Source organism: Gymnoscopelus braueri, assembly GCF_963280865.1.
Source record: "Gymnoscopelus braueri genome assembly, chromosome: 15".
NCBI lineage: Eukaryota > Metazoa > Chordata > Actinopteri > Myctophiformes > Myctophidae > Gymnoscopelus > Gymnoscopelus braueri.
The window spans coordinates 3,236,293-3,308,381 of record NC_137620.1 but is presented as its reverse complement, the minus strand read 5'-3'; the positions used below and the strand labels follow the sequence as shown (position 1 = coordinate 3,308,381).

The window sequence follows — 72,089 nt, the reverse complement described above, 5'->3', positions numbered from 1 at the left end:
TTACTCCCACTACAATTATTTGAAAACTTTTGTTACTAGTTACTTTGCTGATTTAAATCATTACATAATAAAACATACATTAACCACTTTAGCCCTATTTTATACATAGGCTATTTGAAAATAGCAGATCTACAAGCTCACAACGTGTCGCATCGCGACGCTTTGTGAGCTTGTAGATCTTCTATTTTCAAACATTTTAGTACTTTTACTTTTGATACTTTAAGTACATTTTGATACCAATACTTTTGTACTTTTACTCAAGTATATTTTTAATTCCGGACTTTTACTTGTAGTTTACTTGGAGTATTTCTGTATTGCAGTATTGGTACTTTTACTTAAGTAAAGAATTTGAGTACTTTTTCCACCACTGCTTATATGGCTCTGCGAGGCAATATCGGAGGTGACAGGGGCCAGTCTGACTGTTAGAGCAGTGGATATCAGAAGTTTCCGTGTCAAGGACCTGCATATTGTTATCGTTGCTGTCGGGCAGAAACCTCTTATCTCCATATTCTAACTTTTTGTGTTTTTGCGTAAATTAACGCCCTACTTGATCATACTACAGCGTCACACAAAAGCATCAAAAGTAGCAGATCTACGAGCTTGAAACGCAGCTTGAAACGCAACGTTGATCTGCTACTTTTGCAGTTCTTGAATTTGAATCCTGAAAAGTAACAGTTTTGGACATACTGTATGAGGTTTGCACCGAACAGAGACAAAATGTGTTTAGCTGATTGATAACCCCCATTTGAAAAGGTGTTGGGTCAGGGACCCCCATACGATTTGTGTTGTTAAACATTTTCAACCGTAAAAAAAAATAATCCCCCAAAATAGCAGATCTACTAACTCAAAACGTGTTGTTAGTTTGTAGATTTGTTATATAGCCAAAGTATAAAATCGGGTTAAAGTGGTTAGACTACAGTAGTTTAGCTGGTGAACCCCTGGAACCCCCATCGAGGACCCCTGGGGGTCCCCAGTCCCCACTTTGAAAACCACTGTGTGAAGTCGGAGGTGGAGGTGTGGGGGGGCAACCCTCCTGATCCAGGCCAGGGTCAGGTGGGCTGACCCTTAGCAGGATTGAACCAGAGGTCAGTGACCCCTGTGCACTGACTCTCTGCAGAGCTGTTGGAACTCATGTTGGATTTTCCCAGGAGGTGGTTCCCCACTTGAGGTCGTCGTCACAGGAAGCTGTTGGCATGCCGCGAGAGTGTGTGGGGTGTGTGTGTGTGTGTGTGTGTGTGTGTGTGCGCGTGTGTGTGTGTGTGTGTGTGTGTGTGTGTGTGTGTGTGTGTGTGTGTGTGCGTGCGTGCGTGCGTGTGTATTGTTAGTCATTATTAGTCATAAAACAAGCACAGTGTGAAGCTGTTACTCAGTGTGTGAGGTGTGATCATGTATTTGTCATGAGTCATCTAGTTCCCCCTATGTCTGTTTTCAATGTTGATGATGTTGGTTTGCTTTGAACTGCTGCACACACACACACACACACACACACACACACACACGGTTGCAGTGTACTGGTGCGTTTGTTATCACTTGCTTTGCATGTGTGTGTGTGTGTGTGTGTGTGTGTGTGTGTGTGTGTGTGTGTGTGTGTGTGTGTGTGTGTGTGTGTGTGTGTGTGTGTGTGTGTGTGTGTGTGTGTGTGTGTGTGTGTGTGTGTGTGTGTGTGTGTGTGTGTGTGTGTGTGTGTCTCTCTTTGAGTGAGACACTGAACCCCAACTGTGTCTGATGAGCAGGTTATTGGTGCCTTGCATGGTTTCCTTTTCCTTCACTGTCGGTGTGTGTGAATGGGTAAATGTATTGTAAAGTGCTTTTGAGAAAGCTTGTTCAATTGATTTATTTTCATAATACTGACGAAATGCGGTCTCTTGATGTTCCATAAACAGCAATCCTCCCTGGAGAGCTCACTGAGGATAGAATTGTCTATGGTTAACCTCTGGCTCTCTGATAACATGCTGTCTTTGCACATTGTAAAGTGATGCTATTTTTTGTTCTACGATTTCAGGGTTATGTTGAATATTGAAATAATCTGTGAAGTAGGCCTATGTATTCTAGAGCAGGGGTCTTCAATGTTTTTCAGGCCAAGGACCCCTTAGCTGAGAGAGTGATGAAGCAGGGACCCCTACTATATACTGTATGAAGTTTTTCATAGATTTCAAAGACAGCACTAGCATCAGAATCAGATTTATTGTCACATCACAGGTGTACAGAATTAAAAAAGTGGGTGAAATTTGTTTTCGTGCATAGTTCCCATCGTATCGTTATCCATAGAAAAAGGAAAAGGAAGAAGAAGAGTGAGGGGGGGGGGGGGCTAGGGGGAAGGAGATCAAACAAGAGAACAAAGGAACTTGAACTCGCTGACCCTTTCCACTGCAGCGCCATCGGCGCATGATCTTGCCGCGGCCTCCTGAAGTCCACGATCAGCTCCTTGGTCTTGTCGACGTTGAGGGTGAGGTTGCTCTCCCGGCACCAGAGTGCCAGTGAGTTGATCTCCTCTCTATAGTCAGACTCGTCATTTTTGACGATTCGGCCTATCACTGTCGTGTCGTCCGCGTACTTTATGATGGTGTTGGAGTCATGTGTGGCTGTGCAGTCATACGCGTACAGGGAGTAGAGGAGAGGGCTCAGCACGCATCCCTGGGGTGCTCCAGTGTTGAGGGTCAGGGGGTCAGATGTGATGCTGCCCATTCTCACTTCTCACTTTGGAATGAATGGAACAGCTTGTTACAGCAATTATATGAAAGCAGCACTATGTAACTTTCCTCTTCTACCCCGGATTTGAAACCGGTTTCCTGCGTGAGTGCTAATTTATTTTCCATTGAGCTAATAGAGCCTGCCTGCTTGCTCAGGGGATAATTGGAATCTTGACCATCAGTGCCATTGACACGATCTAAATGTCTCAATTAGAAGATCAGGGAGGCAAAATACAACCATCTCTGCAGGCCTAATATCAAAAAATGTGTTTTACATAAGTCGGCCACCTGGTGGCGCTATAAAAGGCAGAGGTGAAAAATGCAGGGCAAAGGTTTTTCCTTGGCTTCTAGAGAGTGTGCATACAAAGTTTTACACAGATTGGTGCTGTTGTAGATGAAAACATGAATCGGCCTGTTATAGCACCACCATGAGGCTGATTTGAAGATTTTCAAGTGGCATTTGTTCCTCGGCCTAGTGGGAATGTGCATGCAAAGTTCACGGAAATCGAATGCTGTGTTCATGATTTGAGGCATTTTGTTCAAAACGGAGCACTCCTGCAAACTTTTAGGCAATCAGGATGGAATATGAAACATCTGAAAGACCCGTTTGGTTAGAGATACTGTGTACCGATCTGAAGGATTTTGGACAAAATCTGTAGGAGTACTGTCAATAAATGTGTTTTGCACAAATCGGCCTCCTGGTGGCGCTATAACAGGCCCATGTGAAGAATGTGCAGCAGAGGTTCTGAATTGGCATCCAGGGAGTGTGTGCACAGTTTCGCTGTGATCAAGCCAACGGTGCCTGAGATTAGCTGTACACAGACAGAATAACGGACACACACACACACACACACACACACACACACACACACACACACACACACACACACACACACACACACACACACACACACACACACACACACACACACACACACACACACACACACACACACACACACACACACAGGGATGGACGGATGGACAGGGTGCAAAACATACTCTCTTGCCAGCCTTTTCGCCTGGTGGAGACAGAAATAGTTGATGTACAACTTCACAATGTGTTTGGATGTTGGGAGCCTGTAGATGGGCTTTTTTTCCTCTTTTCTTTTTTGTGCGTGCAACTAAATCAGGCTTTAACCTCCTTCCTGGATCCCTGCCTTGTCCTTCATCATATCTGATCTTTGGGAACAGTATGTTATTGCAGCCTTTTCTGTTGGTTTGTTTGATTTATTTAACCTTTATTTGACCTGGTGGGTCCCATTGAGATTGCGATCTCTTTTGCAAGGGAGCAGCTGGCCATGAAAGTAAAACACCATAAATGAAACTCAAGTAAAAAAAAGAGGCTGCAGACCCTCAGCTTTTAGTGTGTGACGTAAACGTTTTGGAATCATCCAAAGGGATTAAAGTGCTCCGATTTAATGTCATTCTTGAGCTGATTCCAGGTCCAAGGAGCATAAAACCTAAGAGCCATCCTCCCAGATTCTGTAGAACGACAGACGAGGGACAGTGAAAATTGTCAGGTCCAGGAAAACGGAGGTTGTAACAATTTGTTGTCAAGGTGAAAAAGGCAATTTAACCCATTAAGACCTGAATAGCAGATCTATACCTTAACCCATTAAAACTGGGAAAGAATCTGTGTCATTTTAGATTTTTTGCATCGGCTATTCAAAAATAGCAGATCCAGGCCGGGGCGGCTGGCGTAGCCGTCTGGGCACCTACGCTGGTAATCCAGCCTGACAGCGTGTCGTCGGTTCGAGTCGCGATCCTGACGACTTTTGCTGTGTGTCTCCCCCCATCTCTCTCCCCATTTCCTGTCAGTCTACTGTATACCTATCAATAAAGGTAGAAAAAGCCTTAAAAAAAATTAGCAGATCTTCAAGCTCACAGCGCGTCACTTCCTGCCGTGCTGCAAGCTTGTACATCTGCTATGAGCTTGTATATCTGCTACAGTATATTTGAAAAATCGTGACTCACACACTCATATACTTTATATACATAGCTACAATCTAAAAGGACACAAATGCTTTAAATAGCCAGGAGTGGTTTTGTATTATTAAAAACATGCCAATGAGGTGCTGCGGGTGATGATAAAGTTTTGTGCAATCTGCAAACGCAAGTAATACACTGGAGCAACTCTGACAAATGTAAAGCCTCTTTATATACTGAAGTATACACGACACGACTGACATTACGATGTCACTACATCAATGTCAATAGGCCTACATTCAGTAGTTTAGTCTTTTTTTGTATACTTAGCACCTTAAATAAAGAGGCTTACATTTGTCTGAGCTGCTCCGGTGACTTCATTACTGACACAGCAGCTTCCTTAACAACAGGTGCCATCCTGAACCCAAACTGGTTCTTCAGAGTGACGCCATAGTTAGAAGAACCATTTTTCAGACCAAGGTTCTTTAAAGAACCATTTATTTTGAATTGATTGATTGATTGATTGATTGATTGATTACTTTATTTAGTAAGACATGAGAGCAACAGTACATGGAAGTACAAATTCACAATACAGGGTCTACTAAACTGGAAGGCTCATAAAGCACTAAGCTTGTTTAAAATGAGATACCCACGCACACAAATCGTGATGACATATAAGAGACTGACTGACTGAAAGCCATTTTGAAAGTGCAGTAACTACGTAAAGAATTAAAGAGAATTAAAAAGGCTTTAAAAAGTGATATGGCATTATTGTATATCTGTTCATGAGGTAATGTTTATCCCCCAAAATCATGAAGGCTGATCTGAGCTTTGAGACAAATAAATAAGTCAGTGTGTCCAAAACTGTAGACCGCACGTTGGCTTTGTAGGGTTATATATATTATTGTAATTGTGTATCTGGAAATACTCAAAACAAAGGGTGAAGGCCTTTGCAGTGGTTGCTCCTATACTGTGGAACGCTCTACCTTTGGCTGTAAAACATGCAGCCATTTGACGGTTTTAAGAGCAGGTTAAAATCACATTTGTTTCGTAAGCATTTTGTCTAATGAAGTTTTTACCTGACTCACTTGTACAGGTCAATGTTTTTGCTTTAATTCTTGTTGTGTTATTACTCTATTGTGCCTTGTTTTAACTTGATTGTTTATATTGTGGTCCATTGTACAGCACTTGTTTTGAAAGGTGCTTTATATATAAAATATGCTTACTTCCTTACTTATGTACGTCATCGACTGGTGTCTCTCAGGGGTCTATACTTGGTCCCCTCCTTTTTTTCCCCCCTCTACACCCAAATATCTTAAATGGTAAATTGTTTCTTTAGTAGGTTCTAGTTCTTCATGGAACCATATAGCCTTTTAAAGAATCATTTTAGCCATTATTTCTCTGTGTGCATGTCGCTGAACTGCGGTGGAATTCCCTTTCATATATCGTTGCTGTCTAATAATAACAACAACAATAATAATAATATATAACAAATAGAGAAAATAGCAGATATTTGTGTGACACTCTAGTATGATGAAGTGGGGCATCAACTTACTATGATTATTATTAAATACTATATTTATTATATACTTCATTTCTTTCATTTCCTGAAATGTTAATATTTTGGACATGGTTTCCGCCCGACAGCAGAGATACCATAAATCAGGCAAAAAGAAAATGTTTTTCTTTGTAATGTCTCACTGTGCATCGTTCAAAGAGTATCGAAATGAACTATTAATTTCAAATATGGAGATACAAGGTTTCTGCTGGACCAGCGATGATGTGAATCTCTCTGGTCGGTGGTGCATGCTTGAAGCGTCTTACACATGTAAGCCACTGTTTGCAACATGATGCAGTTTAATGAGGTCACCTGACTCCTGCCATCCTTTGATCTCCTTATCCTGATAAGCCAGCGGGGTTTGCTATGTCAACAGCGGGTCTAGAATGATGAATCCTGGGGGGTAATTTGTCTCGCTAAACCTCTGAGAAGATCTTAGGCAGGATAAACATACAATTATGTTTATCCTGCCATCATCTAAACCTCTGAGAAGCAGTGGTGTGAAGTAACTAAGTACATTTACTCAAGTACTGTACTTGAGTACAATTTTGAGGTATTTTTACTTTACTGGAGTATTTCCAGTTTTCAGTACTTTTACTTCTACTCCATACATCTCAGAGGCACATATTGTACTTTTACTCCACTACAATAATTTGCAAACTTTAGTTACTAGTTACTTTGTAGATTTTGATTATTATTAAAAAACATACATTAACCCCTTCAGCCCTAGCCTATATACATTTCGGCCATTTGAAAATAGCCGATCTACAATATTGTGAGCTTGTAGATCTGCTATTTAAAAAAGTTTTTTTTGTTTAATGGGACATTCTGCAAAATGAGTACTTTTACTTTTGGTACTTGTACATTTTGATGCCAATAGTTTTGTACTTTTACTCAAGTAAATTTTAGATTCAGGACTTTTACTTGTAACAGAGTATTTCTACATTGCAGTATTGATACTTTTACTTAAGTAAAACATTTGAGTACTTTTTCCACCACTGCTGAGAAGACTCCCTATACCCCTAATCTTGTGTTTATCCTCCCATCATCTACTCTAAGCCTCAAATGCAAGGGTTAGATTCATACAAATCTTTGACAAGATAGGATAACGATAACATGATGTGATCCTATAGGCCCAAAGCTATTGTTACTGAGCTTTCTGCTCAATGTCTATTAGGCTTAATGTTGCTTTGTTTGTATACATTTCACTTTTTACAACTAAGGTCCGGACTTTTACTTGTAACAGAGTATTTCTACATTGCAGTATTGATACTTTTGCTTAAAGGAGAATTTTGGACTAAAGTTTTCTTACCTTTTCTATGACGTTATGATATCTTAGGATGAATGGTACAGTAGAAAAATTTCATACCTCCACCCCTGAGCCGCCACAGCTTAAAAGGTGCGCGGATAGGCCTTAGGTTAGATCACATATTTTAATAGCTTTTTTTTTTTTTGTGAGATCTGACGTTCATAGTGACAGAACACTATGCAACCAAAAAAAAATAAAAAATAAAATCTCAAGATTTCAATCTCGTCTAGCGAGATTTTTTTTTTGGGGGACAGTGTTCTGTCACTATGAACGTCAGATCTAAAAAAAAAAAAAAAAAAGTTATGAAATTTTTCTACTGTACCATTCATCCTAAGATATCATAACGTCATAGAAAAGGTAAGAAAACTTTAGTCCAAAATTCTCCTTTAAGTAAAGCAATTGAGTACTTTTTCCACCACTGTTGTTAACTGTGCACAGCAGCTACAGTAGCTTAAATTTAAACCTATTTTAAAAAATGCTCAAAATATCTTTTGAAAATAGCAGATCTACAAGCTCACAATGATCTACAAGCTCACAAAATGTTGCAAAGCGTTGTGAGCTTGTAGATATGATATTTCCGAATAGTAATTATGATTTAAACAAATTGGTCTAATGACATGCCCAAAATACGGACACCAGGGTTAAAGTGGTTAAATGTGCTGAATTGAATAATGACAAACACTCTCACACAAAACACACTTTCTGTACGTCCACAAATAACTTGAAAAAGAGCATTTTTCTTAATAAAAAATAGTTTACTTTATTTGTTTCTCTCTGTGTAGCAAAACTAGTCATTGGACATGCGGCATATTTACAGTACATCTTGCAGACGCATGTTCTATCACCGTACCATACTTTACAACAAAGTACATCTAGAAAGACCATAGACGACATGTTTCTCATTACAAGACTCAAACAGGGACTCGGCAGGTACGCTAACGTCATTGTTTCTGTTAATCTTTTAGATTTTTTTATACTTTTTTTTCGGGATGCTTTGTTAAGTCTTCGGAAGAAGCAATACACTTTAGATGCAAGTACAGATAAACGTGCAGACACTACCCTCCCCCTTTCTCCTCTCGTGACTCTGCCATTTTTATCTCTCTCAGTCTCGCTCGATCCATCGACCGACAACCTCTCGCCACATTCTTTCACTTTAAAAAACAAATTTCTATCAAAAATGAAAAAACGCCTTTGTTTTTTATTCCTTCCGTTTATCTCTTCAGTGACAGAGAGAACCTCGTCAAAAGTCAGGAAGATTTTTACATTCAATACGTACGTATCCATAAACAACCTCCCCACGCTAATTACACCAGTGTGGCATTGCATTGAAATTTGTCTCACCACGAGATTGTCGGCGGCATAATTTAGTTTTGGCTTGGGAATGTGGTTGCTTCACAGTAAAATACTCAGTGCTAGTTCCTCCATTTGCAACTGAGTTACAAATAGATGAATTAACAATTAAAACAAATTAGTATTTTAACGTTAGTGGGGTCCTTCACAACAGTTAGCCATGAGCTTGACAATATCATGAAGATTTGACAGTAAATGTTGATTCTTATTCCAAATGCCATGTTTGAAAAGGGGAGGATTAGCATATTGATCGATTTCTTTCCTGAATTTGGCTCCTTATCAAAGATTGGAAAAAAGAATGGAAATTCCACTCTGCTCAGCCCCAAGTTTTTCTTGCCAGCTTCACAAATAAATAAATATTGTTGATAATAATCACATCACAGCAGTAGAGTCATAGACAGTGGGATCGCGGAGCCTTCTGCCATTTCAAGTCCATTTCAGTTTGTGTTGAACGCCACAGAGCAGGTTTAGAACAGTCAGTGGTTCTCAAAGTGTGGTCCAGGGACCCCCAGGGGTCCTTCCTTGAGGGTGTTCCAGGGGGTCCCGCCCAGCTAAATGTTTGATAGTTAGGAAACAAATGGACCCTTACAGATCTGTAACTCCAAGAGTTATGGGGGGGTCTCTAGTGTAATGCATACGAAGCTGGGGGTCCTTGAAATGGATAAGTTTGAGAACCATTCGTTTAGAACAGTCAATATCAGAAAGAACTGGTTATTTTTTACCCTCTAGAAATAAACCGATTGTAGAAATGAACCGATTCAATCTGTTTGTGGACAACTGAAGATACAGTAGAACGCTTACAGAGAAAATGCACCCAACAATAAGGCAACAACATTTTAAACTACTTTAAATGTATGGAATGTATTACGCGTCACATTTACAATTGTTGTGTAGAAAAATATAAAAAAATAAAATTCAAATATGACAAAAAAGGATGAGGATGCGGTATAAAAGCCAAGACAAACATGGTAATGTAAATAACAGGGACTTACTGTACAAATGTATATGGAAACAAAACACTGACGGTACATTTTGATGGGTCTTGGGTCAAATTGTATGGGACGTCCTTCCACTCTGATGTCAGGGTGTTTATCCCAATTAGACCTGAGGCCGATTCTACAAATGCCTTCTAAACCAGTAGTTCTTTCAAGATTTAAAAAAAAAAAATAGCAGATCTACAAGCTCACAACGCGGCACGAAGTGACGCGCTGTGAGCTTGTAGATCTGCTATTTTTGAATAGCCAACACAAATCTAAAATGACACAGATGCTTTCCCGGTTTTTAATGGGTTATTGGCGCGATAGAAAACATTTCCTTGACTCTGTTGTCAGTTGCTGTCGTGCAGAAACCTTGTATCGCCATATTTCATTTTGTTTCTAAATAAAGGAATGCCCTATGTTATACTTATTAACAAGAGCTTGTGGCTAAATAATAACTACATTAGATCCATTGGGACACAGGTTCTTTTTTTTCCTCCATATCCTGAAAAGTAATGGTTTTGGACATACAAGGTTTGCACCCGACAGCGAACACAATGCTATTTGACGTCCAGTCGGTTGGACTCTCTGTGGAAGAAAGCTCGGACTGTAAAGGATTCCATACACATTCTGACCCAGCGAATGGCACCATGGCAACAAGGTAATTGGAGTTATGCAAAAGGTATGAGTCATCCAGACCTTTATAGTTGCACTGTCGCTTTCACAGCCCTTTGTATGAAATATGTTTTTTTTCCCCCACGTAATATTTCACTATAAAGAGCTTTGGCGGACACACTAATGAGTGTTATATGAAAAGGTGCAATAGTTCAAAAACTTTTTTTTGCTAGTTGATTTTTCTACAAACAACAATGTGTCATTGAAATGATAACACTATATAAACCATCCCTGCCCTTTAAAAACATGAGATAATAAGGCTTGGTTTCTACCATCCAGTCTAAAAACGTTTACCAAAGCTGAATGCATGTGATTTTGGCTCAAACATTTGACGCCTGTACAGTATGATTGTTGACCGTTTCTGGGTTTGAATACATTTTTGAATATTCGGGGAAACGATTGCACAATGTGGCTAAATAATTTACCCAGACAGTTTGGTATAGGCACCCCTTCGGCACTTCAAGCATTTGAAACCAATTGAAATAGATTTTCGTCCATGCCTGATTACCTTTCTCATTCCTTTCTCTTTATGTGAATGATTGACAGGATTCGTAAAGCCTGTTTTACACGTAGTTGCGCATTGATCTGCTATTTTCGATGCTCTACAGTCGCACTCGACTTAGTATAACGGCTCTTTAACAGCACAGGCAACAACCTGTTTAGCAAATAACGATCTACCATTGCAGGCATTTGAGAATGTCCAAACATGGCAAAACGAGAAGGCCATTACGCTGGAGTGTTCCAATGAAAAGTTCATGAGTATCAAAGGGGAGGCATGCGTTGCTCGTCCCATTTTCTGCTCTGTCAACCCACGGTCTCATTTGAATCAAAAGAGCAATCTCGGAACGAAAACAGTAGCAGTAGGTCTTCACTCTGCATAATGTTCATAATGTTCTTCACGTCAAACTGTATACTATCAAAAAGAAAACAGGAAATACGGGGTGAACCTAAATCAAATGGGCCACCAAACTAACGTACATTAAACTAAAACAAAATGAAATATAAGTCTTTCGTTCTCTACTCTCCTCAGACACCTCATTCGGTCTCTCTTTAAGCCACTGGTTCTCAACATCTGGTCTGGGGCCCACCAGGGGGGTCAAAATGGACCCTTAAGGGGTCTGTAACTCTGAGAGTGTACAAATGGAACCCTACAGTGTAGATTGGGGTCCCAAAGATAAAAATAAAAAAAGGTCCCATTTGTACACTCAGACCTGGTGGGATCTGGACCAGCTATTGAGAAACAGTGTTTTAGCCACTTAAACCCCAGCATCCGTATTGGGGGAAAACTTTCGCAGAAAATAGCAGATCGACAAGTTGTAAGCTTGTCGATCTGCTATTTTCTAAAGCTTTCCCCACAATAACAGAAAAGACACTAGTATAGAGCCCTGAGGGACTCCGGTCAACCATAATGGGGTTTAAGTCGTTTTAACGATCCCTCCTTCACTGGACCATCTGTGGCCGCTTCATGAGGATCTGCTGAATGTAGCTCTCTAGGCGGTCATCGTCGTCGCTGCTGTCCGCCTGGTTCCCTCTCTGGCCGTCGTAGTAATCGTCGCCTCTGGTCGTGACGGGCGCCGGGGGCCGGTAGTAGAACGCACTCCGCCGAGGAGCGACTCCCGCCAGGCGGGGAGGCGAGCGCAGCTGTTGGAGGGGCACCGCCGCCGCCGGCTGGAATGTTCTCGGGTAGGACGAGTAGACGTAGTCGGCGTAGTAGGGGTTTCGGCGAAGGCTCGCCTGAGCTTTCCTGGGCCTTACTTGGACCCAGTTGCGGAAGCGCCGTCTCGGGGCGAAATTGTAGTCGTAGTCTGCTGCCGAGCTGCCAAGGAGGTTGTTGAGGGTGAGTGCAGGTTTGGGGAGGTAGTAGCGCGGTTTGGCCTTTGGAGGAGGAGGGTAGTAAATAGGATAGTAGCCGCGATAGGGTTTCTGTTGGTAGTAGGATGCGTAAGGGGTGTAAGGTGTGTAACTGCCCCGAAAGGACTTCTGCGGTTTGAGCCAGAAATTCTGAGCAGTTGACAGAGGCTTCCGGGGTTTGTTCCAGAAGTCCTCGCCGGCCGGCGGCGATTTGGCGGGCGGTTTCTCCAGAAACCAGGCCTTGAGGGGGTTAACAGCCTGAGGGTCTTGCTTAGACGACGGCACGCCGTTAAGAGCAGCTGCCATCTGTGATGCCGAAATGCCGTTGACGGACGATGAGGACGATTGAGAAGACGACATGGGCATTAGGGGGCGCTGCCGAGGGGGCGCCGATGCCATCTCATGCGCCACGTCCTTCTTCTTCTTTTTCTCCACGTCGCTGATGATGTCGACGACGTCGTCGGCGGGGAGGTGGAGCTTGCTCGAGATCTCGATCAGCTTGTCGATCGTTTGGGGATCGATGTCGTCGTCCTCGTCCATCACCTCCTGCTCCTCGTCGGAACGCTTGTCCTCTGCCGCGTTGGACTGAGACGAGGAGTACTTTCTGCTTTGCGGCGTGTACTTCCTGTTGCCGCCATTTTGTTTGACCAGGTACTGGAGGAGCATGTCCGAGGCGATATCGGCCAACTTCTCCTCCTCCATCTTGGCCCTCTGCGCCTCGGCGGCCTGCCTCCGCACCTCCTCCTGCTCGGCTTTGGCCCTCGCCTCTTCCTCTGCGGGGCTCAATACCTCCTCTTCCTCCTCCTCCTCCTCATCCCCCTCCTCCTCCTCACCCTCAGGCTCATCCTCTTCCATCACGTCGTTCTCCAGCGATGGGGGCCTCTGCGCCGGGATGTTGGCGGTGTCGAGGTCATTGTCTTGAAAGTCGTCAATGAAATTGCCTCCCTTGAATGTGGGGACGTGCATGGCTTTCTGCGTCTCCTCCTGCCATTTCAGCTTCTTCTTGGACATGGCCGGGTTGCCCCCTTTGTGTGTGGGTTGGATGTCATTGTAGGGGCTGAAGCCCCCCCTGCTCTCCCTCTCGCCAACCTGGGAATCTCTTTCCCTCTTGGTGGCGGCACTGTAACTCTGAAACTTCTTCATCATCCTCTCCAGGCTCTGCACTTCCTCCGGGCTAAGCTGTTCCTCCTCTTCGTCGTCGCTTTGCCGGGGATCGCCCGTGGCGGCGGCCGGCCGTGGGTGTGCGGCGGGAGCCCCCTGCGCTCCTACCTCCTCCCCTCTCCCGTCGGAGGAAGGGTCGGAGGCTGGCTTGGTTTTCACCGACACCGTCTGACTCGTGGTGCGGCTCGTCACCCTCTCTGTCATTCTCTCCTCTTCCTCCTGCTTTCTCTTCCTCTCCTCCGCCTCCTCTCTCTCCCGCTCCTCTTTCCCCTGCGCGGCTGCGGCGGCCATCACAAGCTCCAGCTCGTGTCGTCCGTCGCGGTTCGCTCTCTCCGCTGCTCTCGCTGCCTCCCCTTTCTCCTCCCCCTTTGTCACCTCAGAGGGCTCCGCTTTCTCTTCCTCTGTCCCCTCCCGCTGTCCCCCCTCCTTCCTCCTCTCTGCCTGGGGCTTATTTAGTGCCTCCAGTAAGACCGCCGCTAATGTCTTGGGATCCACGTCTTTGAAGAGCTCGTCGTCGTCCTCCTCCCCTCCCTCTCCCGCTTTCGCCCCTCCTTTTGGCGAGGAGCTCGTCTCGCCGCCCCGCCTCGCCTTGTCCCCCGCGCCCCCCTCCGCTAGCCCGGGGGAGGCAGCCCTGTGCCGGCTGCTGCCGTCGAATCCGGGGGCGTTGATGGGGATCTGCGTGGAAAGGGGGAGGGAGGACGCCCCGACCAGTAGGACTAAGAGCGTGAGGGCACTCGAGGCGTCGTGGTACCCGAGCATGGTCACTCAGGATGGGGCACACAGCCGGTGGCAGGGGTGGTGGAGGGAGGCAACTGGAGGAGGCAGGGGAAAATAAACAAAGAGAGGAAAAACACGTCAAAGAAGCCTTTCAAACATATTGCAATTACATAATATATAGAAAACATATTTGCTTTTAACCACTTAATCGCTCTTTTTCTTTTGTTCAAATCTTTCTGAAAATGTAAAAACAGGGGGGGGGGGTTATCTATTGTTTTGAAATGTTTTGAAAAAATATATATATTGACTTTTTTGTGCGTGAATATCTTTGAAAATGTAAGCCTGGAAATGTTCATGGTTAATGTGATTGAAATAAGGAAGGCACCAACTAAACTACATGAATGCCTCATGGATGCAAGATAGCCAGTCTCCTAAAAATGTATTAGGCAGCTCCATATAATGACATACTAATGCTTTTATGATTTTACGACAGGATGAAGAGATATTAAGAAGGGGTGTTCTGTCATGTTCAATTCCTGGGGCTTGGTTGAGGCTTTCAATATCCATTTAATGTGGAGTCATTGCCAAGAAAAGCTTTATTAAAGGTAGGCAGCTTTGTAAAGAACAGCATCTGCTATTTAATTTTTTTATCACCATATCATCAGTTCAATCTGGAACTTTCTTTTATGTTCATAACTTCACAGCAGCAATCTACTTACATTTTCATAACTGAAGTTTGACCGATACAATGCTAACAAAGCAATAAGATGCACTGTAGGCAATAAACGCTGATACATTCTTAACAGTGAAATATGTCAAAGCACGCATACAGCGCTCCCTCACAATTCTGCCTGCCCTTGACAAAACTTGAGGCATATTGTGAGCAGCAGCACATAATAGGCATGCAAATCACCCACATCTATTCATTCATTCAAAAAAAAATCTAAAAAAAAAAATTTATCTTGTAAGCTTTTAAAGTATAAAATTAAGTGGTTAATTAGCTCAGTGGCAGAGGTGTGGTGCCATTGGTGGTACAGAACATGCCAAATGCAATCAGTAGCGTTTGTGTGCGTGTATGTATGTGTGTGTGTGTGTGTGTGTGTGTGTGTGTGTGTGTGTGTGTGTGTGTGTGTGTGTGTGTGTGTGTGCGTGTGTGTGTGTGTGCGTGTGCGCGTGCGTGTGTGTATATACATATATATATACATATATATATACATATATAACATAAACAAACAGTATAGCTTTTGTGGTTTTTCATCAGATTCCAAAAATGCTGTCTCCCTAGCAACCGACTAGCCAATCATGCGACCGCCCGTCTCTAACGCAGAGAATGCGCACTGGAGCACGGCCAGTGCGCATTGTTGCGACATTTCGCAACGCAATCTGCGTCGTCTGTTTTCCACGATGTAATTATTCATTGGTGACACCATCCATGAGCCATTTTAATTCAAGTGAATTCACTCTGACACAATGCAGAAAAAAGAAAAAACGTTTCTTGAAAGTTTTGAGGTGCAACAAGTGAGGAGGCAGATTGTTTTATTAAATGAAAGTAGTGACGCCCTTAATTAACCACAGACATCATCTATTTCACCCTTTAATATGATCGTCCAGATGTTTTATTTTTTTTCCCCCAGAGTTAATTATCTGTGGGCGAAATCTGCATACAGTCTCTGTCGGGTGGAAACCTCATATGTTCAAAACTGTTACTTTTCAGGATAAAAAAAATATAAATAAATCAAAAGTAGCAGATCTACAAGCTCAAAATGTGTGACGCTGTAATATGACCAAGCAGGGCCTTAATTTACCCTCAAATAACGCAATATATGGAGACAAGAGGTGATATCTTAAACTGTGCTGGTGTGCCCCATCCAGACCTCGAGGGATTAAAAGATCGTGATCGCACTGTTTATCTTCTAGATAATAACACAGATGGCTTGTCTCATCAGAGCCTAAACACTGCACAGGCAGTGACCTGCCGTGACCATTGCATATCGTCGCTGTCGGGCAGAAACCTCTTAACTCAATATTCAAACTTTTTTCTTTTTTTTTAAAAATCAGCATCCTACTTGATCATAATACAGCATCACACAAAAGCATCAAAAGTAGCAGATCTACAAGCTCGCTTTGAGCTTGTAGATCTGCTCCTTTTGGCTGCTTTTGGATTTGAATCCTGAAAAGTATAACAGTTTTGGACATATGAGGTTTCCACCCAGACAGAGACGATATTGTCAAAAGAGAGATGACGATGTTTCTGGGCGCTGGGTGCGGACACATGATGCGCTATAACGCAGCCATGAATGTTTGATTGTCAAATAGGAGAAACTGTTGTTTATGGCCGAGCAATCATCTATATTTAGCTACATAATAGGGAAAAATTGTGTTTCTCCCTCACTCTTTCTGATGTGTTTGCGTCAGAATCAGTTTCAGCACCTCGGATAGCGCCACATTAACGAAATGAACGCACACAGCTGTCACACAATATAGGCTACATAAGAATATTAATATTAATTCTAATATTAATGCAGGCATTATACACACACCACGAATGTTCATTTAACATCCAAAACAGTCAACTTTTTATACAAGTTAAATAACTAGTGGAACCATTTCATGCATAAAACTTTACTTGAGATTCAGACAAAACTGATGCCTGTATCATTATTTGTATTATTATTAATTGATTAATGTCTGTAAAGGGGCGTAGGCTACGTGTCTTTATGAAAGTGACGGAGTTGATTGATGACGGTGGTGATGATGATTATGATGATGATGATGATGATGATGATGATGATGATGATGGTGATGGAAGGACAATAATGTCCGCTATAATCATATACTAATTTCGTGCATTGTGCCAACTGCTATATTCCATTATTTAATTAACCAGTGGCTTTATCAAGCATTGTTTCTAATAAACTACATTGTAGAAAAGTAAAACATTCCCAATACCAGTCGCATAGGCTACTGAGTTATATGGCCAAGAGTGAAACAAAACAACTGCAAACTAAACAGAAACCAAATAAAAATACAATTAATAATAATAATAATAATAATAATAATAATAATAATAATAATAATAATAAACGTATAGCCAATATACAAAACAACTGAAAACTATACAGAAACGAAACAATTATTATTATTAATAATAATAATAATAAAATAATGAATAGCCCTATTGCCTATATGTTTAAGCACTTACCTTTGTAAGAGAGCTGATGAGTTGGGGGGGATTCCTTCTTTTCTTTGCCTCTGTAGCACCAGAACCAAAAGCTCTTCAAAACCTCTGTCAGGCTCAGCACTAAGTGTGTTGTTCGCATGAGAGATGACAAGCACAACAGCTGTCAGCAATAATGTCTGCACTGCAGTGTGTCTATATCTAAATAGTCTGCATAGGGATGCGTGATGCCTGCCTCAGTGCTTCGGTACTTCTAAGTGTTTACGTGAGTTTTGTAGTGACGCTGCAGCTCACTCCTTGTTCAGAGGGTATTTTCAGCACCTCGGAGAGCGCCTGGATACTTATAAGGAGCCGCCCCTCCCTCCCCCTGAGCCACGTGACCCTAGTACGTCAGTGGCTCCCCATTGACGTAACAAGCCAGGAGCGTTTTTCATTGATAAGATTCCCCTCCCCCTCCCCTCCCCTCACCTCCCCTCCGCTCCACTCCACTCCCCTCCACTCCAAACCACCACACCACCACCCTCTCTTCTCTCTCTCTCAGCGTTGCCATGTCTGCTTGTTATGAGCGGCTTTGGGCTTATTTTGCTGTGAAGTTGCTTGTAGATATTAGTTGCAGGTTGCGTTTTATTTTTTTTGGGCTTGTTTCTAAAGTGTAGTTGCTTATTTGGGGCTTGTTTCACAAGTTTTAAATTATTTTAACCATGTGGTTCTCAAATATGTTCATGTCATTGGACCCCCATCTGGAAATGCTTTGTGCCAGGGAGCCCCGAACCAGATTTGTGTTCTTAGAATGTTTAAAAAATATTCCAAATGTTCCACATTTAATTTCACAATTTTCTTTAAAATAGCAGATCTACAAGCTCTCAACGCGCTGCATCGCAACGCGTTGTGAGCTTGTAGCTCTTTTCAAATAGCCACAGTGCGCATGTGGCCTATAGTCGCTTCTTTTGGGCTTGTTTTTCTACACCTGGTTGCTTATTTCTCTCACAAAATCTGGCAACACTAACCACCACACCACCCCTCTCTCTCGCTCTCCCCTTCCCTATCTATCATCTCTCTACCCCCCCCCCCTCGATCGAACTGAGGCGTGCTCTTTGCTGATACGCTGCAGTGCACACACAACAAGCTGATGAATGAACGGAAACTGTGAATGAAATAGTATTTCGGGGGGGGGGGGGTGAAGAGAAGGAGAGAACGAGAGGAGGGGGGGGTGTTTTTGCAGATTTTTTCCCCACGATCATAACGAGGTTGGTATATGAAATAGTTATTTATTTATGCCACGTTCTTATTTAGCCTCCATAATGAATGCATAGACCTCATAGCTTGTCAGACTCTGTAGCCTATACAATAGTTATATGTTGCCACACTATATAGTATTCACATTTAAATGCAAATTTTGTTCTTTTATGCATATTTCTTTCCACCGTTTTTTGCCGATTAACCACTTAAACCCCATGTTATGGTTGACCCTCAGGGGTCAACCATAACAGTCCCTCAGGGCTCCATCTAGCCTCTTTTGTTTTCCGTTATTGTGGGGAAAGCTTTGGCTGACAATAGCAGATCGATGAGCTCACAATGCGACGCAATCTGCAATTTTCAGCGAAAGCTTTCCCCACAACACTGGGGTTTAAGTGGTTAATCTGATCAGCGCTGAGTGCATTTCAACCCAAGCCCGTCCATCCGTACATATGGTAATTATGACAGACATAATATGGGACACAAATATGTTTTCTTTTCTGCAACCGCACATTCATTAGCTTTTATTTTCCAAAATAGCAAAAAAAAACTATCTATACAAGCTTGTAGATCCATTATGTTTCTTTAGCATTTTTTCCAAATAGGGTTTAAGTGGTCATTTCTTTTGCCACACCATAGATTTTTATTTTATTTTTTCCCCTCTGAAGTGACTCCATGCAGCTAGGGGAAAAGGGATGTGAAAGGGGTGAAATATGTGAGTTATTAAATGCAGCGGGCTGAACCAGATGTTGCCTTATCATTATGTTCTGATCTGGGTCTGGGTCTGGGTGGCTGTGTGTCGCACTGGCTCTGGGCCACCATGAGTCCAACCGGCCCAAGGACAGAGAGAGAGGAGGGGAGGGGACTGCGGAGAACCTGCTGCTATAGAGACCCTGCATTAAGCCTCCGTCTGTCTGTCTGTCTGTCTGTCTGTCTGTCTGTCTGTCTGTCTGTCTGTCTGTCTGTCTGTCTGTCTGTCGTGTGTGTTGTTTGTGTGTGTGTGTGTGTGTGTGTGTGTGTGTGTGTGTGTGTGTGTGTGTGTGTGTGTGTGTGTGTGTGTGTGTGTGTGTGTGTGTGTGTGTGTGTGTGTGTGTGTGTGTGTGTGTGTGCGTGCGTGCACGCTGTCTGTCTGTCTGTCTGTCTGTCTGTATAGTCAGTGTTGAACATGGTGAGATGTCACGTTGAGAGGAAGAATTGCTGCAGCTTTAATGGCAATAAATAAGGATGAATAATTGCTCCTTACTATTAATATCTAGGAGGCACTGCACACACCATAGCTTGAGTTTATATTTATATTCATGGGAGAGCTTATCCTGATAGAAGCAATATAAAACAACACAACACAAATAGCCTGCAACGTCTCCCCAATTTGCTTTTAAAAGGAGCAAATCAGACATTAGTCATCGGCTTGTTTCTGTTGCCAGAATGTGTTGGCATTCAGAGACATGGTCCGTGTACAAATGGACCCTTTCTGTTGTAACCTTACACAGCAAAATCCTCCGTTCATTTATCCATGTGGAACTCTGAACGTGCATAAATGGAACCACATTTGGACCCAAAAGAGGGGTTAATTTGGTTCCATTTGTACACTCTCAGAGTTAAATGAAAGGTGTTGAGTGGATGATGTTTGTTAAAACAAAAAGGTTTTTGTTAAAAATATAAAGCTCTTCTAGAACTATAGCTGTTTAACAATATATATATATATATATGTAAATATATGTAAATATATATAAATATATATATATATAAATATATATATATATATATATATATATATATATATATACCCGTACTGTGCACAAGCTTGGAAATCGTTGCCATCGGGCAAAAAAAGTTTTATTTTGACCATATACAAGGTTTCTACCCGACAAAGACGAAATGTCTGTTGGTATATTCGGGTGGGGGATTCCTCTCTCTCTCCGCCTCCTCAGCCTGTACCTACATCATCCATCTTTCTCTGTCTGTCTGGTTCACTCCGCCCCCGCCTCTCCTTTCTCTCTCTCTCTCTCTCTCTCTCTCTCTCTCTCTCTCTCTCTCTCTCTCTCTCTCTCTCTCTCTCTCTCTCTCTCTCTCTCTCTCTCTCTCTCTGCATCCCATTCACAAAAACATGCCTGCACACAATGAATGGGTCTGTCAGGGGGATGTTGTTTAAAGGGCCAGAGGCCCATTTGGCTCTAATAGACAGCGTTCGTACTGTATCTTTCACACAATGCTGTGAAATGACTAAGTAATGATGACATACTTGAGTACGATTTTGAGGAACTTTTACTTTATTTGAGTGTTTAAATACGCTCCATACATCTGCACCTTTTACTATCCTTTTTACCACAAGTTGACAGTTTTTTGTAGATGTAGATTAGTATTACAAACATACATTAACCACTTAAACACTAAAGGCACATTTAGAAAATTGTATTTGATACTTTTGTACTTTTGACTACTGGTCTTTTACCAAAGTATTTTAGGTTGTGGTATTGCTACTTCTACTTACAGTGGCACTATGTATCTTTTTTTAATGAATACAATATTAGTTTGTCCAATCTGTATGGTAGAGTAGGCCTACTGTATGTTAATACTGTAGTGTCAGGAAACAGATAGACAAGCTTGCCTGTCTGTCTGTTTCCTGCCACTACAATACAATATAACTTTGGTCGGTTGGTCTCCCTGCTCTTCTATTGAAACATTTTAGATCCTGTGTCTAGGTGAAACTAAGACATGACCTTTGAGACTACAAGATTCAATTCATGCCCTGATCAAGCAGGCAGGCTCTATTAGCTCAATGGTAAAAAAAAAATGCAGCATTTGTCAGTAGACCCGGGTTCAAATCTGCGGTAGAGGAAAGTTACATAGTGCAGCTTTAAAAGACCTGAGGCGATTCTTAAAACAAATCTAAATCCTAACAGTTTTTTGAAAAAAATATAAAAAATATTTTTTCAAAAATAGCAGATCTACAAGCTCGTAGCGCGGCTGCTATTTTTTAATAGCCAAAGAAATCTAAAGTGACACAGATGCGTTCCAGGTCTTAATGGGTTAAGTAAAGAAAAGAAAAATCGGAGCACTTCTTCTACCACTGCTTTCACTCCTAGACGCTCCCTCAAATGACCTTTTCCTTGCATTTTGTTGGGCCAAGGGCACCACCCTGCTAATAGCGCACAGCAATAACAGTTTCCTTCCTGTCCTCTCTTAAAGGGATAGTTCACTCCCAAAATGGCTTTTTTTCTATCGATTAGTCACCCCACGGAGACATGGGATATTTTTCTTGTTTTTGTCGCATTCTTAAGCCAATAATTTGATGACCGGCAGCGGTTCCGGTAGGAGACACAAAGAGTCTTCTTTGTGTCTCCTACCGGAACCGCTGCCTACCGGTCCGCTGGTCATCAAATTATTGGCTTAGGAATGTGACAAAAACAAAAAAATATCCATGAATTCAAGTGTCCATGGGGTGACCAATCGATAGAAAAAAAGAAATTTTTGGGTGAACAATCTTTAACTCTTTGATAGCCGTTTTTGTCTACATTTTTGTCTTAATACTCACTACAACCACTTGAACCCTAGCATCCCTCGCCTCTGGGGTAAACATTCACCAAAAATAGCAATTCTACAAGTCCACAACGTGTGGCAAATAGAACTTGTGGGATGGCTATTTTTGGTACATTTTCAAAAAACTGTTAGGCTTTAGAAACCATTTTTAAAATCAGCCTCAGGTCTTAATGGGTTAAATAGACACTGAGGATTTGACAGCGTAAATTGGGGTCCCTGAGATAAAAACAAATACTATCAAATGGGGGTGCATATCAGACGGTGAAATACACTCTCAAACAAATTAGTGGGGATAGGGTCAAGAGAAGAGATGGAAGACTTATTGTAAGTGCTTCATCACCTCTTTAAGATCACCAGGGTTAATGGATGACAGATTACTCATTGTGCCCACGGTGATAGATGGATGTGGAGAGAGGCCAGATCTGTTATTAAGAGACATTAAGATACTATCACTAATATACAGTATGATCAATCTGTTCTTGGAAGGAAGATGACAAACTCATTACATTTGTTTGAAGAGAGGAGGAGCGCAGCAGCGGAAATAGCTGATCCACGAGCTCATAATGTGACAGCTTGTAGCTTGTATTTTCACTATTAAATAGGGCTTAAGTGGTCACGTTTTCTTTTTTACGTTGGACTACATAGTGCTGACTATGGTGTAGCATGGCATGTCATAGTCAGTACATAGTCATTAACCATAGTCATTTACCATAGTCAGCACCATAGTCATTAACCATAGTCAGCACCATAGTCATTAACCATAGTCAGCACCATAGTCATTAACCATAGTCAGCACCATAGTCAGCACCATAGTCATTCACCATAGTCAGCACCATAGTCAGCACCATAGTCATTAACCATAGTCAGCACCATAGTCATTAACCATAGTCAGCACCATAGTCATTAACCATAGTCAGCACCACATAGTCTACCATTAGTCAGCACCATAGTCATTAACCATAGTCAGCACCATTAACATGATACTAGCGTGATACTGACCATGATATTTACATGATAACTTGATACTAACTTGATACTGGTGATGTCCTGGTCAGTATCCTGGTCAGTAGATGCAAGCCAGCATAAGAGATGTGGAAATATGGTCAGTTCAGTCTTCTTTCATCATATTCTTCACAAGTGGACGAGTGCATGTGTGGTGTGCACACCAAGAGAGAATGGTACATGCAGGGCAGGATTAATCCTTTGTGGTGCCTGGGGCTACAACCATGTTTGTTAACCCCACCCCCCAATTTCACCTTTTTGAATTATTTAATATACCCTTTTTTTCTGTTACACCAATTGCTTTTTTTGCTTTTTTCATTTCCTGAAAAGTTTAAATTTTGGTTTCTGCCCGACAGCAGAGATATGTGAAATGTGTCCTCTGCATTTAACCCATTCTTAACTATTAGGAACAGTGGGGAAATGCCATTCATATGACATTGACCCATGATCAATACGTTTGTGCGCGCGTGAATACAGATATCTCTGCTGTCGGGCAGAAACCAGCTAACTCCAAAATGTTATTTTTTCAGGAAATGAAAAAATGTAAACAAAAAGTGGAGTTAGGAGGTTTTGTTCATCATTGATAAGAACAGCTGAATGGACCTCCAGGCTCACAATGAGGTTGGAGGTCAAAAGGGGGTGGAGCCTGGAGTCAGCAAAACCAGCTAACCCCCCTTTGGTGGAGTTAGCTGGTTTAGCAGAAAGTTTGAGGATCCAAGGGAGCTTTTTAATACTTTTCGTTGGTTCAATATTTTTTTAACCAACACACAGACGTAAAGGGTGTTCAATAGCACTGATTTATGAAAAACAAAAATGAAAAGCTCAAAAATTGAGTTAGCTGGTTTTTGCCCGACAGCAACGAACACTTATGGGTCTTTTTTGGCTTTATGCTAAGCTCCATTTTTCAGGATTATGCTTATTTGTAAAGACATATTGTGCTTGCAATGGGACATGGACTTTGAGGGTTCAGATGCTGTTTGAACTCCAGTCTTTAGGCCAAGGCTGCAAAGTTTCCAAATGAAGACAGGTTATGAATGCACCAGGGGCGGACTTAAGAATCTGGAGGCCCCAGGCGAACGGTAGTATGAGACCCCCTCCACAGATTATTTTTTAACAGAATAGATATAATTTCCAGTATTCTGGTGCATTTTGGGAGTTTGATACTTTTATCAGACTTTACTAACATGGGATCCATTAAAAAGCTAAAAGTAGGGCTACAGAAATGTATTTAATTTTTTTCATGAGACCCCCTAACTCTTGAGGCCCCAGGCGGTCGCCTAACCTTGCCTACAGTTAAGTCCGCCACTGGAATGCACACACAGCGTGTGAAAGGTTGGCTCCCGTGTGAAGAGCAAACAGACTTTTGATGAAGGACAAACCTCTCACTGAGTCAAGTACAGATGGGAATACAGCAGGAGGGAGAGAGAGAGAGAGAGAGAGAGAGATAAATCATATAACCTGTGCCATATACCCAAAGGAGAATGGTAATTATTTGTGTATATGTGCATGTGTGTGCATGTGTGTGTGTGTGTGTGTGTGTGTGTGTGTGTGTGTGTGTGTGTGTGTGTGTGTGTGTGTGTGTGTGTGTGTGTGTGTGTGTGTGTGTGTGTGTGTGTGTGTGTGTGTGCTGTGAGTGAATGCCTGCACACACACGTTTGGTAATTGCTAATGTGTGGACTGTGCAGTTGACCGTTTTGAAAGTAGGGGCGCACTTTTCAGGTATTACTTGCTAAGATCTTAAACTAACCTCATATGAATTGGGGGGGCCCCTTAGCTGTGATATAATCACAGTATACCATGTGAGTTGGTGCTGTTATAAATCAGTGAAAAGTATAGACACATCCCAGTTAAAATTGTGTTTTCTTTTTTTTTCTTTAGAATTTCTTTACAAGAAAAAACATTCTACAAGAAAGCCGTCCCTGACTGCCTGCATAAACAAGACAGTTGCTATGTAACTGTTTCATGATTTGTCAGTTCTGCCTGTCCTCATTTTGTTGCTGTCGAGCATAAACCTTGTATCTCCATCTTTCAACTTTTATGCATTTCTTTCCATAAATGAATGCCCTACTTTGTCATACTACAGAAGTAGCAAAAATATCGGGAACAATATACAGTAGCTTTCACCTCTTTCATCCTGCTGCCCCTATTTTGGGTATGTCAGAGTAGGTGAAAAAAATACATTTTTTTGGGCGGTGAAACCGCCCCTATATGTAAGGTTTGGAAATTGCACCCCCCCAACCCTGCGCTGTGATTGGCCACCAGTGTACCCCCCTAACCCTGCACCGTGATTGGCCAATCACAGTCTATTCAGGACTGTGATTGGCTAGTGAAACATGACGCATGTGCATAGCCCTATAAATAGGACTATGCACTTAAAAAAAACACATTTATGGGTTTTTTATGCCTAACTTTTTTTTAAGTTAGGGGTGTACAATGGTTGGTCCACAATATTACTTTTCTTTAAGTGAACTTCCATCACTGTGACCACACCGCCCACTTCACACTGGGTGTGATTTTTTTAATTGCGTGAAACCATTGTGCAATGATGTAGTAGTATGGCGTGGTGGAGAAAACCCCTAAAAAGTTTTAGTCTCATTTCAGTCGACTAAATATCATTTAGCCGAAAACGCGGGAGTCTGTCCCCGTTATACTGTGAAAGACCCTGACACCTACCACCAGCTCCCAGGTCTTATCGCACGGCTTGCTGCACCCAAGCCGTGCCACTCATATATGATGAGTTGGTGGTGCCCCGGATCAAACCCATGACCTTATGATTTTGAGGCGAGAGCTCTACTGACTGAGCTACTCGGGCACACTTAAACTACAGTTCATATTGACGAGAAACAAGTTTTTTTGCCCTCGTAATAGCTGATTTTACACTTGGTTGCATGCTGAAAATAGCAGATCTACAAGCTCACAACGCGTCGCAGTGCAATACGTTGTGAGCTTGTAGATCTGCTATTTTCAGAGTGCAACACCTGAGTGCAACCAAACTTAAATTGACTTGTCTTTTAGTTCTACTGGATCTCTTCTCCACTAGTCCCTCCCTAACATTTTAGTGTAGTTTTTATTTGTTGAAGAAATTGTCAATACATTTAGTCTTAGTTTTAGTCGTCATAGCTTAGTTATTTATTTAGTTTTTAATGTAGTTTTCGTCAGTGAAAAAAGGTAGTCGACAAAATGTTCCTTCATAGTTTTAGTCGACGAAATTAACTCTGGATTATGACAATTATTATTACGTATAGATTGCATTTGCTCTAGGACAACAAGGTCGATTCGGCTACATGTTAGATACAATCGGTCGTTATGACACTACATAACACAATGATACATACATGACAACACACAGTAGGGCATACAGTAATGTGGTTAACATGCACATTGCCTGTTTGTTTCTCTGAGCATTGGCTGTGCTGTGCTGTGCTGTGCTGTGCTGTGCTGTGCTTTGCTTTGTGCATTAGAAACTGGATGTGACTGGTTGGTATGGATGAGTGCAGTGTTGTTGCAGCTGCTGATGATGACTCATAGTGGTTAACCCATTAAGACCGGGAACGCATCTGTGTCATTTGAAGATTTCTTTGGCTATTCAAAAATAGCAGATCTACAATCTCATAGCGCGGCACCGAGTGCCTCGCTATAAGCTTGTAGATCTGCTATTTTTTTTTAAATTGCAGATTTTTGAATAGCCAAAGAAGTCTTAAAATGACACAGATGTGTTCCCGGGTTGAATAGGTTAAATGATGCACTTATAGGGAAGCATCCAAATGACTTGGGTTTGTCTGTGGGGGCTCTGCCGCTGTGCTGATGCAGTCAGCCCGGTCCCAGCACACTCGTAAACACAGGCCATTTTCACCTGCTGACTCTCACTTTTAAAAGGCACTTTAGTTTAGTTTAATCCGGTCGTTTATATTCACAGTTTTTCCTGCAGCGATCACTCTGGTGCAATTCAATTCACTGCCACGTTGAACTTTATTATCAACCTACAGCAACTTTAACCAAACTGTATGGCAGAGTGTGTAACTAATACATGCAGTGGTGTAAAGTAACTAAGAACATTTACTGTACTTAAGTACAATTTTGAGGCATTTTTACTTTACTTGAGTATTTCCAGTAGCCAATATTTCTTTGGCTATTCAAAAATAGCAGATCTACAAGCTCATAGCACGGCACAGAGTGCCACGCTATGAGCTTGTAGATCTGCTGTATTTTTTATTCATTTGTGATTTCTTTTTGAATATATTTTTTAAAGGGAACATTTGTAACTCAAATCTTTGCGTCTGGGAGGTCCCTGGAATATTTTGAGATGGGGGTCCAGCCCACGGCCAAATACATATCATTTTGGGTGGTCCTTGACACCATTGATATAGAAACATTTTCGAAACGTTTTAAAAAAATACTGTAGTATAAGAAGACATTTGTATAATCCCCAGAAGCAAAGATTTTAGTTAAAAGATTTGCACAAATTCTCACGATTTTTCAAAAATAGCAGATCTACAAGCTTGTAGCGCGGCACTCAGTGCCACGCTACGAGCTTGTAGATCTGCATAGCCAAAAAGATAAAAATAATTACACAGATTTGTTCCCTGGTCTAAAAGGGTTAACTAAAAGTTTTATTTACAAAACATGAAATAATAATAACCAAAATGAAATTTCCCAAAACAATAAAGTAGAGAAACATAATGCCAAATCGAATTAAAGCAATGTAAACACAAATAAACAAAAACTAAAAAATGAAGCATGTCCAGGGCAGGTCTTTTACAGTTTCCCCTTCACCTGAAAACCTTCGGATTGTAGCTTTAAAAGTATCACAGTACAACAGAACACACATAGTGTACAATGGCGTTAGTTAAACGCTTAGTAAATGATCATGTATGTATAGTGAAGCAATCAGACGTGCAGTGCTGTTGAGGTATGGTATAATGAAAGTCGCTGGTGCGTATTATTGCTGTAATTACAGCTCACGTCTATCCGTCATGTGGGTGTCATGTGGGGGGAGGGAGGGGGGGGGACAGGCTATGAGTGATGAGTTGTTGTTTATTGGGTAACACAGCGGGCGGGGTGGGGCTCAGTCTGTATGGCTGTGATGTCGTCCTAATCATCAGCCATCATCACCACTGCTGGCTTCATTAGCACAGCAAACATTATGACAATATTGATGAAGACAGGAAGTCAAATTGTGAGTTGAGTGGGTAGGGGGGGTCTCCTCTCCTCTCCTCTCCTCTCCTCTCCTCTCCTCTCCTCTCCTCTCCTCTCCTCTCCTCCCCCTCTCTCCTCTCCTCCCTCCTGTATGATGGTGGAACTCCGCTGGCATGTCTCCCACCCACAGACTCCTATGTGGGCTCTTTGTATCCGGGCCTATCTCCATTACTAATAGATAGCGGCATCTGCTCCGCTAGGTGTGAGGGGGCTGTATAGGGAAGCACGCTGTTAGGAGACTGCAGAGAGAAAGAGAGAGAGAGAGAAAGAGAGAGAGAGAGAGAGAGAGAGAGAGAGAGAGAGAGAGAGAGAGAGAGAGAGAGAGAGGGAGAGGGCTCATTGATCGTCGTGGGACCCCAGTGGTGGTGGAAGAAGTGCTCCGATCTTGTAACATACTCTGTTACCAGTACAAAGCGTGTATTCAAACGTTTTCTCGAGGAACAGCACAATTCCTGTATATTGGCATCAAAAGACACTTAATGTAAAAGTATACTCAATATTTTAACTACTCAATAGTATTCAATACTCAAAATCTTTCAAAAACAGCCATGTCTGAACATTGTGAGCTTGTAGATCAGCTGATTTTGAATAGCTGAGGTATAAAATAGTATATGTTAATCTACAAAGTAACCAATATTTGCCTCTGCATATGGAGTAGAGTCCTGCAGGCCCGCCAGAGCCCGCCCACGGCCCGGCCCGGCCCGCCAAAACGGGCCGGGCTTGGGCTGATTCTGTATTTGACACACGGGCCCAGGGCCGGGCTCGGGCTGAATACCACGGGCCAGGCCCGGGCTCGGACTGATTCTGTATTTGACAAACGGGCCCAGGGCCGGGCTCGGGCTCACAGAACATTTTGCGCAGATAATTGATAATTGAAGCCCGGCCCGGCCCGGCCCGGCCCGCCAAAACGGGCCGGGCTTGGGCTTATTCTGTATTTGACACACGGGCCCAGGGCCGGGCTCGGGCTGAATACCACGGGCCAGGGCCGGGCTCGGACTGTAAAATTGCGCCACCTATCGGGCCAGGGGCCGGGCCGGGCTGAATACCATGGGCCAGGGCCGGGCTTGGGCCCACATTCTCGGCCCGTGCAGGGCTCTAATATGGAGTAAAAGTAGGCCTATAACGTAAAATACATCCTCTCTGCATCCCCAAAGAGGCCATAAGGCATGTTGGCTTGTTTTTAAACATTCTACAAAGATGAACTAGCCCCTTTTTGAAAGCTTTGTTTTAAAGAGTGCCATGTCGTTTTTTCTTCTCATTTGACCCTGAAGGCTCCCACCCGCTTTTGTCTAACCAAAGAGAACCTTCCTACACTGTTTGTTATACTGCAGCCCTCCTCTTTTGCTTTTTGCTTTTTTATTTGATAACATAAAAAGGACTTGAGTAAATGTACTTAGCAGTGGTGGAAAAAGTTCTCACATTTTCTACTTAAAAGTATCGATACTGCAATATAGAAATACTCTGTTACAAGTAAAAGGCCTGTGTTCAAAATGTTACTTGAGTAAAAGTACAAAAGTATTGGCATCAAAATATACTTAAAGGTTCTATGATATTCATTTTCACTTTTTTTTTTTTTTAATGTTTTTTGGGGGGTTTTATGACCTCAATTACACCCCAAAAATCTGAACTTTGAACATTCAGTGGATTTTCTGTGGTCTGGGGTTTTCTGAATAATTAGGCTGAAAAGTAATCTGAGCTTGGCCCTTCGGCAGTGAAGTCACAGCCCATTAATCCCGCCCACTCTCCTCCTCGCCCCTCCCCTCCCCTATCCTTTCCTTTTGGGGGGGGGGGGGGGGGGGGGGCGGAGCAGAGGCGATGATTGACAGGCAAAATCCCTCACCAGCGACACCCGCAGGCAAAGATTTATTTTTTCATTGCAGTTGAAAAGGCTTTAGAAATGTGAGAGAAAAACACCTGCCATGGATCAATGGAGTGGAATTTTTTGTTAAAACTTTTTATACACGTTTGAAGGACCATGACAAAGACTTTTAATGTGTGGTAAAACTGAACGTCATGAAACCTTTAAAGTACCAAAAGTAAAAGTACTAAAATGTTTGAAAATAGCCTATGTATAAAACAGGGCTAAAGTGGTTAATGTGTGTTTAATAAGATAATAATTTATATCTGCAAAGTAACTAGTAACTAAAGTTTTCAAATAATTGTAGTGGAGTACAAGTACAATATTTGACTCTGAGATGTATAGTGGAGTGGAAGTAAAAGTACTGAATATTAAAAATACTCCAGAATAGTAAAAGTACCTCAAAATTGTACTTAAAGGGCAAGACCACTTTGGTAGAGGTTTGGGTTGTGTATTTACCTTGCCATGATGTAACTCCAAAGGTGGACAAGAAATAAAAAATAATTGCTCCATTGATTAGAAATTGATATTTCAAAATATGCTCCCCATTGACTTACATTGTACGGTAAAACAGCTCTCAAAGTCACTCTTTTAGCACCTAAACAAACGCAAACAAAGTTGATTCAGACAATATAGAACATCACCAAACCCAGTACTGTTTTTTTTAAATATAAAAATGTTAACTTCCTGTTGATTTTGCTGTTTTTATTAAGAAGAAAACCCGGATCCGGATCTTCAAATAGTAAAATCAGCAGGAAGTTAACATTTTTATTAAAAAAACAAACAGTACTGGGTTTGGTGATGTTCTATATTGTCCGAATCAGCTTTGTTCGTGCAAATTGATTAGAATTATCAATTTCTAATCAATGGAGCAATTATCTTGTTATCAATTAATTATCAATTAATTATCAATTATCTTGTCCACCTTTGGAGTTAGAGAGAGAGAGAGAGAGAGAGAGAGAGAGAGAGAGAGAGAGAGAGAGAGAGAGAGAGAGAGAGAGAGAGAGAGAGGGCACATTGATCATGGCGAAACGCCCCCAACACAGCAGAAGTGAAGCCTGCATCATTTACTGCAAGTCAAAGCAGAGCAGAGGAGTGATCCATCATAACGCCACCTTCACTCCCTGCACTGGAAGCAAGACGACTGCACTCTATGCCAGAGGTGGAAAGAAAATACTGTAGGTACATTCAATGATGGAAGAAGTACTCACAGGTTTTACTTAAGTAAAGGTATGAAATAGTCTGTTACAAGTCCGGTATTACAAATTTACTTGAGTAAAAGTACAAAAGTATACAAAATATACTAATAGTACCAAAAGTAAAAGTACTCGTCATTATGCAGAAGTTTTCAAATTTATAAAATGTATACAAATCTTTTGAAAATAGTCGAGCTCACAGCGCGTCGCAAAAGCGACGCGTTGTGAACTTGTAGATCTGCTATTTTCAAATGGCCAAAGTATACTGTATAGGTCTGAAGTGGCTTTGTAATAATAATCAAAATCTACAAAGTAACTAAAGTTTTCAAATAATTGTAGTTGAGTAAAAGTACAATATTTGCCTTTCAGATGTAGAGTAGAAGTAAAATTATTGGAAATTGGAAGTACTCCATCAAAGTAAAATCATCAGTGCCCATACCCTAGGTGGGGTTGGTGAAAGGGCCTTTCTGTGTGGAGTTTGCATGTTCTCCCCGTGTCTCCTAGGGTAGGTACCCTCACTAAAAACATGCAGTAATCCTGGTCTCTATACTGCCTCCCCCTGGTCAGCCGGGGCGCCTGATGGAGGGGAAAGGAACTGGTTGGAATAACGTGTTCCTTCCACGCGCTACGTCCTACCGGGTAAACTCCCCCCTGTCAGGTGATAAGAAGGCTTGTTAGCTCTGATGCATTGAAGGAGGCATGTGCTCACTTCTGGGCTCTCCCTAGGCTGGCAGAGGGAGTGTAGCGCCTAGGATTACTTAGACAATTGGCACTGGGTGAAAAAAAATGGGGTTGCAAAATCGTGGGATAAAAAAAACAAGAAAAAAAAACATTTCCATGTTGAATTTTTAAAATATATTTTCAAACATTAAAAAAATTGCATAAATAACAGATCTACAAGCTCAAAACTAGATCTGCTATGTCCACTATTAATGTTTTTTTTAATTATAAAGTAATTAAATACGTACAGTATGTTATTTAGTCATAACTGCCCCGTGCACCATTTGTTTACAAAGCCTAAAAAGCCAAGCGGAAATGTAATTTTCTATTCATAATGTTCCAATGTTCAACTATAGGAACACAATCCAAATCGTTAATCGCAATTATTTCAGCGACAATTAATCGGCGAGTAAAAATGTCATGATCGTGACAACAGCCCCTACCGCTGCAATCTGTCATAACGCTGCCTCCAGTGAGAGGGCTGATGACTGCTCTCTCTGTGTAATGCCTCATCTGTCTTAATGGAGTGGTAAAATAAAATCCTCAGAGTTGCACAAATGTAACCCAGAGTGGCCCTTATAGCGGTCCATTTGCAAATCTGTATACCTTTTCATTCGGAACCAACTTTTCTTTGTAACAGAGGTGTGAATTTGTTCTACATTGATGTCATTTTACCCTAAAACTCAATGTACACATTTTCCCCGGAGAACACCACTTCTCAAGCCCCTAGGCGTTCTCCTTCACATTCTACTTAAATCTATGTGTATCTTTTTCATTATTTTGTGAGTGAAAATAAACAAAAAAACAAACAAACAAACAAACTCGGACCAAACTTGCTGCTACTGCTCTTCCAAGACGGATAATAGGAATATGAGCTTCAGGCAGTGCTACTTGTCAATCACTAGTAGGGAGACCATCTCCAAGTAGGGAGACCACCTCTATGTATTAACATACACATCCTACATCATATCAAAATTAGCTTAAAGGAGGACCGGTGAGTCGGCCGGGCGCCCGGCCGACCTCTGACATCACCGTTCATGTCACCATGACTCAGCCATAACCATATAAGGAGTTCCCAATGCAGCTACGCCCAAATATGGAGTGTGTTGTCTATAACATGTGTCGTCATGGCATCAGGCTCAAATAAATCGGCAGCCATAGCTGCGGTGTCAACGCTCCACACCGCGACACCACAGCAATGGCCGCCTACAGGCAGCTACAGGCAGCTACAGGCAGCTACAGGCAGCTACAGGCAGCTACAGGCAGCGCGTCTGTGGATTTGTCTATACAGTATGGTACAAAAGTATATGCCCATATATGGGCATATACTGATGAAATCAGGGATCTCCATATATGGGCATAAAAGGGGGCGTGCCCATATATGGGCATATACTGATGACATCAGGTATCTCTATAAATGGTCACATCAGTCGGATCGGCGGTGTGACGTAGGTGTGAACCTTTAGTTTATACGTGGGCAACTGGTGGCCCGGGGGCCACATGCGGCCCCCACCTTCACTTAATGCGGCCCGCAGGTTAATATCGGAATAATGATATATTATTGATTTCAGCTGTTACAATTCAAACATTACCCACTTTAATTACTTCAGTCTATATTAGTAGCTTAATGACTAGTATTAAAATGTGTCCTTTTCATGTCCAATGTATTTGTATTTAAGTTCATAAAGTTAACATGAGTATAACTAAATGCATTTGAAAAAAATAAATAAAAAACTTTTCAGGATTCCAATTCAAAAATAGCAAAAACAAAATCAGGATTCCAATTCAAAAATAGCAAAAATAGCAGATCTACAAGCTCAAAACGTGTCGCACCGCGACACATTTTGAGCTTGTAGATCGCCTATTTTTGCTACTTTTGCGTGACATAGAATGGCGAATGGCGAGTGTCAAGTCTAAAATGGGAAATGTGCTCTGTGGAGTGTGACCGAAGCTGAATGAGGGAGGGAGAGGCAGACAGACATGAGGGACAGGTGACAGGAGGGCACAAAGCCAGACAGAGAAGAGCCTGATTCGTACCGTACGTCATTGTATTGTATTGCATGCATCGCATGCCGGCAATAGCTGATCTACAGGCTCACAATGCGCAGCGATGAGTTTCCGTGCTCTTTTCACATTGGGAGCGATTGACACGCTTTTCAATGAGATGAGAGCAGGCAGATAGGCATGTAGGCTGTAACAGGTGTTTCTTTTTCTCTCTCACAATAACCATTCCACCAAAAGGTCCTTCTAATACAGGGCAGGGTGATGAATAAATGATGCAAAAATGCATTTGAGAATGTTTCACATCAAACTATTCATTTGGTGAATGCCTCATTCGTACAGGTTGATGCTTTTTATTCACGGCGGAAGATGGACCTCATTTTGAAAAATAATCACTTTATCACCACATAATATTCACCAGTGGTGGATAAAGTACTCACATTTCTTACTTAAGTAAAAGTATCAATACTGCAATGTAGAAATACTCTACTCTCTCTACTCTACTCTACTCTACTGTTACAAGTAAAAGTCCGGAATTAAAATAATACTTGAGTAAAAGTATTGATATCAAAATATACTTAAAGTACAAAAGTAGAATGCAGAATATCCCATTTCACATTTTCACAAAAAAATTATAAAACTCTCTGGCCGAAATGTATATAGGGCTGAAGTGGTTCATGTATGTTTTGTGATAATAATCAAAATCTACAAAGTAACTAGTAACTAAAGTTTTCAAATAATTGTAGTGGAGTAAAAATACATGCTTCTGAGATGTAGTGGAGTAGAAGTAAAAGTACTGAGAATTGTAAATACTCCAGTAAAGTAAAAATTTGTGAAAAGTGTACTTAAGTACAGTACTACACCACTGATATTCACGTTCTGTGTGGATGCAAGCACTGTTAGAAAACTGTAGGCCCCGGCCCACAGGTTGGGGAACCGCTGCTTCGAGCGAAAGAGAGAGGAGAAGAAAAAACATCTCACAGTGGAAATAACAGCAGAGGCAGCTGATGAAACAGAGAGAGGTGGAGAGAAAGGAGGGAGGGAGAAATGGAGAGACGGTGGATGATGGATGCAAAGAGACGTGTAATTCAGCAAGGAGATACATTAAAGCTTTGAGATGCGATGCTGCGGCGCACAGCACAGATGTACTTGCTTTGATACAGACCACACACACACACACACACACACACACACCCACACACACACACACACACACACACACACACACGCACAGTTTAACACACTCCACACTCCCCCGCAGATGATGTGTCCCAACATGCACCTTGGTGCATGAAACACAGACATGGATGGAGAGAGGAGAGGAGTGGGAGACAGAGGAGAACACAGGGTGGTATGGACGGAAAGTATACTAGAGAGAGAGCGAGAGACATGCAGGGACAGAGAGAGAGAGAGAGAGACATAGATGAAAGAGACAAGCGAGAGAGAGAGAGAGAGACAGACAGACAGACAGACAGACAGACAGACAGACAGACAGACAGACAGACAGACAGACAGACACACGTCAGGGAGAGATACTGAGAGACATAGATGAAAGAGATAAGAGAGAGAGAGAGACGAGAGAGAGAGAGAGAGAGAGAGAGAGAGAGAGAGAGAGAGAGAGAGAGAGAGAGAGAGAGAGAGAGAGAGAGAGAGACAGAGACAGACAGACAGACAGACAGACAGACAGACAGACAGACAGACAGACAGGTCAGAGAGAGATACGAAGAGAGAGAGAGAGAGAGAGAGAGAGAGAGAGAGAGAGAGAGAGAGAGAGGGGGGGGGGAGACCCACTGAGGGAGAGATGTGATGGATGAGTAGGAATGGATTGATGGATTGGTGTGATAGATGGATGGATGGATGGATGGATGGATGGATGGTGAGAGATGCAGGGCAGTGAGGGGAGGTGGGTCAGTATCTGATGAGAGGAGGGATAACAGCCTCACCAGCATGAAAGGACTGCAGGGAGGAAGGTCCATGACACAGGCTATGACGTACCCCAATACATTGCCTAGATCAGGGGTCCGGGACCCCTACGGGGGTCCTCAGAGTTACTACAGGGGGGGGGGGGCGCCAAATCTTTGTGTCATATGATATATATATTTGTTTACATTAACCACCACTTGAACCCTGGCATCCCTTTTCTGAGGAGAACTGTAGTCAAGAATAGCAGATCAACAAGCTCACAACGTCAACGCCTCGCGCTGCAAGGCTGTGATTGTGAGCTTGTAGATCGGCTATTTTTGACAAAGAGGTATAGGTGTAGAGGGAAAAAAAGAGCAGGCCAAGTAAAAAAATAGTTCAATTCTGAAACACATATTTTATACAATATAGAGGGGGTCCCTGCTTCATCTCCCTCTCAGCTAGGGGGTCCTTGGCCTGAAAACTGTATTTAGAACACAATTTCACTGTCAACGTGCTAAATGTTCCATGATACTTGTTAGCATGGACCCAGACAGGTTGATGGATCCCATGTTTACTAAATAGAATCAAACTGCTTATAATGTATTTTAAAATGAAGAAATGTGTTCTTCTCAAACGGAAACGTCAGTGACCCGCAGAATGTCACATTGTTTAATGCGATCCGACAGCTAGGAATAGAGGACATCTAGTCTAACTAGACGCGTCGCAATTCAGGGCAATTGCAGAGTGTGGTTGCACCGACGCTAGTCGTGGGTCGCTGCCACCGGGACTCGAGGAATACGCTGGGAGGAATACCGTCGGAGGCTCACTTGCTCACAGATCACTTGCGTTTCATTTGGAGAGGATTGATCCCCCCAAAATAAGGTTTTTGCATCAAACGGTTACATTTTGAGCATTTGTGGCGCCCCCTATGGATCAAAGTGGATTTTTTTGGGGGGATTTGTTGAATAAACCACACTTGACATGTGATTCAAATTTGGGATTGACTGGACGTTTTGTTCGTGATTTGTGGGCTTTTTTGTAAAACGGGCCCCTCCCGCTAACTTTGGAAGCCATTTACGGACGAACGGTATGGACTATCAAAATTCTGTTTAGGTCCAGATTATCGCATGGGTCCATAGATGACCTGTACCGATTTGTGTGAGATTTGGACAACATTTGTAGGAAAAGGAGCAAAAAGTGTGTTTTGAAGAAAATTCAAAATGGCGGAAAATCTATCCAGACGCAAATGGGCGTGGCCTATATGGGGAGATGCGTAGTGACCCAAGGAATCCAGGGAAAAAGACATTTTGATTTTACGACCTACGGTTCAAGAGTTATAAGCCAAAACGTAAAGGGGGCTGTTATAGCGCCACCATGTGGCCGATTGGTGTGATTTTTTTTAAAATAATTTTGGACTAAATTATGAACCTCCCCTCCAAATGTGGTAACTCTAGCTCTTACGGTTTCTGAGAAAAAAATACTTGAATTTGAGTTTTTTCACTTTTACATTAAAGCGGATGGGGAAATTTAATGCACTAATAAATCAATATCAATTAAACTATTTAACCAATCTCTTAGAAAAATACAAGCGCACGATTCCAGGTCAAGACGGTCATTTTGAGATATGGCACAACATTGGGGAATAAAAACTGTGGGAGGAGAAGCAGCCCGAAGTATTGTTTATCCGGAAGGAGAATAAATTCATCAAGAACTAGACGCGTCGCAATTCTGGGAAATTGCAAAGTGTGGTTGCGCCGACGCTGGTCGCGGGTCGCGGCCGCCTTGACTCGAGGAATACGCCTGGAGGAATACCGTCGGAGACCGCGCAACGTGCCATTCAAATTCGGCGCCGATCGGATCCCGCGTTTGTGTTAAGTAGCGTTTTGATTTTAAGAAATAGGCCCCTCCCACTAAATAAATAGACCCCTCCCACACATTTAACGGGCCCATCATGTTGTCACTTCACTCCTGAGATCACTTGCTTTTCTTTTTGAGAGAACTGATAACTCCAAAAATCACGTTTTTGTGTCAAACGGTTACATTTTGCGCATTTGTGGCACCCCCTATGGGTCAAAGTGGAAATGCTTTTGGGGATTTGTTGAGTAAACCACCCTTGACATGTGATTCACATTTGGGATTGACTGGACGTTTTGTTCGTGATTTGTGGGCTTTTTTGTAAAACGGGCCCCTCCCTCTAACTTTGGAAGCCATTTACGGACGAACGGTATGGACTATCAAAATTCTGTTTCACTCCAGATTATCGCATGGGTCCCGAGATCACGTGTACCGATTTTTGTGAAATTTGGAGAAAATATGTGGGAGGAGGAGCTAAAAGTGTGTTTTGAAGAAAATTCAAAATGGCGGAAAATCTATCCTGACGCAAATGGGCGTGGCCTATATGGGGAGTTGCGTCATGACCCACGGAATCTAGGGGAAAAAAGATTTTGATTTTACGACCTACGGTTCAAGAGTTATAGGCCAAAACGTAAAGGGCACTTTTATAGCGCCACCATGTGGCCGATTAGTGTAATTATTTTTTCAATAATTTCGGACTAAATTATGAACCTCCCCTCCAAATGTGGTAACTCTAGCTCTTACGGTTTCTGAGAAATAAATACTTTAATTTGAGTTTTTTCACTTTTACATTAAAGCGGATGGGGAAATTTAATGCACTAATAAATCAATATCAATTAAACTATTTAACCAATCTCTTAGCAAAATACAAGCGCACGATTCCCGGTCAAGACGGTCATTTTGACATATGGCACGAAATTGGGGAATAAAAACTGTGGGAGGAGATGCAGTTTGAAATATTGTTTATTAACATTGTTCAAGAACAATGTTAATACTAGAATTGTCGCAATTCAGGGCAATTGCAAAGTGTGGTTGCGCCGACGCGAGTCGCGGGTCGCGGCCACCGGGCTCTAGGAATACGCTGGGAGGAATACCGTCGGAGGCTGCGGCAATTACATTGTCACGTCACTCCTGAGATCACTTGCGTTTCATTTTGAGAGGATTGAACCCCCCAAAAATCATGTTTTGCATCAAAAGGTTACGTTTTGTGCATTTGTGGCGCCCCCTATGGGTCAAAATGGAAATTATTTTGGGGATTCGTTGAGTAAACCACCCTTGACATTTGATTCAAATTTGGGATTGAGCGGACGTTTCGTTCGTGATTTCTAGCATTTTTGGTAAAACGGGCCCCTCCCACTAACTTTGGAAGCCATTTACGGACGAACGGTAAGGACTATCAAAATGCCGTTTGGATATGTTCATCGCATGGGCCCAGAGATCATGTGTACCGATTTTTGTGAAATTTGGACAAAATATGTGGGAAAAGGAGCTAAAAGTGTGTTTTGAAGAAAATTCAAAATGGCGGAAAATCTATCCTGACGCAAATGGGCGTGGCCTATATGGGGAGATGCGTCATGACCCAAGGAATCTAGGGAAAAAGAAATTTTGATTTTACGACCTACGGTTCAAGAGTTATAGGCCAAAACGTAAAGGGGGCTGTTATAGCGCCACCATGTGGCCGATTAGTGTAATTATTATATCAATAATTTCGGACTAAATTAGGAACCTCCCCTCCAAATCTGGTAACTCTAGCTCTTACGGTTTCTGAGAAAAAAATACTTGAATTTGAGTTTTTGCACTTTTCCATTAAAGTGGATGGGGAAATTTAATGCACTAATAAATCAATATCAATAAAACTATGCAACCAATCTCTTAGCAAAATACAAGCGCACGATTCCAGGTCAAGACGGTCATTTTGAGATATGGCACGACATTGGGGGATAAAAACTGTGGGAGGAGTAGCGGTTTGAAATAAAGTTTATCTATAAATAAATAAATAAAGAGTATAGAGTACTATAGTCTGGTTGCCCTGTTAGGGCAACCACACTAACTAGACGGGTCGCAATTCTGGGAAATTGCAAAGTGTGGTTGCGCCGACGCCGGTCGCAGGTCGCCGCCGCCGGGACTTGAGGAATATGCTTGGAGGAATACCATCGGAGGCCGCGTGACGTGCCATTCGAATTTGGTGCTGATTGGATCCTGTGTTCGTGATACATGGCGTTTTGATTTGAAGAAATAGGCCCCTCCCACTAAAATAAATAAGCCCCTCCCACAAATGTAGCGGGCCAATGACATCGTCATGTCACTCCTGAGATCACCTGCTTTTCAATTTGAGGGGAGTGATCCCCCCAAAAATCATGTTTTTGTATCAAACGGTTACGTTTTGCACAGTTGTGGCGCCCCCTATGGATCAAAGTGGAAATGCTTTATGGGATTTGTTGAGTAAACCACCCTCGACATGTGATTCAAATTTGGGATCGATTGGACGTTTCGTTCGTGATTTTTGGCATTTTTGGTAAAACGGGCCCCTCCCGCTAACTTTGGAAGCCATTTACGGACGAACGGTATGGACTATCAAAATTCTGTTTCGCTCCAGATTATCGCATGGGTCCAGAGATCATGTGTACCGATTTTTGTGAAATTTGGAAAAAATCTGTAGGAAAAGGTGCAAAAAGTGTGTTTTGAAGAAAATTCAAAATGGCGGAAAATCTATCCTGACGCAAATGGGCGTGGCCTATATGGGGAGATGCATCGTGACCCAAGAAATGCAGGGAAAAAGACATTTTGATTTTACGACATAAGGTTCAAGAGTTATAGGCCAAAACGTAAAGAGGACTGTTATAGCGCCACCATGAGGCTAAATGGTGTGATAATTTTTTCAATAATTTCGGACTAAATTATGAACCTCCCCTCCAAATGTGGTAACTCTAGCTCTTACGGTTTCTGAGAAAAAAATACTTGAATGTGAGTCTTTGCATTTTCCCATTATAAGTCAATGGGGATTAATTAATTCACTAATAAATTAATATCAATTACACTATACAACCTATCTCTTAGCAAAATACAAGCGCACGATTCCCAGTGAAGCCGGTCATTTTGGCATATGGCACGAGTGTGTGCTGCCAAAACTGTGGGAGGAGTTAAGGTCTGAAGTTTAACATTGTCAGGAACAATGTTAATATGACTGGACGTTTCGTTCGTGATTTGTGGCCTTTTTTGATCAATATAAATTAAAATCAATATAAATTAAACTATTTAACCAATCTCTTAGCAAAATACAAGCGCACGATTCCCGGTGAAGCCGGTCATTTTGACATAAGCCAATTACGGACGAACGGTAATGACTATCAAAATGCCGTTTGGATATATTTATCGCATGGGTCCATAGATCACGTGTACCGATTTGTGTGAGATTTGGACAAAATTTGAAGAAAGAAGAGCAAAAAGTTTGTTTTGAAGAAAATTCAAAATGGCGGAAAATCTATCCTGACGCAAATGGGCGTGGCCTATATGGGGAGATGCGTCATGACCCAAGGAATCCAGGGGGATTATTTTTTCATTTTACGACCTACGGTTGAAAAGTTATAGCCCAAAACGTAAAGGGGCTGTTATAGCGCCACCATGAGGCTGACTGGTGTAATTATTTTATTAATATTTTGGCAATAAAGTATGAACCCCCCCTCAAAGTTTTTAAACTCTATCCTTTACGGTTTTTGAGAAAAAAATGCTTGAATTTTAGTTTTTCATTTTCCCATTAAAGTGGATGGGGAAATGTAATGCACTAATAAATCAATATCAAAAAATCTATCCAGACGCAAATGGGCGTGGCCTATATGGGGAGATGCATCGTGACCCAAGGAATCCAGGGAAAAAGACATTTTGATTTTACGACCTACTGTTCAAGAGTTATAGGCCAAAACGTGAAGGGAGCTGTTATAGCGCCACCATGAGGCCGACTGGTGTATAATTCTGTTTAATAATTTCGCACTAAATCATGAACCTCCCCTGCAAGTCTTGTAACTCTAGCCCTTACGGTTTCTGAGAAAAAAATACTTGAATGGGCATTTTTTCATTTTCCCATTAAAGTGGATGGGGAAATTTAATGCACTAATAAATCAATATCAATTAAACTATGGAACCAATCTCTTAGCAAAGTACAAGCGCACGATTCCCGGTGAAGCCGGTCATTTTGACATATGGCACGAAATTGGGCAAAAAAAACTGTGGGAGGAGTAGCAGCCCGAAATCTAGAAACATCAACATATGGTTTTTGCATCAAAAGGTTACATTTTGAGCATTTGTGGCGCCCCCTATGGATCAAAGTGGAAATGCTTTTGGAGATTTGTTGAGTAAACCACCCTTGACATGTGATTTAAATTTGGGATTGACTGGACGTTTTGTTAGTGATTTGTGGGCTTTTTTGTAAAACGGGCCCCTCCCGCTAACTTTGGAAGCCATTTACGGACGAACGGTATGGACTATCAAAATTCTGTTTCGTCCAGATTATCGCATGGGTCCAGAGATCATGTGTACCGATTTTTGTGAAATTTGAAGAAAATATGTGGGAGGAGGAGCTAAAAGTGTGTTTTGAAGAAAATTCAAAATGGCGGAAAATCTATCATGACGCAAATGGGCGTGGCCTATATGGGGAGTTGCGTCATGACCCAAGGAATCTAGGGGGGAAAAGATTTTTATTCTAGGACCTACGGTTCAAGAGTTAAAGGCCAAAACGTAAAGTGGGCTGTTATAGCGCCACCATGAGGCCGAATGGTGTGATTATTTATTTAAATAATTTCGGACTAAATTATAAACCTCCCCTCCAAATCTGGTAACTCTACCTCTTACGGTTTCTGAGAAAAAAATACTTGAATTTGAGTTTTTTCACTTTTCCATTAAAGTGGATGGGGACATTTAATGCACTAATAAATCAATATCAATAAAACTATGCAACCAATCTCTTAACAAAATACAAGCAGACGATTCCCGGTGAGGCCGGTCATTTTGACATATGGCACTAAATTGGGAAAAATAAACTGTGGGAGGAGATGCGGTTGAAAAAATTGTTTATCTAGAAATAAAGTTTCTGTAAAACAATAGTCTGGTTGCCCATTCGGGCAACCACACTAACTAGACGCGTCGCAATTATGGGAAATTGCAAAGTGTGGTTGCGCCGACGCCGGTCGCAGGTTGCTGCCGCCCGGACTTGAGGAATATGCTTGGAGGAATACCGTCGGAGGCCGCGTGACGTGCCATTCGAATTTGGTGCTGATTGGATCCTGTGTTCGTGATACATGGCGTTTTGATTTGAAGAAATAGGCCCCTCCCACTAAAATAAATAAGCCCCTCCCACAAATGTAGCGGGCCAATGACATCGTCATGTCACTCCTGAGATCACCTGCTTTCAATTTGAGAGGAGCGATCCCCCCAAAAATCATGTTTTTGCATCAAACGGTTACGTTTTGCACAGTTGTGGCGCCCCCTATGGGTCAAAGTGGAAATGCTTTTGGGGATTCGTTGATTAAACCACCCTCAACATGTCATTCAAATTTGGGATCGATTGGACGTTTCGTTCGTGATTTTTGGCATTTTTGGTAAAACGGGCTCCTCCCGCTAACTTTGAAAGCCAATTACGGACGAACGGTAAGGACTATCAAAATGCCGTTTGGATAGATTTATCGCATGGGTCCATAGATGACCTGTACCGATTTGTGTGAGATTTGGACAAAATTTGTAGGAAAAGGAGCAAAAAGTGTGTTTTGAAGAAAATTCAAAATGGCGGAAAATCTATCCAGACGCAAATGGGCGTGGCCTATATGGGGAGATGCGTAGTGACCCAAGGAATCCAGCGGAAAAGACATTTTGATTTTACGACCTACGGTTCAAGAGTTATAGGCCAAAACGTAAAGGACGCTGTTATAGCGCCACCATGTGGCCGATTGGTGTAATTATTTTTTCAATAATTTCGGACTAAATTATGAACCTCCCCTCCAAATGTGGTAACTCTAGCTCTTACGGTTTCTGAGAAAAAAATACTTGAATTTGAGTTTTTTCACTTTTCCATTAAAGCGGATGGGGAAATTTAATGCACTAATAAATCAATATCAATTAAAATATTTAACCAATCTCTTAGCAAAATACAAGCGCACGATTCCAGGTCAAGACGGTCATTTTGAGATATGGCACAACATTGGGGGATAAAAACTGTGGGAGGAGTAGTGGTCTGAAATATTGTTTATCCGGAAGGATAAAGTTCATCAAGTACTATAGTCTGGTTGCCCTGTTAGGGCAACCACACTAACTATAGTCTGGTTGCCCTGTTAGGGCAACCACACTAATAAAGTGTAAGGATTACTATAGTCTGGTTGCCCTGTTAGGGCAACCACACTAATAAACAAGTGGGACGTCTTCCTTAATGCCGGGACCTCTGACCATCTGGTTAGCCATGGCAAACATCCCTTCATGTTAGCGGAAAAAGAGATTTATAAAACGGATAGTGCCGGCGGTCCCTGATTATGATTGGCTGAGCCTAATGGCGCCCCGTATAGCTGTACAAATGTACCCTTACAGGTCCAATTGGGTCGATTTGTACACTCTGACAGTTGAAGTAACAGAGGATTTTAAAGGGATAGTTCGCCCAGAAATTGACTTGTTTCCTATCGATTAGTCACCCCATGGAGACTTGAATTCATGGATACTTTTTTGTTTTTAATCGCATTCCTAAGCCAATAATTTGATGACCTGCAGCGGTTCCGGTAGGGGACAAAAGAGTCTCCTTTGTATCTCTTACCGGAAACGCTGCCTACCGGTCGGCTGGTCATCAAATTATTGGCTTAGGAATGCGACAAAAACTAAAAAATATCCATGAATTCAAGTCTCCATGGGGTGACTAATCGATAGAAAAAAAAGATAATTTTGGGGAGAACTATCCCTTTAAAGTATACATTGGTATCCAATGAAATGCCGTGGCCTATATGCATATCAAACTGGGGTTCCTGGAAATTAAAACGGTTGAGCACCGATGCAATAAAGAATGTCCTCTCAGGCAGACAGCTCTCAATGGAACACATCAGGGACATCTCTTCCTCCTACCACAGATTCACAAGCTCCGAGACATAATAGGAAGATGGAACGAGGCAGAGCAATTTAGACCAGTGGGTTTTCAACCCTTTTCATATCAAGGTCCATTATTGATTCTGCATTTGAGCCACAGACCACCGCTTGATGAGATTTAGCCTCTCAGACCCAAGAGTTTGATGAAGATTTTGTTATCGTTGGATACGATTCTGTCCACAATTCCATGCTGTATTGATGTGGCACCATTAGGAGAGAAAACAGGCAAACGTTGATCAAAATAACAATTATTTAATTTAGTAATGCAGATGTTTAACAATAATTTAAAATGAAACCAAATGCCATTTGGTTCCATTTTAAATGGAATAATAAAGATCTATAAGGGGTGCTGGATTAGAGATGATCATAGAGAAAAAAAGTAGCAGATCTCCAAGCTCAAAACGCATCGCTACGCACTGCGTTTCGAGCTTGTAGATCTGCTACTTTTGATGCTTTTGTCTGATGCTGTAGTTTGATCAAGTAGGGCGTCAAATTTCGAAAAAACACAAAAAGTTTGAATATGGAGATAAGAGGTTTCTGCCCTTTTTTTCTCTCCTCTATAAAAATAATTGGCCCCAGGGAGTGAATGGAGATGATGCAACACTCTCTCCATCTCAGCAGCTTCTGGAAGGAGAGCGAGGGAGGCAGACAGAGAGAGAGAGAGAGAGAGAATGAGGTGGGGTTGCCTGAACATATAGCGTGGGAGGGAGAGGGAAAGAGGGGGGGGGGGGGGGGGCGAGCGGGGGAGAGGAAACCCCTTACTTCCGCTGCTGCTGATGTTGAGTCAGCTTTGTGGGACTATGTCCCGCAGAGGAGGATGTATGGATGGATGGAGAGAGAGAGGTGGGGGGAGAGAGAGAGAGAAAGAGAGAGAGAAGCCCAATTCATGCTTCGCCGTACGACGGCATCGAGGGCCGTAAATATAGCCGATCTACAAGCTCTCAATGCGTCACATCCGAGCTTGTAGGTCAGCTATTTTCCGAACGAGGAGGCATAATGGAGTTGGATGGAGACTCCATCGTCCCCAGCAGTGGTGGAAAAAGTACTCACATTTTCTTTACTTAAGTAGAAATATCAATACTGCAATATAGAAATACTCTGTTACAAGTAAAATACCGGAATTTCAAATTGTACTTGAGTAAAAGTAGGCCTACACAAGTATTGGCATCAAAATGTACTTAAAGTACACAAGTAAAAGTACTCATTATGCAGAATGTCCCATTTCAAGTTTACAAATATGTAAAAATCGCACCGGGTGAAAAAAATACAAATAAAAAAAATACAAATCGCAACGCATTGTGAGCTTGTAGATCGGCTATTTTCAAATGGCCGAAATGTATTATAGGGCTGAAGTGGTTAGTGTACGTTTTGTAATAATAATCAATAATCAAAAAAGTTACTAGTAACTAAAGTTTTCAAATAAGTGTAGTGAAGTAAATACAATATTTGCCTCTGAGATGTAGTGGAGTAGAAGTAAAGGTACTGAAAATTGGAAATGCTCCAATAAAGTAAAAGTACCTCAAAATTGTACTTAAGTACAGTACTTGAGTAAATGTACAGTAATTAGTACTTTACACCGCTGGTTCCCATGGGGAAGTGTAGCTATATGGTTGCGCTTCCCCTGCGGTGCTTTGGAGAGAGAGATTGATAGAACGAGGGAGAAGATGGGAGGAGGAGGAGGAGGAGGAGGACTGGAAGAGGAAACAGCGGTCCGCACGCCGTCGGTCGGCGGGGGGGGGGGGGGGGAACAGAAGGAAGAGCGGCTGGGAATACAAGAGCCAAGCGAAAAGGTTTAACGCTAAGGTGATGTTGGTGTCGCTCGATTGGGGGGGGGGGGGGTGTATGAAGAAAGGTTACGGGAGCAACCTTCAACCGTAAACATTAAAGGGATAGTTCAGCAAAAAAAATAATCGATCGATTAGTCATCCCATGGAGACTTGAATTCATGGATATTCTTTTGTTTTTGTCTCATTCCTAAGCCAATAATTTGATGACCAGCGGACCGGTGGGCAGCGGTTCCGGTAGGAGACACAAAGAAGACTCTTTGTGTCTCCTACCGGAACCGCTGTCAGTCATCAAATTATTGGCTATTATGTGACAAAAAAAAACGGAATTCAAGGCTTCATGGGGTGACTAATCGATAGAGAAAAAAAGTCATGTTGGGTGAACTATCCCTTTAAAGAGGATTTTAAGAAATTGTTGAAAATGAATCTCGTTTAAGAATGAACAAATGGAACCAAATGGACCTGTGAGGGTCACACCAGGATGAGAAGCAGATATAGTGAATAATTTACACATAAAATACACATAAAAAAAAATACACATAAAAACTAAGCTACGATGACTAAAACCAAAACCATTTCTTCAACAAATAAAAACTAGACTAAAATGTTAGAGAGAGACTAGTGGAGAATAGATCCAGTAACAATTCATTTTATGTTTGGTCGCGCTCGGGTGTTGCACAAAATAGCAGATCTACAAGCTCACAACGCTTCACAGCGTGACGCGTTGTGAACTTGTAGATCGGCTATTTTCAGCATGCAACCAAGTGTAAAATCAGCCATTACGGCGCCATTAAGGCACCGCCACAATACATTTTAGTCGACTAAATCAACTGTAGATTTAGTTGACTATAATCTTATGATATTTAGTGGACTAAAACTACACAAACAACTTAAAACATTTCAGATAAAATATGACTAAAACTAAATAGACAGTCGGTAGCGCTGTCGCCTCACAGCTAGAAGGTCCTGGGTTCGATTCCCGCCGGGGACGCTGTGGGTGCTGGGGGCATTTCTTCTCCTCCGCGTCATCAGCGCCCATACCCTAGGTGGGGTTGGCAAAGGGGCCTACTCTGTGTGGAGTTTGCATGTTCTCCCCGTGTCTCATAGGGTAGTTAATACCCTCACAAAAACATGTAGTAATCCTGGTCACTATACTGCCTCCCCCTGGTCAGCTGGGGCGCCTGATGGAGGGGAAAGGAACTGGCTGGAATAATAGGGGTCCCTGGAACAACATATTTTGAGATGGGGGTCCGTGGGCCAAATCATCCTATAATTCTACAAAGCTCTGTCTGTGTGTATGTGCGTGCGTGCGTCCCCAAAATCTATTCTGCCCGGTTCTCCTCAGTGCCTGGAGCAATTGATCTATATTTGCACACAGCCATTGACCATCAGCATGTGCACGGAACACCGACGCCCATTACTGCGCATGCGTGGCCAAGTGCGCATGCATGCGCAGGCACAGCCACGTACGTGCGCATGCACGTCTGTGGTCGCTGGCGACCGGGTTGCAAAATCATGTGCGTGAAACAAGCTTGTGCGTCCCCAAAATCATACTTTGGGTGCTCACATCGGGGTCATCCCTATGTTCCCCGGGTGTTCCCCACTAAGGTTAGGGTTAGGTTTAGGGTTAGGTAAGCGGGGAACATAGAACCCGGGGAACATAGAAACCGGGGAACATAGACACACTCCCCTCACATCCCCAGACGAGTATGGTCTAGTACATAGTACTTTTGGGGGTCCTTGACATGAAAAGGTTTTGAACACCACTGTACCAACATATGTTTTTTCAGAAAACTGTTATAAAAAAAAAATCAGCTTCAGGTCTTAATGGGTTAAACGGAGAGAACCAAAATAGTGGAATCCAGGACAAAGCAGAGAGTGGAGAGAGAGAGAGAGAGAGAGAGAGAGAGAGTGAGAGAGAGAGAGAGAGAGAGAGAGAGAGAGAGAGAGAGAGAGAGAGAGAGAGAGAGAGAGAGAGAGAGAGAGAGAGAGAGAGAGAGAGAGAGAGAGGGGTGAGAGGAGGGGTGGGCTCCTGGGGGTTGTATGACTCACCGCTGCAGCTTTGTGCGTCACAGGCGCTGGAGGAGGACACGCACACACACACACACACACACACACACACACACACACACACACACACACACACAGGGCTGCGGGAGGAGATAGTCAAGAGGGCAGTATGCAGTTAATTACAGCTTGACAATTCACATACTGCATGTCTCATTCTCTCATTCTGTCTCTCTCTCTCTCGGTCTCTCCACTGTCTCATTCTCTCATTCTGTCTCTCTCTCAGTCTCTCACTGTCTCACTCTTTCATTCTGTCACTGTCTCACTCTCTCTCACTGTCTCACATTCTTTTCTTTGTCCTCTCTCACTGTCTGTCTCACTTTCTCTCTCTCACTGTCTCACTATCTCTTACTGTGTGTTGTATTCTCTCTGTCTCTCTGTCTCACTCTCAGTCACACAAAAGACATTCCCCTGTCAGCACACTATGTCTCGTAATCACAATTTCATCACTGTGCAGCATACACCACACACACACACACACACACACACACACACACACACACACACACACACACACACACACACACACACACACACACACACACACACACACACACACACACACACACACACACACACACACACACACACACACACACACACACACACACATTCCCAGTCTGTCTCTCTGTCTCTGTCTCTGTCTCTCTGTGTCTCACTGTCTCTCTCTCGCTCTCTCTCTGTCTCTTTTTGTCTATTGCTCTCTTTATTTTTCTCTCCCACTGTCCCTCTCTCTCTCTGTCTGTATGTCTCTCTCTCTGTCTGTCTGTCTGTCTGTCTGTCTGTCTCTCTCTGTCTCTCTCTCTATCTCTCTCTCTCTCTCTCTCTAGCCCTGTGTCAGTGTCTCTTTGTCATAGTCACAGCCATCAGATTAGGCAGCAGCAGGTGTGGGTTTAGATGAGATGAAAATACAGACAGTGAATGAATGGGGAGCGGTCTCACACTCTGCAGTTACCTCTGAGAACTCACAGCAAGGGTGCCAACACACAGACACACAGACACACAGACACACGCACGGTGGTAGGAGTGTACATGCAGACCGAATCAAGGAGGTGTATGCACAAACACATACGTGCATAGTAGCTGTGTGATTTACTGCTGAGGAAGCTGACACACTACCACGCACACACTTTGACTTTGAAGACATGCACGCACGTGCACACACACTCACACAAGCAATGCCTGCAAAGCATAATTCATGTTCAAGGTATGTGTGTTTTCACTTCCACTATGAAGACATGCACGCACACAAACGAAGAAACAAACAAACACACACACACATGCACACACGCACGCACACTCATACGCACACGCACATGCACACGCACACGCACACACACAAGCCACGCCTGCAAAGCATAATTCAAGTTCAAGGTATGTGTGTGTGTGTGTGTGTGTGTGTGTGCCCCCGCCAATACCATTTCCCCTAACCCTGTTAAGGGGTATGCAGACGATGTCCAGGTAGCCTCTCATCATGGGGCTGTAATAAAGAGCATGCTCTCCAAAACCGATTCCTTTTTGGAATTTGGGTCACAAGTTTAATGTGGCAGGCGAGTGGGGAGATCAGGTCGAGGTGATTATTTCTGAGTACTCCAGCAGACTTGATTTAATCCACGCATCGCCTCTGCCTCTAATCATGAAACTAGAGGCAGTCAGAATAATAGCATTGGCCAAGGTACAACATCTTTTCTCCAATGTACATGTTCCACAAAAATCACTACGTGATTCACAGTAAACGTGAGGGTGGTATGGGTGTTCCCAATTTTGAATGGACATTTATTGCTAGAGGCTCTCCCATTTGTTAAATATGCTGAACAATGATGACCAGTATGTGAGAGAGCTTGCACGCTCATCTCTGTTCCTGGACCTAAAACGACGTAAGGTCCCCCTGGCATGTGGCTCGGATCCTAGCTTCCTGGGCTTCAGGAGGAAACCTAGTGGAAAGCTAGACAGTCGCTCTCCCGGCTTCGGTGTGTGGTCAGACTGGCCGGACTTAAACGATCTGTGCTGTTGGGCTGATGTTACCTTGAAGTGGGTAGGGTCTAACTCTGAGGCGATGGCTGTCTCGGAGGACTTTATATCTGACTCCAGTATCTCTGTCAGAACATCTATGACTGTGTGTGGAACAGAACACCAACTCCCACTGACTAATGCCCGAGGCCGCCTCTTATGGGCACAGCAGCAAAGGCAGCGGCAGCACTGGACGGAGCTGAGGTTGCAAGGGAAGACTGCATGTCTCCCTGCTGCGGACCATTCTGTCTCTCACTCTGTGTTCAAAAATGTTGCTTTAGACAAATGCATTGTTGTCTTTACTCTGAAAGCAAGGTTGCAGGTTTTACCATCTAAACCTAACCTCTCCATCTGGTTTCCAGGCAACCATGCTCCTCACTGTATACATCATGGTCATGAACAAATAGCTGAAACCATGTCCCACATCTTAAATGGGTGCCATGTATACAGGGGACTCTACATAAGTAGGCATGACAGAATAGTGGATTTGATATCAAAAGATATCACTTCTATTTTCAGGTCCACCATCATGCTGTATAAGCATTCTACTGTGAAGCCGAGCATGTTTAACCTGTGTAACGATGATTCTGTGTTCTCTAACATTTCAGCTAACACCCCTGATGTTATTGTTGTTAATGAAATCCATAGGGAGGTGTTCATTCTCGAGGTCGGCTGTACTTTTGATTACAGCTTAGAGGAAGCCTTCCTAACCAAAGTGCTAAAATATCATCAGCTAGAGCAGACCATCTCTCAGCTAGGCTACAGATGTAAACTTTTGGTTTTTATCTTTGGTAGTCTAGGCCACGTGCACAAGTTGGTTGTGAGGGGCCTCCAAATGGCCGGCCTCTCCAAAAGGAGGGCTAAACAATTAGCAAGGTACTGCTCAATATCAGTGATTATAGGAAGCCGCTCAATTTGGAGGAGGCGTTGTTTCCTTTACCCATGATTGTTGTCCGCTGTGTTCGACAAGTATGGCATCTTTTGTTTTGTATGTACAATGCTCTGCCTTACATGCACTTTGTAACTGGCTGTTTTCCCTTTATCTGACTGCACTGGCAGTGTTTATGTCCTTTGTACACCTTGTACTTCTGCTTATGTGGACATAAATAAACATTTCAAATGTGTGTGTGTGTGTGTGTGTGTGTGTGTGTGTGTGTGTGTGTGTGTGTGTGTGTGTGTGTGTGTGTGTGTGTGTGTCTGAAACGCATCTGAAGTCCCACTCAAAAATTTGTTTGAAACTCCCTTTTTCGGTGTTCAGTTGCAATTCTTCCCATGATGACACATCACGCACAGACTGCACAGACGACACATGATCTGCATCGCTCTGGGACCAACACATTCTCACTCACTCATGGTGGGACAGACTGGGTGGGTGACACACATCATGGACATTGAGAGAGAAACTGTCCAGTGGTGGAAAAAGTACTCAAATGTTTTACTTAAGTAAAAGTATCAATACTGCAATGTAGAAGTACTCCGTTACAAGTAAAAGTCCGGAATTCAAAATCTACTTGAGTAAAAGTACAAAAGTATTGGTATCAAAATGTACTTAAAGTACCAAAAGAAAAAGCACAAAAATGTGAAAATAGCAGATCTACAAGCTCACCACGCGTTGTGAGCTTGTAGATCGGCTATTTTCAAATGGCCTAGTATAAATAGGGCTAAAGTGGTTAATTAATGTTTTATAATGTAATAATTGATATCTATATCTTATAAGTAACTAGTAACTGAAGTAGTACAATATTTGTACAATATTTGCCTCTGAGATGTAGTGGAGTAGAAGTAAAAGTATAGACAATTGGAAATACTCCAGTAAAGTAAAAGTACCTCAAAATTGTACTTAAGTACAGCATTTGAGTAGATGTACTTATAGTTACTTTACACCACTGCATTAGTGATACCAAAATGATGACTTTGATACGATACCTGCAAAAACCTAAAACATCAGTAAAAGTAATGAATTATAGATGACAGAACATGCAGGTAATGGAGGTAACAGTTCCAACAAAGAATCCCAAGCCACATTAGCTCTAACTGGGGGATCCAGAGACCTTCCGTGTCTGGATCGGTGCAGATATAATCCCCCCATCTGGTCCATGGTCTGTGCCGTGTGACATAGCACCAATAAATGCTAAAACACAGCACAATCCACTAAAAAACAAACCATAAATACACAAATTAAAGTGCATCACTAGCCTGTAGCCTGAACCACTCAACTGGCTCCTCTCCACGTAAAGGAGCATCGGCTCTACTCCGCGCGTCTCGCTGAGTTTCGTATGTATCCCTGATGCCAGCCACCCTCCTGAGAAAACTCATTTTGACTGCTTGTATCCGAGATCTTGTTCTTTTGGTCATGACCCAGATTTCATGACCATACTGTAGGGGAGAGTATGAACAAAGATTGATTGGTAGATCGAGAGCTTTGCTTTCTGGCTCACTATTATTACTACGATTACAATAACTACAACCACTAGTAATAGTAGTAGTTCATTACAATAGTAATAGTATTGGTTAATTAAGACAAATAACCATTATAAAATGAAAGGTTCACTGGCATAATCCTGAGAAATTAATGTCTGGGAATCAGTATGAAATGGCAGGCTGACCCCAGGAGAAGGATGGTGCGTGTGCGTGTGCGTGTGCGTGTGTGTGTGTGCGTGCGTGCGTGTGTGTGTGTGTGTGTGTGTGTGTGTGTGTGTGTGTGTGTGTGTGGGTGGGTGTGTGTGGGGGGGGGGGGGGTGTTACCCATAATGACATACAGTACTAGCCTGGTTCCAGACCATAGACCCCGCCCAGCTTCAGTCTGATAATCAGGCTAATACAGTACACTAAATAGGGATGCCAGGTTATGATAATGAATGTATTTATATAGCACATTTCCAGACATAGTCACAAAGTGCTTTACAGAGCAGGATAAAAGGAACAACATGATAAGCATTGGAGATAAACTACAACAAAAAAAATCAGTGAATACAAACACACAGTAGGCACAAAAGGTATATTAAACCCATACAGATACTCAATACTCAATGAAACAAAAGTGGCAAGATTTATTTTTAGAAAAAGCCTTAGCATAGAGATGGGGTTTCAGAAGAGTTTTAAATGATGACACTGATTGGTTGAAAGTAGTTAAATCTTGCGTGCATGTGTAGTTTTTTTTTTTTTTTGGTGGGGGCGGATGTTCTTAATTTCGCTGGATTCCCTCCACTGTCCTGCCATCTCTGTCAGTGGCGATTACAGCAGCTGCATGTTGTGTTGTGCTGGGTCAACACAATGGAGCGTAATGTTAAGCCAATCGTAATGTGAAATGGAATATGTATGTGTGTGTGTGGGGGGGGGGGGGGAACTCATCAATACGAGCAACACAATTTGTGAGTCATCATGTTTGGGTGGCTGAAAAAGTCAATGATGCCCTCGTATGAGTGCATGTGTGTGTACGTGCGTGTGTGCACAGTGCACACACACATACAGTATATGTGCATGTAAAGGGATTTATATGTCCATTTATGCTTTACTGCTGGTGTAAAGCATATTGGATTGCTTCGTGGTATATCACCTCTGTCGGATGGAAATCTCACAGTGGTGTAAAGTAAGTACATTTACTCAAGTACTGTACTAAAGTACAATTTAGGTACTTTTTAGGTACTTTGACTTTACTGGAGTATTTTCAATTGTCTATACTTTTACTTCTACTCTACTTATACATCTCAGAGGCAAATATTGTAGGTTTTACTCCACTACAATTATTTGAAAACTTTAGTTATTAGTTACTTTGCAGATATAAATTATTACATTAGAAAACATACATTAACCACTTTAGCCCTTTTCTAAACCTCTGCTATTTGAAAATAGCCGATCTACAAGCTCACAACGCGTCGCATCGCGACACGTTGTGAGTTTGTAGATCTGCTATTTTCAAACATTTTAGTACTTTTACTTTTGATACTTTAAGTACATGTTGATACCAATACTTTTGTACTTTTACTCAATTACTAAATTTTGAATTCCAGACTTTTACTTGTTCCAGACTTTTACCAGTACTTCTACATTGCAGGATTGATACTTTTACTTAAGTAAAACATTTGAGTACTTTTTCCACCACTGAAATCTCATGTGTCCAAAACCTTTCAGGATAAAAATAAATAAATAGCAAAAGTAGCATTCTAATCTGCTACTTTTGGATCTGCTACTTTTGATGCTTTCGTGTGATGCTGTGGTGTGATCAAGTAGGGCGTTAATTACTTGATTTCAGTGGGTATGTGTTATAATAACAGTAAGCGAAGAGCCACAGTTGATGCTTAGTATTGAACTCAAAGATGTACATTTGTTTATGTCGTTGTGCTTTATTTGATAAACTTTATATACTATGCACCATTATGTTGGTACTGTGGGTCATTGTGCTAGTAAAGGGGTTTAAATACGAACTGATGGAGTCCTCCTGGAGTGGTCAATTATCCCACAAACCATGGTGTCAGGGGTCCTTTCTCCAACAGAGGTCCCTCGGGACAGATCAATTCATTGGTTGCTGCCGAAAATGTCATCAAATGTCAGCAGGGCCTCTGCTCCAACTATAGATTACTTTCTTGCCGAATATACAGTACCATTGATAAATTTTGATCATCTTGAAGCACATATTTTCTAATATTTACAAATGTTTTCTACACTAACTTGTTTTTAAATATCAAGTAAATCAGTGGTTCTCAACCGTTTTACACCAAGTACCACCTCAAAAGATATTTGTCAGTACCACCATTATAAGTAACATAGACCCTACCCTATCCCATCCTATAGCTATGCACAGTTCACACTGGAGGCAAATTAATTTCTAATAATATAATAATATATACAGTATATGATATAATAATATATATTTTTTCACAGTTGTCAGCCAAAGTCATGCTGTACAAAATGGTAACAATAAAACTGGCACTTTAACTCATACAGTTCTCACACAACGCGGCAGGCAGGCAGGCAGGCAGGCAGGCAGGCAGGCAGGCAGGCAGGCAGGCAGACAGACAGACAGACACAGAGAGAGAGATAGTATTAAATGAGTTTAACTTAATCGGCTTGTCCAATGTGGCCTGATTCAGTTTACGTCTCGTTATAAAGAAATCAAGTCTTTCTTGTGTGTTTGGTTGTAAGATGCTGTTTGAAATGCGTTTCATGCACTCATTACATACCACACTGTCTGTAGGGTATTCCTCCGCCACACTCCGTTCTTTTGAATCCCAGTTTTCGCGTCATATTAACTGGTGGGTTTGTGCCATTTGAACGGCACCAATTGGGTGCGATTTCAGTCACTGCTGCTCCTGGAGCAATAGTTGTACTTTTTTTTCCTTTCCTTTTTTGTTCAAGTTCTGTGTTCTAAGTACATCCACCACTTCAGTTTCTACAGTCCTGCACTGCTGGTCAAAATATTCTCCTCTTGATCCACACTTATATTTCCAGTTTTGAACCATGCACGATTGCATAATTTTAACTCTGCTGTTTATCATCTTGCCACCGTTTAGCTTGTTGTGATCCGTTGTGATCGTGGACGCATCGCTAACGTAAACATGGCGTATATATGTAGGCTATTAATACAGGAGAGCAAAAAAAAATTGTAATTCCATTTACATATCATGTTAAAGTTATTCCCATTCATAGAAGTATTTCGATAGTAGCCTATGGCCTCGCATACATGTACCACAGGCTGAGGACCACTGAACTAAATTGATTAGTTTGATTAACCTCTTAAGCCCTACTTTATACTTCGTCATACAATAGTGTTATGCAAAAACTGATTTGAAAATTCAGAATTCGTAATAATAGATTGTATTTATCTATAATCGATGAAATCAATTAGTCCCGTCAGCGTCTCGACCTTACCTTGCGGCATCACCTCACCTCACCAGATATCGGTAAGACTCTACATCCTTGCTTACAAGCCTCAGCGAGCTGCCCTTTGCTCCCGTCCTACAGAGAGAACGCCAGAGAGGAGCAACATCAGAGGTGGACAGCGGGTCAAGCAGATGCAGCCTACCATCAGGACAGATGGGATCTGCAGCTGTTATCTCACACCAAAAGAGAAATGTTATGTCTCCCCAGGACCCAAACTAGTGAAAATATCCGATCTACAAGCTCACAACACAGACGTGTTGTGAGCTTGTAGATCGGCTATTTTCACTACTTCTTAAAAGTATTTTTGCCCCTCTAATTAATGGATTTATTTTTTGGGGGAATTCTTTTGAAAAAACCTTTAGATCTTTTTTTTTTAATTCATGAAAAAACAAATTGGGGGGATTTATTTTGATTTTGTAGATAACAAAAAATAAAGGGGTATTCACTCGTGACCCATACAAATCGTGTCATGTTCACTGGGGCTTTTCTTTTCTCCTCGGCTGAAAACGCCGGGGCGCTCGCATCGGAGCGCTTCCAGGCGCCAGAGTTGAAAATATCTTAGCTCTCGGCAGGCAGAGAGCGCGAAGTAAATGGCCACCTCCACGCCAAGCTACTGGAGTTTCCAAAGTACATGTTTAAAATGTTTTATTTGATTATTCAGAAGTACATTCTCAGGGGCTGGAATTCTCTCTAGCGACAATTATAGCCTACAGTAATGGTTCTCAAAGTGGGGCCCGGGGGACTGCCAGGGGTCCTTGAGTGAATTCCAGGGTGGTCCAATTTGGTGGTCATGGACATGAAAATGTCAGAGAAATGTTTGAGAACCACTGGCCTGCAGTATGCAGGGGAGACATATTATTACATTGGTTAAAACAAATCGGTGCATGTATTCTTCAGAAACCGCGGTGACACAATGACATACCATTTCTCATCCACCCCAACTTCCAGCTTTGGCAGACGCACATAGCCGACATCAAAGTGTCACACAAGCACAAACGTGGCACATTCGGCATTGTGGCTGAATGCCACGTAAACGAGTGACACACAGCACTTACAGGGTCATGGGGAAATGCAATTTGCTCTTCAGAGTTAAAGAGAGTTAATAACCGCAATGACTGAAGGGAGGTATGTTGACCTAATGGTGTGTGTGTGTGTGTGTGTGTGTGTGTGTGTGTGTATGTGTGTGTGTGTGTGTGTGTGCGTGCGTGCGCGCGTGCGTGCGTGCGTGCGTGCGTGCGCCCCTTAGATAAAATACAAAAATTGTGATTGCTGGACCTAGATTTGACCTGCCAGTGGCAAATGGCAGCCATTTGGATTGACTGTTACATTCCCTCAGCTCTGCCTCCCTCTGAAGCCTGGTTTGTACTTTGTCATACAACAGTGTTGCTGCTGAAAAGGTGTGGTTTGTCCACGGGAGCTATTTCCGCAACCCCCTGACAGTATTTCAGCGCAATATGTCGGCAAGGGTTCCCAAACTTCATTGTGACCCCCCCAAAATAATCGTATTCGAACTGGGGACCCCCCCCACACCCTGACAAGCACACACACTATTTATTAATTTAATAGATAATAAGTAATATTTGACAATTTGGCCAATTTAGTATTAAAAAGGTCTTAAAAGTCATTAAATTGTCACTTTTAGAAATGTGCAGATACCCTATAAACAGTATGTTGGTTTGTTTACTGTTGAGTGAGAACACAATGTTGCACATTAAGCTAATCATCTGGGGACCCCCTCCAAAATAATTTGGGGAGCCCCTGGTGGTCCCGACCCTCAGTTTGGGAACCACTGCTACCCATTGTGACCTTGTAGATCTGCTCTTCTCGCTGGTCTTGAAATACTGTAAGGTTTAGTTGCTTAACTTCCCATCCTCTTCTCTCGTTCTCTCCTTCGTTCCAATCCTGTCTCTCTGTGTGTGTGTGTGTCTCTCTCTCTGTGTGTGTGTGTGCGCGTGTCTCTCTCTCTCTCTCTCTCTCTCTCTCTCTCTCTCTCTCTCTCTCTCTCTCTCTCATGACCAGTCTTAATGTAACACCACCATAATTGCCGCCTCCTTCCCAGCACCCCTTTGGTCTAATGGGTTTAATCATGGACACATTTCCCATAATAGTTTCTTATGTCTACCTCATAGACATAAGAAAAACTTAGAATATGGTGCAACGTTTCACATTTGTGGTGCCCCCTATGGGCACAAGTGAAAGCGCATTTAGAGGTGCGCTCTACAGAGGCTGCTTAACATGCGATTCCAATTTGGGATTGATTGGTGGCTGCGTTCATGATTTTATTTGTATTTTCTCTTACTCTGTATCTGTAACTTAACTGCTATGCTGCCTCTGGCAACTGAAGTTCCCCTACAGGATCAATAAGGGTCTATCTACATCAATATTATACCATGAGGCCAATTTGAAAAAGAGATGGGATGTAGGGTCTTTCTTGGCCTACTGGTGCGCATGCAAGGTTTGCCAATGATCGGTCCAGCATCGTCTGATATTAGCTGTATACAGACAAACACTGACACAGACTCACGGACAGGGGTGAACACATAATATCCAACTCTCTGCCTATCAGTGGGTGAAAAAACGGCAGAGGGAAAGAGAGGGAGGGAGGGAGAGGCAGATAGTGATACTGTAGAGTTGTTTGTCTCCTCCAGACTGGGGATGGAGATTATGCTTTTGCTTGCATGTGTCTGTATGCATGGACCTAATCCCACAAACTGGGATTCCAAACTCTGGCATAAAACCTTTTCAAATGGGGGTCACAGTCTAATACTCTGTCCTAATACTGAGTTCGACAGCTCAGGAATTGTATTTGCTTGAACACAACTGAAAAGCCTTCCAAAAGTAACTGGCAATTCTGATCTCATATAAACTGCTTGATGTATTGCCTCACATATGACGGGGCAGCAAATAACTACAATAAAATAAAAACCTCACAAAACCCCACAAAGGTATGGAAACAAATCTGGAACCTGCCAAATACATTACACTGCACGGCAGACAAAGTTTCTATTCTTAAGAATCTTCTCCTTTGAAGCTAAGTCTACCGTGGTGCAGTACAGTTGCTATAGTCTCTATTCTCCTGTATGATGGTGTTTAGCTAAAGTTTAGCTAACCGTGGCTGGAGGTCTAGACCTCCAGCCCCGGTTCAGGGGTCTGGTGACGCTGTCGAAGGGAGGGTTTTCTCGTTGAAAACCGATGATCCAGTATGAACCAATCGCCAGAGTCCCGCTTTGGCCACACCCCCATCTCAGAAAATGGCTGCACTGAGAGGGCTTTCAGACTGAATAATGGAGTGAAATGAAATGAAAATTCAGGCTGAGTGTCAGGCTAGTGTTTAGCACCTGGTGGATATCACTGCAAATTATGTAAATTATGTGTTATTTACCATCTGAAAAATGTAAAGTAAAATTGCACTTTGATAGAGGTTTGGGTTGTGTAGTTATTGCCATGATGTAACTAACACATATTAATGAGAATACTTCAATAGTTGCTCCATTGATAATTAAAACAAGACCAGGAGACCTGGTTCTGCCAGACCCCTAGTGGTTGAAATCTGAGTGGCTGGGTAGGAAAAAAGGGACAGACCGACCGACCGACCGACAAAGCCTCATGTAGGCCGACCCCCTGGGTCTGGCAACAAAAAAAGATAATTCAAAATATCCTCCCCATTGACTTAAATTGCATGGTGAAACAGCTCTCACAGTCACTCCTTTAGCACACAAAGAAACACAACACTCTGACTCTGACAATGTATAACATTACAAAACCCGACACTGCATTTTTGTCAAATAAAAATGTCAACGTCCTGTTGATTTTTACTACTTGAAGATCCATGGATCCAGACCAGATCTTCTAGCTAATTCAAATAGTAAAATCATCCAAAGTCTCGGGTCATCATATTTCCTTTATTCTGTTGCATTGCCTGAAACTTATTTTCTGCGTTGTCATATTTTTATTTCTTTTTTTTGTAGGGTTTTAGTGGGCTGTTATTTTTTCTGTTGCTGTTGGTAGTCATAGTTGCCAGTTCCCACCTGATGTCGTGTGGGAGTCCCGACTGCTCGAGACCGTATTGAACAACTGTTAGTTTGCAGAACGTCTTCAGACTAGGACTTAAGTCCAAGATATACAGGTCATCTGGTCCTCCAAAGAGGATGACACAATCTCCCACCATGCAACAGGACCGTCTAGACATCGATAAATATGGGAATTTCCCCTTGGGCTCAACCTTCCTCCAGGAGAATGTCCTTGCATTGAACTTCCACAGATCATTGAACTTGACCGTACGGTTCAGGTGACAGTTGTTGCCACCAAATATGTACAGCTCTTCGTTGTAGGTAAAGGCTGAATGACACATGCGTCCTTCTGGGCGAAGCTGTGCAGGAGGCGTGCTCAGCCAGCAGTTGGTCTCTGTGTCAAACACTCTGATGTTGTTGTATTGGTCCTCCCTCTGGTCCATCTGGTCCTCTCTGCCCCCAAACAGAAACATCTTTGTCCCGATGACGGTGGCAGAGTGACGTAATAGAACAGGTGCCGGAGTGCCACTGGGGTTAATCAAAAACCAGACCATTGTGGCGGTGTCCAATTTGTAGATATCATTAGTGCATCTAGTCCAGTTGAATCCTCCAAAGATAAACATGGCCTTCCCCACGACACAAGCTGAGTGCATGTACCTTGCCTCTGGAACAGCGCCGGAAACGTTTGGCTTGAACCATCCATGGGTGTCGACGTCAAAAGCAAAGAGCGCATTGCAGTACTCAAATCTGTCGGTGAGCCCTCCCCAGATATAGATCTTGTCTATCAGCACGGCCGTATGGCCGTGGCGTGGACAGGGAAACTCGGGTGGATGTTCTCCTCTTGGAGTCACCGCTGGGGGCAACTTCGTCCAGCGCAAGGAGACCGTGTTGAATATGTGCACGTCAATCTGATCCATGTCGTACATGTAGGTCTCCCCGGTGCAGAACCCACCAAAGGAGAACACCTTGTGCCCCAATGCCACGGCAGCATGGTTGGCTCTCTTTGGCCCCTCGTTAAGATGCACAGCCCAGCACAACATGTCACACAGCGGATACACAGACACAACATACAATAACTATTACAAACTTGCTAATGCTCTGCGCTACCACTTATATTGGCACAGAAGCACAAACGTCACACGACAACTGGCCCAATCCGCATCAGGGATGCCGACGCCTCATGATCTCCTAATATGGCAAACTGATTGCCATAGCACAGTTGTTCTCAAAGTGGGGTCCAGAGACCCTCAGGCTTTCTTGACTGGGTTCTAAATGGACCCATACAAGTCTTTAACTCTATACTCTCAGAATTATGGCGGTCCTTGAATCTAAAAAAAGTTTGCGAACCACTGCCATAGCAAAGCCAGCCCAAACAGGCTCTGGAAAACCCCTGTGCCACCAATCCAATGTGGAAGTGACTTACACCTGCCCTTATTAAATGGCCAGCAGTCGCAACTCTACAGGTTGCAAAAAGAAGTCTGATTGTATAGAACACTGTTCATCAACATCTGGTCCGGGGACCACCTGGGGGTCCAAATGGACAATTACGGGTTTGGTTCCATTTCTCTAAGAGTTAAATTAACAACACTCGAGGATTTTACAGTGTAGATTGGGGTCCCAGAGATTTAAAAAAAAGGTCACTTGGAAATGGAATCACTTGGACGAAACTATACTGGAACCTCAATCTACACTGTAAACCCCTCAGTGCTTATATATCCCAGAGAGTGTGCAAATGGACCTTATGCGTCTATTTAGTTCCATCTGTACACTCTCAGAGTGTCCATTTGCAACCCTGGTGGTCCCCGGACCAGACATTGAGAAACCACTGCATCCGTGACGTCGTCAAAATGCTCTGTCCAATCAGCGCACAGCTGCGATGCACCAACTCAGGAGAGTTCGGGGATATAAACAAATGTGTCAGCGCGGCTCCTACCTATTATTAGAGAAAATGGAAGAGAAGATGGAAAGCCTTCAATTAGCAAACAAGTGGAAAACACAGTTCTGTGAACTCACACTGGACCCAAACACAGCAAACATAAACCTTTCTCTCTCCGAGAACAACAGAAAGGTGGCACACGTGAGAGAGAATCAGTTGTATCCTGATCACCCAGACAGATTTGAAATTTGGCAACAGGTTCTGTGTACAGAGGGTCTGACTGGAAGTGGTTACTGGGAGGTGGAGTGGAGTGGAGGGGTTTCTATAGCAGTGACATACAGAGGAATCAACAGGAGAGGACAGTGTGACGATAGTCTATTTGGATACTATGACATGTCCTGGTGTCTGGATTGTTTTGAAGTTCACCAGGGTAATTGGTACTTTGTCCGCCACAATCGGAAGACAACTATCCTCCCTGTCCATCCCTCTGGCTCCAACAGAGTAGGAGTGTATCTGGACTGCCCTGCTGGCACTCTGTCTTTCTACAGAGTCTCCTCCGACACTCCTGTACACACACACCTGTACACCTTCCAGTCCACATTCACCGAACCGCTCTACCCTGGGTTCTGGTGCTGGTATAACTCCTCAGTGTATCTGTGTCGGATAGAGGAGGTACAGTAGCATCCTGTGTTCCAGAGGAACTATCTGGGGTTAATCTTGCTTACCGCTGGACCCCGATCAGCGGCAATGTTCTTCACTTTGCCGGCAGGCCAAGGAAGTAGCTCCATGCACTTTTTTTTTTACATTTTATATTTTTTGAAATATTTAACTTTAGTTTTATACGTAAATTTCACTCAAATCATGGCTGAAAGATTGCCCAAATATAGTCATACTAGTGGTCATACAAGGACCATGGCGCCAATACCACCGTATTACAACATCATCACTACCATGATTATGCCGTTAGTTATTAGTTATTGTACAGTTGGTTTGACCACTAAGTAATTAGTGTCTGTACATTAATTATATTGTTAAGTAACTGTAGCTTACATACAGTTAAATCACTGCCACATACATATCCATACATACACACACACAGGTTTGGTGAATTAAAGGCATTATACATTAATCAGTGTGTGCCATTCTTTATCCATCCTCTCCCCCTGCATGAATAAACACCTCAACCCCTCGATGTTGACCTTGAAAACTTGTTATGAATGGACTACATTTACCTCCATCCAGAGAACTGTCCAGTTACTGTGTGGGTGATAGACTTGTGGAGGCCTCAGGTACCTAATTGTGACAAAGTGCAAAACATACAGAAACGGTCCAGGGACCTTCAGGATTCCTTGAGGGGGTTCCAAATGGACCCTTACAGATCTGTAATGGGGCTTCTTGAAATTGAAAGGTTTGAGAACCACTGGTTTCCACTGAATAAAATAAATCATGGGTACGGTTGTGAGGTTGTTGACATTTTGTCAAGGGGTTTATTGGTACCATCCTTGATTGCTGTGTTGAACAACAAGCACTTAAAAATAATATATAATGCAATGCAACAAAAACATTGCACAACATAAAAAATATAACAGCTTAAACATCTCATTAAAATAATCATTGTTTTATTTGCCGTGGTTAATAGTAAATAAACAAATAAAGACAAAGACAGACACCTCTTCTAGACCAGTGGTTCTCAATGTGAGGTCACGGGAACCCCCATGAGTTAATACAACAGTTCAGTTTAAAGTCGTGGTGAAATGGCCTTTTCGGTGGCCTTGAAGTTTCAGCCTGAAACGTTGTCTCAACCAATCAGAAGGTCCCATCCCTTCAGGCTATGGCTGCCCAAGGGAGAGAGAGACGGTCAGTGTGAAGCATGCTTGTTACTACGTTGCTTATTTCTAACCTAAAATGTTTTCAGATACATATTTTACTGATCAAGTTTCACATGAGTAATACGCCGTCATCTTGACTGAGTGAGATTCAAAACGGAGTAGCTCTGTAATTAAAATCAGGTGTGTTTGAGGTTAGCTGGGAATCAGGTGATTGAAATCAAGATTAATTTATATTCATATGAGTCTATGTCATCACGCAGTACATTTTCGTTTGACAGAAGTAATTGAGATTGGGGCAATTGAGATTTATTGATAATTGAGATTTAGGGACACAAAAATTGATTTTAGATTTTTTGTCATCTATTGTTGAGGTATGTCCATATTATGACCACAGATATGCTCTAAAAGTGTGGAAAACATATTTGTCATGTCTATAACCTCTTTAACCCTTTATGCATCCGCTATTCAAAAATAGCCGATCTACAAGCTCACAATGCATCGCAAGGTGTTGTGGGCGTTATATTAATATTTTCAGATGGGGGTCCGCAGCCAAATACATTAATTTGGGGGTAACCCTATCCCTAACCACACACTAACCTAACGTTTGTCAGACTATTGGGACGTCGGAAGTATGGGCAGACCCCAAAAGTTTGAGAACCACTGTTCCAAACAGCCAGTTACCTACAGAGCAACAGTGTAAAAACAAGACCAGGAGACCTGGTTCTGCCAGACCCAGGCAAAAAAAGAGTGCATTGGTTCTATTTATGCAACCATATCATGGCGTCATCAAAATACTCAGTGTGTAGGATATAAACGTGGTGCACCGACCCAGTGTTAGAGTTGCACCTATAATTAGAGTAACTACAACGGTTAATTACAATTACACCAACCCCATTAGTAGAGTTGCACTTGTAATTAAAGTAACTAGCTAGGTTAAATACAATTACACTGACCCATTAGTAGAGTTGCACCGGTAATTAAAGTAACTAGCTAAAGTTAATTACAAAAAGATGTTTAATGTGAAAGTTTTCAGTGCTGGTGTGGTGGCGGTAACACTTATGGTCGGTTACTCATTTGTGCGGAAAAGAGCAAAAAGACAAAGCACCCTCCAGAAGGCCACGGATGAAATGAACCAGGCCTTCAAAGGCATGGAGGGAGAGAGGACGACCATAGAGATCAAGAGCCTGACAATGGAAAACAGTTTGGTGGAAGTGGAAGCCGGGGAGAAAAGGGTCATCTTCCTGGTGGATCCTTTTCTCCTCTGCTTCCACTTCCTCCACGAGAGGAACAAATGGGAGAAGGAGAGACTCCGGCTCATTAGAGACAAAGAGGACTTGTCACAAAAGTTACTCGCTGCAGAGCAGAAGAACCGAGAGACGATGAACGCGATCCTTAACATGGAAGAGAAGATGGAGCACGTTCAGCTGGGGAGCATGTGGAGAATCGAGGTGATCGTGTCCCTCCAGGAGGAACTGAGCAGGGAGAGGACAAAAAAACAAGAGGAGGTACTCCAACTGATTCAAGAAAAGGAAACATTGGCAATCATGTGGCATGAGGAGAGACTCCAGTTGATTCAAGAAAAGGAAGCTTTGGCCGACAAATCGGAGCAGGAGAGACTTCAACGTATTCACGACGCTTTGGAAGCTTTGGCAGACACATGGGAGGAGGAGAGACTCCAACTCGTAAAAGGAAAGGAACATTTAGCAGAAAGGTTTCTCTCTGCAGAGCAGAAGATCAAGCAGGAAGAGAGGAAGTTCTTGTCATCACATGCGCGCAAACTCACACTGGACCCCACATCAGTAAACAGCTACCTCTCTCTGTCTGAGAATAACAGAAAGGTGACACGTGCGGGAAACAATCAGTCTTATCCTTGTCACAGAGACAGATGTGTCTATTTGCCAGAGGTTCGGTGTAGAGAGGGTCTGACTGGACGCTGTTACTGGGAGGTAGAGTGGAGTGGAGTGGTTTCTATATCAGTGACAAAGTCCTGGTATCTATCATGTAATGACGGTGTCCATGGGAACTTTTACAAAGTCAATCACAACGGGAAGATGACTGAACTCCCTGTATGTCCCTCTGGCTCCAACAGAGTAGGAGTGTATCTGGACATGCCCACTGGCACTATGTCCTTCTACAGAGTTTCCTCTGTCACGTGGACACACCTGTACAACGTACAATCTACATTCACGGAACCCTTCTACCCTGGGTTCAAGTGCTGGTCGTCTGACGCCTCAGTGTATTTGTGCGACATAGAGGAAGTGGGATGATGTGTACAGATTGGAGAGTTCTTCTGAGACATGCTCCCAGGAAAGAGCATCAGGTTTAACATTTCTAGAACCGCTTGGGAAATGTCCGTCAGCATATTAGGGAGATTCCAGACTAAAGGGCTAAATTACTGTCCAGGAAGCTAAAACGCCTGATTACTGACCAGGAAGATAAAACGCCCGATTACTGACCAGGAAGCTATCATCAGCACCCGAGTCAACTAGAGCAGTGGTTCCAAACCTTTTTTTGACTTATGTAACCCTTGAGCTGTATGACCTACAGTAATCATTTATGCATTCTGATGTTTTTCTTACATTTTTTCTATTCTATTACTTCCCAACAATATTACAAACAAACAACACAGTTGTGGTTGTCTTGATAGTGTCGGCTGCTTCCTTGTCAGTCAATTTCAGCCAAAACTATGGCTGCAGGAAGAATGAGATTGACAAAATGCAGCTTTTTTAAACTTGGCTACAAAGAAAAACTGGTTGCGGTCCACTGAACTGCCTGTGTTTTGTCATTGGCTTTCCTAAACTCTAATCCAAAGCAACAGCAACTGGACGTTTGAGCCATTTATCCTTGTTTTGCTTGCTACAGTAGTTAGTTGGTTTGGGTGCAGGCTGTCGACATACATGTTCGGTCTCATGTCTGTTGTATCTTGTGCTCCGTCATGGCTTGTGGCTAACTGTCTGCCGTTTCCATCATGTGAGCGTCTCTTCCGCACTTTGCATGATTGTGCATGATATAACTTCAGTATCAATGACATCATCCGTGCCCAAATGTGGGCAATAAGAGCCTTGTTTTTGTCGCATTCTTAGGCCAATTATTTTTAAGATATAATTACAGGGCAAAAAAAAGTACTGTAGATACGGTAAAGACATCACACAAAACAGAAAAAACATCAATATTAATAATATTAATAATGAAAAAAAATACACAACCGTATACAACCTCAACAAAGCTTGCATTATGCAGGACAAAATAAATAATACTAATAGACCGATGTCAGATAGTGTTCTTACCAGGCCTGGAAGTTCGTCATTAGGGCAACGCCACTTGGCCTTTGGTGTTGCAACATCTTTTGAGGGCACAAAGGATAAATGCCAGGGCCGGAGGGCCATCAAATGAAATGATATAAGTCCACAGGAATAATGAATTTAATGTATTACGTTTTCAATACATAGTAGAACTTAGTGGAAAAAAAGGATACCGTTCATTTCACAAAATAATTTATTGGTATTTACAAATTAACAGCATTCTGCTGTGTACTGTACATACTGCAGCTACATGTGAAGAAAAAGATAAGAAAAAATGTATAAATATTGGGCCTCATGCAGCAATAAGTTCCTAATGTTTCTTCTTACATTTCTTCCTAAGTGAATTCCTAAGAGAAGTCGAGTCAGATTCATGAAACGTTCTTAAAAGGAAGAATTGTTTGTAACTTATGTTCGTATGATGAATCCAAATCCTCGTAACTTGAAGGGGTGTGCCAATTAATCCTAATTACCATAGGTAGCCGCCCCACCAATCCCCATATAAGGCATGACTGCATGGCCCTGCCTGCAGTCACACTTGTGTGTGATTGCTGCTCACAGAAATCACACAGAAATAAAGCTGAGAGAATGAAGTAAAGAATACCTAAACTAAAGTTTAAAGATGGTTGAACACCAGACTCCAAACATAAAAATAAATAAATCAATAGTTCTGTGGCGGTACTTCTGTAATTAATTTATTACTTTATTATTTTAAATATTTTATTTAATTAATGAATTGGGCTTCAACTCAACCGGGTCCGTTTGGGTTAGATTGTAATTTCAGACCTGTTGAAAACTCTAAAGCAGTTGTTCTCAAACATTTTCATGTCAAGGACCCCCAAATTGACATGCATTTGGCTGCAGACCCCCACCCGAAAATATTTTCTGCTAGGGAAATGTTTTCAAGATTTATCAAAATGTTTTGAAAATAGCCGATCTACAAGCTCAAAATGGCCAGTAATGGGACGCGTTGTGAGCTTGTAGATCGGCTATTTTCAAACAAAGTATAAAATAGGGTTAAAGTGATTAAACTGTTCCTCGTTTGCTGTGGACCCCCTGGGGGTCCCCAGACCACACTTTTGAGAACATTTTTTGCTCTAAAGATATGATAAAAATATTGTAATATTTGTTATCTATTGTAATTTAAATCCTATATTATACAACTGTAGAATTGAAGAAACTTCGAGAATTAATCATTTTTGTACAAACGTGTCACACATGTCACACAAGAACTCAAAGGCCACCCTAAGAGTGCTCTTCAGTGTGCGTAGATTCTGTTCTTACCTGAGAACAGATCACAGCTAAGAAAACATTGGAGTATACCAAAATCTTCTTAAAGACTTCTTAAGTGGGTTTAAGAAAAAATGTTCTCTTAAAAGTGTGCGTAGATTCTGTTCTTACCTAAGAACAGATCACAGCTAAGAAACCATTGGATTATACCAAAATCTTCTTAAAAGAATTTTCCTCTTAAAGGTTTCATGACGTTCAGTTTTACCACACATTAAAAGTCTTTGTCATGGTCCTTCAAACGTGTATAGAAAGTTTTAACAAAAAAATCCACTCCATTGATCCATGGCAGGTGTTTTTCTCTCACATTTCTAAAGCCTTTTCAACTGCAATGAAAAAAGAAATCTTTACCTGCGGGTGTCGCTGGTGAGGGATTTTGCCTGTCAATCATCGCCTCTGCTCCGCCCCCCCCCAAAGGAAAGGATAGGGGCGAGGAGGAGAGTGGGCGGGATTAATCGGCTGTGACCTCACTGCCGAAGGGCCAAGCTCAGATTACTTTTCAGCCTAATTATTCAGAAAACCCCAGACCACAGAAAGTACACTGAATGTTCAAAGTTCAGATTTTTTGGGTGTAATTGAGGTCATAAAACCCCCCAAAAAACATAAAAAATCACACCCAGTGTTAAGTGAGCGGTGTGGTCATCACAGTGGTCATCATAGTGATGGAAGCTCACTTCCAAACTTGGCACAGTTTACATTTCTCTTTTTCTCCTCCTTCATCTGAGTCAAAATAGCTACAGTATGGCTTTTATACTGTCAGAGGGCAGTGACAAGTTATACTGTACAGTGTACCTGTATGCAGTTTGTTACGTCATATGCAGTTTGTTACGTCAATCAGATAGGAAACAACTGACGAGTAATGGCATAATGGACATTTAGGCCAGGGTGTCTAAATTTGACGTGTCTGGCTTAGGCCCATGTCCTGCTGCAAAACTTTGCAGAAATGTCCAGAACCATGAGATAATGACACTTATAACAGGGGTCTTCAACACCAAGGACCCATTAGCTGCATTAGCTGAGAGAGAGCCCCACTACATATTTTATAAAATTGTGTCGCAGCTTCACATTTTCACAAATTTCATAGATGGCTTCATAGACTTGTTTGCCATCACTATATGTGTATTTTCAGACTAGTAAACTTGACTTTCCACTCTGTACTTGGTCTGCTCTTTTTACCGCTCTACACCAAACCTCTTTGCCGAAAATACCTGATATACAAGCTCACAAGCTTGTAGATCTGCTATTTTGGGCTGAATTTCTCCTCAGAAAAGGGCAGGGTTAATGTCAAATAAAACGTCCTATCTACCAAAGATTTGGCGGCCCCCTGTAGTAATTCTGAGGACCCCCTAGGGGTCCCGGACCCCCTGTTGAAGACCCCTGACTTATAAGATCAAGTCGTTGAGCAGATGAATAAAATATAACAATATCTAATAACGGTGCCGCTCCCATGTTGAACGTGGACTGCATGTGGTCAGTCTAATGACGGTCATCTATGACGTATCGATGATGTACGACTCCATATTGGGAAAGGTTTAAGCCTGTTCGACCTCCAACTTTCATTATTAAATCAATGTTAAATATTAAATATATATATCATTGCTGTTGGGTGGAAACCTTGTCCAAAACACGGAAATCGGAACTAAAACGTTCAGAAATAGCCGTTTGTAGATCAGCTATTTTCAATACTTTAACTCAATGTTTCACAATGGGTCGGTACCCAACTTTGGGGTCATGGACCGATTTTTATGAGTACACATTTGAATTATTATTTCAAAAGATTTAAAAAATAAATCAAAATGTTTTAGAAATAAACATACAGTTTCCCTAAAAGAAAATCAAAGAAATTCCATACATTTCATACTTAAGAAGTAGTGAAAATGGCAGATCTACAAGCTCACAACGCATCGCATTGCAACGCGTTGTGAGCTTGTAGATCGGCTATTTTTGCTAGTTTGAGTCCTAGGGAGACACTCTTCTATAATAATGTAGGGCATCGCACACACACTATCAAAACCCAGTCTTGGTGTGTACTTTTCATGTTATACGTTACAGGTTGACTTTACTGAAAACATATTGTATCATGAATATGATCAATAAATGCATCGCAGTTAAAGAAAGCTTAAATGTCTCGGATCAACAAGGCAAGAGATGAAAATCCCAGTAGATCAGCAGTTTTTGAAATACTCACACCACACCAACCATGCCACTATTGGCATAATGGGAGTCCGTGTAAGAGTGAAAATCGTCTATTATAACCGATGCAAAGTTAGTTTTTTCTCTACTACTGCTCATCGTGGAGTCTCATGATACTCAAACGTGCACTGAATGTCGCGAACGAGCTATCGTTCGTGCAGAACGAGATGATGCTGGTTGCTTGTTTCTTCCACAGAACCTGGCGTCTGTGGAAGAATGGTGATGATGGTGAGTGATTAGCGACACATCAAAGATAACACTTAAAATGGGCGGATCTCTCCTTTAACAAATTCATTGCCAGGTATTAATTCATTAATTTATCCACCACTGTCAGCGGTTTTACCTTATTTTGAGTTTTTTTGACGATCCACAGAATTTATTTTTCAACCCGGATGTAAAGACACAATGTCTTGGTGGAAAGACGAGTCTCTCTTCTTTCCACGTAATTTTCGGTTGGATCCTTCTCTCGAAGTCAAGGAGTCATTCATAGGCTGGCGAAGAGCGCCCTCTGGCGTAATCACCAAAAACACCATGATGACATTATATTACGTCTTTGGCGGTCAATGTATTAAATCACCTTTCTTCCCCGTTCTGATGCTCGGTTTGAACTGCAGCCAATCCATTCTCCACGTTATTTTTCACCGCCTGTTCAGTCTCACGCATGAGGTTCTGTAGTTTAAACTTAAACTCAGACAGATGGTCCGGTGGCAGAGACCTCATGAAGTCTGCCACATGAAGGACGTATCTGTCACATTCGTCCTGTTGTTCCAGCAGTCTTACAATGACGGCAGTTCTTCTCTCCCGTCCAGCTTCCATCGCAGCCTCCCTTTCTGCCCTCCTTTGG

At 42.4% G+C, this 72,089-nt stretch overlaps 2 protein-coding genes across 2 annotated transcripts; both read right to left on the bottom strand.

Annotated features, from left to right (window-relative positions):
* Positions 1-11,928: 11,928 nt before the first annotated feature.
* vgf (VGF nerve growth factor inducible) lies at positions 11,929-14,259 on the bottom strand (the record flags this gene model as incomplete). Its single annotated transcript, XM_080451801.1, has 1 exon — positions 11,929-14,259. One exon carries the CDS (start codon positions 14,257-14,259, stop codon positions 11,929-11,931), a length of 2,331 nt encoding a protein of 776 aa, XP_080307927.1.
* A 2-nt stretch (positions 14,260-14,261) lies between these two features.
* LOC308102199 (kelch domain-containing protein 3-like) lies at positions 14,262-61,801 on the bottom strand (the record flags this gene model as incomplete). The annotated part of the gene is made up of 3 exons (XM_080451800.1): positions 14,262-14,312; positions 56,763-56,826; positions 61,101-61,801. 3 exons carry the CDS (start codon positions 61,799-61,801, stop codon positions 14,262-14,264), a joined length of 816 nt encoding a protein of 271 aa, XP_080307926.1.
* Between the last annotated feature and the right edge of the window lie 10,288 nt (positions 61,802-72,089).